Here is a 66,515-nt window from a genome sequence, read left to right on the forward strand (position 1 = left end):
ACAACAGTTACAACTTAATGTGGTCAAATACTCAGTTAGCAGTGTGAGTACTGTTTGCCCTCAGTGAAGTCAGCAATGCTGCACCCCTCCATTGTCTGCTAGTATTCTGTTATTTTGGGGAAATGCTCATTTTAAAGTCATGTCTGCAACATTGTAGATGAAGAGCCTTGCCCATGAATTTTGCCCACTTGCTCTGCAAACTGTGGCCAGTTAGGCCATTTGAGAGTGAACATTTGTGTGTGTGTATGTGTTTATAAGGTTGATTTGATTGATTTTAAAATGCAGTCTTTCTAAACAATTGTGTTAAATTTTCCAGATGTGTCACTGATTTACTTATTCCTGGTATTTCTCTAGTTTACCTGAAAATATTCCAAAATTTTACCACTGTTGAAAAATTCTGAAAAACTGTAGACTGCTTTTATAGCTGCTGCTCAACATAGGAGCGAAACTTCAGTTGGCAACTGAGGTGGATTTTTTTGTATATGTGTCTTCCATGGAGTGTCCTCAGCTTATGTGAGCAGAACTGTGATATTCTCTCAATCTGATCCTAAACATTTTTGGTGCAAAACAATGCCCAGGACACAGTCAAGATGAGAGGGAAAAGCCTCTCAATCCGATGTGATCTTCTTACTGTTCTTTGATACTCTAGTCTGTTCATCATGTTTTAATGGATTTTCTTTGCATTGCTTTAATCCTGCTCATCACAAAATTGGGTGGCGCTTTAGAATTTCCTTCCATGAGAAGGACAACAATGAAACCTGGCTGTGTCTGTTTTATAGCTGGCATCTTCTCTGATTCTGGGTTTTTAGAGTTCAGGGATAGCACTAAAGGAACTGGGGGAAAGCTTATTGATTGCTTTTGTGTTGAAATAAATGATGAAAAGTCATTACTGTCTTGCTGATGAGGTCTGGTGTGTGGATGGCAATAGTTTAAAGGAAATTACAGTTTCATTAGTGCGGATATGGTCTCAAAGGCTATGTTTAACTGTCAGCACAACTTCACTATATAAAAACAGTCACAGCTCTCTGATCTTCGACCCTTACCCTCCAAAAGCTGAAATACACTTCTACATTCTCTTATTTGTCACCACTGTCTGTAATTTTACCTTCCTTTTTTGAATCAAATTGGTTTGTTCAATTCCTTGTGTTCACTTTTCTCTGGACAGGCTGGATGTGTAAAAATCAGTTCTATGTATTACTGGCAGGGCAGGAAAAATCCTGCAAAGAAGGGCCCAATTTGCTGACTGTCCTGTAAATACTAGATTATATTGGCCCTAACAGGACAAAATAAGGAGACTACAGCTGTAGATATATTTGAGGCTGAAGGAAAAAAATTGTGAACAGGTAGTGATATTTTTTATCCTGAAACTGATCTGGTGAAAGATGTCTTTGCCCATGCAAGATGGCTGGGTTGAATGGTCTCCATCCAAATCTTTCTATGCTTCTGTGATTTTTAGGAACTGACACGTTCTGGAGAAAGCTCATCTGATACTTTCTATAGTATGACAGGGAGGATAGAGGAAGGGGAAATGTCTTGTACTTTCAAGTTTCTTCTCTTCAGAAAACATGAAGTGGAATGCTTTCTACCTTTCCTAAGGTGAAATTGGTTAAAAACGCCTATACTGTCACATATTCTGTTTAAGAAATGTAAATGGGATTCAGGGAAAGACTAAAGAAATTTGTGGTGAATATGGCTTGCAGCATCTGGTAAAATACAGTTGCAGAAATGACATGGGTGATTCCATAAACTGATGCTGTAAGCCATGGGGCTTGTGTGTTTGATGTCTCTTGCCGTGGATTACCCAAACATTTGCTACTGCTTCATGTCAGATAAAGAATATTTGACTGGTTTTTCAATAATTTTTTCCTGTGATCGTATTTTGTGTAGTCTTATCTACCCCAGAAGTGTATTAATGCATTCCACACTTTTTGTTGTGAACCCTCCATGCAGGTTTTATTAACCCCAACCAAGAATAATTTGTACTTTATTTTTAGTATCCAGCACTGCCCTGAGTTGACTTTTATATGGAAGTGAAATCACGGTCACTACAAATCTGGTCTGCTTATTTTTTGAGTTTGCTGTTTGGATTTTTAATGTGGAAGGGGTAATTTTAAAGTTACAAATTCAGGCTTTCACTGCACTGCTGAATCTAAGAACAGTTCTGTGTGGTAGTCTTCCTGGATTGGGTCCTGGCCTTTTTTTTGTGGGATGCACATGTGCTTTGTGTGTTTGTGTGTGACCAAAAGCTACATTAACTGGAAAAGGAGTCTGCTTCCCTAAGTCATAACATGTTTTGCAGGATATGTATTTATAGTTTGTACACATAGAAAGGAGGTTTTAGAAATAAGAACTGTTAAAACTATTTTTAACAGAATAATTGGCAAATCAAACCCAGTTGATGGAGACATAGCCTTTGACCATTTTTCATGTCTGAAACCAGAAATCCTTTAACAATTGCTGATCTTTCTTTACTAAAGAAGATTAATTGATGAATAAACCAAAGATTCCTGGATTTTTTTTTTTTCAAGTATGGAAGGTACTTTAAGCTAGAGAAATCCAGCTTTATATGGTTAGTGTAAAACATAGAGTTGCCATAGAAGAAATGGTTCTTTTGTAAACTCTGATAGAATAGATGGCGCTCAACAATCTTTGATATAGTTCTCTGATTTCATTGAATTGTAATAATTCCATTATTTGTTTGCAGAGATTTGTAGTTGCTTGTATTACTTACTCCTGGACTAAACTGCAGACACCAGGATGCTACAGTGACAAATCCTGTGCAAACATAGGACAAAAAGTTCTTTTCCTCTAAGAACTTCTATTGTGTGCTCTTTGAGCACAACCACAGGCTTTCCCTTTGGGACATATAATACAGCTGAGCTGGAAGGAAAGAAAAAAAGGATGGAAAAATACTGCTATTTACTTTCTAATTATGGCATGGTAATTGTTCATCACATCTACCTTAAGATTGCTTTTCTTGCAAAGTGGTGAAGACACAATCTCCTTGCACATGAACCAGGGGACCTAGGGAGGAGAGCGATAGATGTTCCTGATTTTCAGAGTTTAGAGGGGAAATGTCCTTTCAACAAATATGTTTTTGTTGGGCTGCAGGTCCAGTGTCTCTTAGTGTTTCTGGCCTTGTTGAGGATTAGCTGCCCACCTTTGTAAAGATATTGCTGCTTTTCCTTGTTGCAGGAATACCCATTCTTAAACATCCTCCTTGCCCAGCCCACTTCTGTGCGGACTTTCCCTCCTGCTTTTCCTGGTGATCAGTGATTTCTGTAGGTCACTTCCTCAATACAGAATTTCCCCCCATTCTTTTATTCATTATATGCCTGCAAATCTTGAGTTGTGATAGGGCTGTTCCTTCCTTACAGGCCACTGGGGCAAAGCTTGGAGAATGTACTTTAACAAGACAGCAGTTTAAAATAAGTTGTGTTCTTTGAGGTTTTTATAATATATTTTGTTTAAGCCATCCATTCTTCTGCGCAAAACCACTTGTCACTGATTTTAGCCTACCTCATGAGCCATGGAAAGGACAGCATGTGGAAAGTCTGACAGAAGTGAGGGTCACTCTGGGACACAGCTGTGGTGTCCTGTAGCTGATCCCATTTCCCCAAGAACAACTGGGAGCCAAGTCGAACGCCTCTGCAGACACTGCCCAGCTCATGAGAGGGGCTTTTAACAGCACTTCAATAATGCTTTGGCAATGAGGAAAAAGCATGCTTTTATTTCTTCCCATGCCCCAAATCCTGTGATTTTGAGGTGCTGGGGTGTAATGGGGAAGAGAAAGGGGACATCAGAATGAGTCAACCCCAAGTGCTTGATGGGAGCCCTGTAAAAGGGGCCTTCCTTTCTTAGGCTCACTGAGATGTCTATAGATCTTTCACATGGAAAAAGAAAGTTAGGAGATGTTTCCATATTGAAATCCAGAAGTTCTCCTTTTGAATTCTGTGACAGGGTGCAGATGGGTAACTGATCCTTTGGCTGGGACAAAAATCCCTCTCCATCACTGGCTTACCCTAGCTGTGCATCGTGTTCTGATACATGATCTGCAGCGAACCTTTTTGAACACTTTGCCCCCGCAGGGAGGAGGAGAGATGCAAAGACAGCCACACTGAGTGCTGGACTGTGATTCACTGTCACATGAGCCAATTTGGTTTTGGGGGCTGTGTGTCACAGTGACACACTGCTCATGTAGCTCTTTTATACTTAGTTCAGCTTTCCAGGTTTCCTAACCATTCTCACGTGACTTGCTTCTCAACTTCATGTTAAGAATATCCAAATGAGTTGTGGACACAGTTTGAGTCCCCTTGTCTGCAAAATGGGCAAAGTGCTGGCAGAAAGCTGGTATTTCTTAGTCGTGGAAGTGGAAAAAGGTGCCATCTATTTAGTCTGCTGTGCAAGGACTAAAAGCATACTATGTTTAGTCTGTGTAATTATTCTGGTTATACTAAATGATGGTGACTAGTTGTATGACTTTTATGACACATTAATGAGAAAGTTTATTTTATTCAACTACTAGTTCTCTGTGCCTCTTCATCTGCTTTTTAGAGAACATTAATAAAACTTACCTTATTTTCTAATTCACTTGTCGTTAAAGTTCATAGGCATGTTTTGGTGACAGGGAAGACATAGCTGCACCTCTTGTTGATGAGTTTTCAGCTAATACTTGCACTGCTTTTAGACAAAGCAAAGTTGGGTGTAGAACACTTGTGAAACCAGGGTAATAGGTTAATGAGATATTCTCCTTCTAGCAGCTTAATGTCTTCCAAATCCCCTTATCTGCTAGCTAATCAAATAGATATGGAACAATTAATATATTATTTTTTTTTAATGAAGAGTTACATATGTATTTCAAAAATGGGCAGTGGTGACTTCTTTATACCTGTTCAATATATACCTGTTGCTACTTCTGGAAATAGGATTCCCAGTTTCCTTCATGTGTGTAGAATTCCTTCTGAGAGGTAGCAGAGCTAAAATGACTCTCTTGTCTGGCGCCTACTTTTCCTTCTCTCGTCTCTTTCTTTCTCGTCTCTTTCTTTCTCGTCTCTTTCTTTCTCGTCTCTTTCTTTCTCGTCTCTTTCTTTCTCGTCTCTTTCTTTCTCGTCTCTTTCTTTCTCGTCTCTTTCTTTCTCGTCTCTTTCTTTCTCGTCTCTTTCTTTCTCGTCTCTTTCTTTCTCGTCTCTTTCTTTCTCGTCTCTTTCTTTCTCGTCTCTTTCTTTCTCGTCTCTTTCTTTCTCGTCTCTTTCTTTCTCATCTCTTTCTTTCTCGTCTCTTTCATTCTCGTCTCTTTCTTTCTCGTCTCGCTTCTTAAATTCTTTTGTCGGCATTTGTCTTACAGTTTTCTAACCTACTATATTGTTGTGTCAATATTGAAACCTACATTGCTGATCCAATCTGAATTTAAAATCAGGCATGTAGTTGTGTAACAGGCATTATCAGTGATTTTCCTGGGTTGGGAGGAGTAGACCTGGCTGAAGAAAGGCTGGCAAAGCCCTCACTCACTGGCAGATGGACAAACCAGACTCCTGGGGAAAGTGGTTTGTTCCAAATGTGGGAAACTGAGCAGAAAATTTACCTTCTCAACAAAGGCTTTCCTGGAGCAATAAGGTGTTCTGTTATAAAGGCACTTCAGGTGCAAACCCAAGCAACAGGGGCAAGCTTTGAACTCCTGGAGGTGAACTTTCAAAATACAAATACAACTTATGCATTGGAGTTCTATTGGTCTGATTATGAAACTCAGCTAATACTATTTTTTATTTTAATGGTACATCGATTACTTGGGTGAGTACAATTTGTATGTGTCTTTAAGGAGCCTGGGATTACATGCTAGGAGTATCAGGGATGAGGAAATGCAACTTCCCGGCTCAGCAGTTTAAAAATAAATGCTCAAAACCGAAAGAAAACTTGTAAATCTTGGCCAAGGTGCTAAAAATGTGTTCCATTTAGGTTTCAAATCCATATGTGTGGAGATTGCATCTACTTATCTCAAGATGAAAAAGGCGCCAAAGTGTTGAAATAACTGGAGTAAAGTTTTTTTTTTTGCTGGTTTTGGCAATATCCCTCTGCCGTACAACATCTGTAATAGAAAGGAAACAATTAGCTGCCAGTTCAGAGGGCTGTCCCCTCAGTGACAAACAGATTCTCATGGATTGTTTTGCAAGTGTGTCCCTGTAACCCTTGGTGCTCACCCCTCCAGGCAGCTCTGCAGTGCTGTGAGCGTGGGGATTGTGAGTGGCTGGAGATGGAAGGGGCTGCAGGGAGCTCTGGCTTGGACCAGCACAGAGGTTGAAAATCAGCTGGCTGCTATATCTGATTCATATAAGTGGAATTGGCTGGGCTGGATTTAAATCCCAGGTTTTTTCTCCTGCTGAGATGAATGTATGCCAGCTGGGGATCACATGGTGTGGGAGCTCTGAACAATAAAAGAAAGTTACTCGGGATAACTTCCCTTTCCAGTTAATCCTTTTGCTTTTTGAAACTGTTTATTTCCTCAGTTCATGATTCGCTCTAACATCTTTTTATTGTACCCTGGAGCATGAAATGTAGTTTATGTCATTTAAAAATTGATTTTTAAATTTTTCTAATCAATTTTAATCTGTGCCAAATAAATTAACGTTTTCATTACAATTCTTTAATGTAGATTGTTTTGGTCGGTGCTCTGGTATCTTGCGTGTCCCAAATACTTAATTTTAGGCATAAATTTAAAGAGACATTAGGAAATGCAGAAGGTGCAGTATAAAGAGAGAACAAAGGACCAAACAGAAAAATGTACTAACTTGTCCTTTAACCTTGATGCTGCTTTAATCTCAAACAGCAACGCAATTAATAGCGACAAAAACTTTCACAGTGGCCGAGTATTAGACAAAACAACTTACAGTAGTCCCTCCTCCTCCTCCTCCTTCTTTCTGCAGCAGTTTGCACGTTACATAAGCTGATTTCTTTGTTTTTCCTCTTTCCTGGTGAGCGGAGTTCACTCTTTAAGCTCCGCGCTGCTCACGCGTGTCTGTGAGCGCAGGCTTGCCCTCCGAGAGGAGGAGCATCGTGTGTGACAGAGACCCAGCCTGGGACCGACAGCACTCACCGAGCATCTGCGGAAAAGCCCTTTCTCTAGGGCTTGTCAATGGCATAAATGTGAGCCTCTGTAGGGCTGTTGCCATTGCAAAATCAGTTCCCCGTGCAGCGTACTGGATTAGGTGTGCAAACAATGTCTTCTGAACCAGGTAAGGCTGGGCGGGATGCTCCTGGTAAACTTTAATCTCTCTTGTCTAGAGACACAAGAGTTAAGCTTTCCACTCTGAGGCGTGTAAACCTGTGAACATCAGCTGCCTTGTGATGCAATACAGCTGGAATGCTGGGGTGCCTTTTTCCTCCCATTCGCAGTAAATGAGCTTGAAGTCTCCTGAACTGATTGCCCGATGCATCTGCCACACCAATAACCCCGCTGCTTTTGGCTTGTTTTGCTGCTGTTTTCACCAGCTCGGGACTTTCTTAAAAGCAAATCAGTATTTTTAATGCTTGCATGTGGTTTCAGTTCCTGGCTCATTTGCCAGATTCACTGAGCTCTGTCCATAGCTGTAAGGTTTCTATAGGACATATCTATGAGAAAGCACTGCCTCTAGGATTTATATCCTGCAGAAGATTTACATCCCTGTTTTAGGAAGTAGGTGTACACTTGTGACTTACACCCAGGTTTTTATGTATAATGTTGCAATAACCCATTTAACTGATGCTTATGCTACACCAAATGTACAGGATTGGCTTCCACAATTTTAAAAAAAGGCTTTTATTGCACCATCCAGTGAAAGGTTTGGACTTTTTCCATTGTGTGCTTGTAAATGAGTTTTAAAGAATACTATTGAGATTACTGCTTACTTACTTCTGAGTAATTTTTCAGTTCTGAGAAAAATTCAGCTTGGGATAAGTTCAATCAAAATGCATACCCAACCCTAACACTTAATATAAACCAGCAAATATTCTGAATTAGGTTTTCCACAGAGAGATGGGTGAAGCTGATCTGTGGAAGGTTTGGGTTTAGCATGCCAGTCTCCCTCTCTAGAAAGCCCTCTGAGGCTAAAGAGAGGGAAGGAAGTTACCAACAGAGTGAGTTTGAGATTTGCTAGAGAAGCTTGGGTAGATGTATGCAAATAGTTCTACTCAGTTCTGATTTCAGTACTTGTGGGCATCTGCTTTTTTAGGGGGGTACAAAGAATACTTGTTTTAGAAAAATTCTATTGGCTCCTTATCCATTTCATAAGCAAGTTTGAAACTGCCCTTTCCTCTCTAGCTTGTAATAATAAACAAAAAGTATGGGAATCACACCTTTCCTCCCATTCCTTAAATGCCATTTTGTTGTATCCTCAGAAGAATTTACATGTGAATGTAGGAAACTTTCATTGATCTGTCTCCTAAGAACTGTTTTCTAGGATATGTAATGCATATCCTTTTCCTCTAAATGCGATGTGAGTCCTTACGAATTTTCCGGGAAGGATAATGTGGTGTTATAACCACTATTTCCTCTTTCCCTTTGGTTCACTTTCAGACTGCAAAGGCTTAGGCTTACAGAATTCTTTCATGTAACAATGGCAGTCTGAACATCAAATAGAGTGGGGAAGCTGTGATATTTGACTTTTTTTTTTTGAGATTAACTATGTGGTGTACAAATAAATTTGTACGTGCTTTAAGGTGACTTAAATTATACTATCACATATAGGAGACCTATGGATATAGACAGTGCACAGAGAGAGAGTGACAGCAAATAATTCCAGTCTGTGTGGGTTTTAAATCAAGTGGACAGATATCCCTGGATACCCTTAAATAGTGTCAGAGAAGCAGAGAGTGTCTTGCTGAAGCATTGGCTGCTTCCACAAAGAAATCCTTCCAGTGCTGACTGCTGGGTTTGGGTAAGAGGGCAAAAAGAGGGACAGTACCTACAGGAAGTATAAATTAAAATAGCAGCTCACCATGGGCATTTTGGGCAGTTGAATGTCTCCAGGTACCTGAACAAAGCAGTTTTTCCAAGCACTAAAGGCCCACAACAAATACGTAGAATATCCTTTCCTGGAGTGTTTATGTTTTTGAAGACCCAAACTTTATAGATTTATGTTTCTTTTAGTAGTAGTACTCACTATAAGGGAACAAACTGATTTCAAGCAATGGCTTTTGACTCAGAAGTCAACAGTGTTTTCACACAATTATGGTTTTATATATGGTTTTATTTGTGCCTGCAGCACAGAGTCTTATGTTAGTTTTTTACGTGATAGGTGCTATATAAACAGAAAATGTCTGTTGGTTTACATCAATGCTTGTAAACCCAGTGCATTTGTTGAGTCTTCACTAAAAATTCAAAATATTTATGTAATTCTCCTCTATCTCTCCCCTTCTGCCCTTCTGGGTTTACAATTATTATAAAACAAAGAATTATATTTATTTAGTGTTAAGAGTTAGGAACTTTAGTGCCCATGTATTTCTTACAGTTTGACAGGCAATGCTTGATTTTGAGAAGGACAGGTAGTTAGGAAACAGTCTTTCCTTTACATTGCTGTAAAATATTTAATGCATTATGATTGCTCTTGCTTGCCTATGAAAAAACTCCTGCAATCATGACCCATCATTATAAAAAGGAAACAAAAAGAAGGGGAGGCAACAGCTGGTTTATGTCATGTGAGGTGGAGAGGGACTGGAGTATTGCCAAACCTTGTATTAGAAATGAAATTAATATAATTAAAATGAAATAAATGTTATTTTTACGAGTAATTTCATAGTTTATTTGCACTCTGTTTTGAAAAACTTTTTTCCCTACCATGCAAACCATCCACTTTTATTTGTGACTATTAGGACACTCTTTCTTCTGATGCCAAGAGCTGAGGCTTGAAGGAAAACACTAAATATTACATAGGAGTCAGCAGCAATCTGTTGGGCTGCAGTTTTGTGAGCAGCTCAAGTGATCCAGTGGGCAGCTGGAGGCTGCCAGGCCCCTCCCTGTGGCTGTTGGGCACATCCAGGAGCCAGCTCAGCTCAGTCCCACTGTACCAAACTCTGGTGGTAAAACCCATCCCCACTCGAGCAGGAGCTGTGCAGGGTTACACAGACCTGGAGAGAAACCCAGCGAGCTCTAGAGCCGGTAGGAAGTGAGCAGTGGGAATTACAGGGATGTGCAGGGATGGGAAGGATGCACCTTCTCATCTTGGTGGGGGCTGTCTCACTCTGGGGTGGCTGCAGTTTGGATGGGAACAGCCTTTTCTGGTCTGTCCTGGGGCCTTCAAACATTTGCATTTTGAAACGTTTGCAAAGTGAAAGGTTGCGTATCCTTGAGGTGTGTTGGACAAAACTTCAGCCATTTCAAAATTATTTCCCAAGGTCTAGTTGCATTTAATGTACTTTTACATTACATTACCTTTTTAAAAATATAATTTCCTATCCATTTGCATGCTCAAAGATAAATATTCATGGGAATATTAAGCTTTTTGGAACAGTATGATAAATTTTCAAGTTTACACAGAAACAAGATATTTGAATTTTCCAACTTCATAAGTTTTAAGAAATTACATTCAAAATTCATCATACAGTTACTGGTTGGGGTTTTTTTGTTTGTTTGTTTTTTGTTTGTTTTTTTTTTTAGCAGTAGACTTTAAATGGAGGTCTAGAAAAGAGAGGAGAGAGAACTAAACAATTGAATACTTCTGAATTTGAATCTCTCAGCCTGTTCAGAGCACGACGTACAAAGCTGTTTCAATCTGTATAATGTTCAAACATTCATGTGCCTGTCTGTAAACCTGGAGTGAATTCTGTGGATTGCACAAAGAGTGGTCATCTCTGGCAGTTATGGGCAGATTTTTTTCCCCATTTGGATTCCAGGCAACTTGTGTTTGGCTTCCTTACATAAGGAAGATTGTGAACCAATGGATTAATGCAAAATGGTGATCGGTCTCTTGTTCCTTACGGAAAAGAGGCAACGTAAAAGCTGGCATAATTGTGGTAGGATTTAAAGGGACTGGACAAGGAAGGTCCTTCTGAATGATTTCACAGGAAGGCTCTAAATGCACTTAAACGAGGCTTTTTGTGGCTATTCTTCACTCTTTCTTCCTCAACCAGGTCAAAAGCAGGAAGCACTTGAATTCTTGTGAAGAGTCCAGCTTCGGGTTCTTTATATTTCTGGTTTGGTGCAGCAAGCATTCCCAGGGAGCTGCTTGTCTCACGGTGTCTCGTAGCTGATGGTTGGTAATTACTTGGCAGGGAGGCTGCAGTGCCTGGGCAGCCTGAGAGTGCCAGACTAGGGGGAGGAAGGCAGTGGGCGTGAGGCCCACTCCGTCCCCACCTTCCTCTTTATCATAAAGTTCATGAGTTTACATTTACTTGTAACCTTTCATGTAACAGGAAGCAGTGCCTCGTAGTAATGCTATTGTGCAGTTAATACGCCACTGCCTGTTCTATAATTAGGGCATGTTTTAAGCCATCCGTTTTTAGATAATGTTTGTTTTTATTATTTTTTCCCCCCTTTCTGTCCCTACTGTTTTCTCCAACCCACTGAGATATGATTTAATTAAATCAATATTACCTTGTGGCTACTTCCTTCTGGAAAGGGAATCTTGTCTTCCTTGCCCTATCAATAAATTAGCGTCTTTGCCCAAGCTCCAGTGCATCTAAGGTGAATGAATGCATGGAACTTGCAGATTTTTTTTTTTTTTGATGGGCTTACATTTCTGATGGCTTAACTTCCCCAGACTGCATCCTGATGCTAGATGGGTGCCAACACTGGTGTACAGAAAGTGGTGAGAGCGGGAAGCCAGGGGCAGGGAGGGGAGTGGGTGGAACAACTTGTATCCGTGACAGCTGGCTGCTGGATGAGCTCTGGACTGTCAGATGCTGGCAGGACACATGGACTGCCTCAGCAGCTGGATCAGGGAAAGAGTTTCCATCTATCAGTGATAATTTATTGACTTGCATTGAGTAAATGACTTCTTTCTGGATCTTAGGCTATTCTGCATTTTGGATATACTATATTATGTATTTGTTTCTTTAAATTACTTGAATGTGCCTGTATTTTTCAACTTCTGCTCAGATCTTCTGAAATAATAAATCAGTTACAGTTTCAACCTTCTGTAATTAGATACTTTATTTTTTTCCCCTTTGGGTCTGTGGGAGCTTTTTGCTGTGGGTTGTTGAGCATCCGGTTTCTAAAAATGCTTTTTTTAGTCTTTTATCTACAGAAATAGCTGATTGCATGTCTCAAAGCATATGGATGGTTTCCAAAATATGTCCGAGTTGAGATGAAATAACTACACAGATAACTGGGCAGAAAACAAGATTGAAGTGTCAGTGACTTGTTAGAGAAGTTCAGAAGCAGTGATTAATACTGAGCAAAATGATGACATTTGTAGTTAGCTCAAATTCCTCTAAGTACACTGTTATTTTATAATGGCTTATGAATTATAGAAGAGGAGGTCTTTCTGTCATTGTCTGAGTAATCCATGCACTTGCCTGGTAAGTATATGCTAATGAATCCCCTTGAATTATTCCAGTGATTTGTATGAGATAGCTGCATTTTTTCTGCAGTTGAGCCCAGTATTGCAGGTACTCTCCTTAATATGAAGTTAAATTGGGCTGCCCAACACAGTGTCATACTGTTTATCTGATATATGATTAAAAAAAGAAGAAAATAAATAATCTTAAAACTCGACAGATAAAGTGAAAGAAACGTCAGGCTCAGTGCAACAACCCTTGCCCAGACAAGTGTTTCTTCTGTGATCAGTAAATCTGTTTTTACAAATGGGATGTCTTGTTTAGTAAATAGGAGCTTGGGGCACTAAGTAAATGATGATTGCCATCTGTGCAAAATATGCTGGTGACAATTAAAATCTTAGTGAAAATTTTCATTGCTGCATAAAATAATAGTTGAGAAGACATTGCTCACCTCACGCAGCCTTGCGGAGAAAACGAAAATGAAAAAATAATTTTGGGAAAACATGGAGGAGGCCTATCCCATCAGTCTTTTCTTGTGGTAGGGTTCATAATCAAAATGACTATTAATGCAGCAGGAACTCAAGAAAGCCACACAAAACTTGATCAAGCCCTTCCTTCATCAAACATGAAGGAAGCAGTAAAGAGAACATGGGGTAGGGAGAGGAGGAAGTGCCTCCCCAGATACAGAACTCACCAGTGCTCCATGATGGGGCAAGAGGTTGACAGATGCAGTCAGGACACTGCTGCAACTTTGTGAAATGCAGTCATGTGAGAAGCAGCTCTGCAGCTGAAAGTTGCCTTTGTGAGTTATGGCACTGGCAAAAGGCAGTGCTGACAAGGAGGGAGGAATTACCTGGAGTTACCTGGTGTAGAAATGAGACAGTAACAACAGGGCAGCTGACTTGGGCTACAGGGTCAACTTGCCCTGTCTGCTGCTGGAGTGATGGAGCTGATGCTTCTCATTGTACCCACTTTCTTTCTCAGTGTTTCTTGTTTTGTGGCTTTGGATCCTGTGGTTCTTAGCTACATGAAGTTCGTGGTACATGGCTGTAAGGTCAGGAACTGTATTCACTTGTAAGTCTGGTAGTCATAATAGAAGCAAAGAAAAAATACTGTCCAAATCTGCTGAAACATTTTGACATTTTTTAATGAAACACAAGCCATGAAAATCTGTACAAGTAAAAGAATACTATTGCATATTTTCTCTCTAGACTTTGTGCTTGATAATGTGTGTTCAAAGACTAAAATGATAACAAGGCTTTGAGGGAACATAGTGTAATACAGGAACTAACTATGTGGAAGAGGAGTACTTTATTGCTGTAAACAGAACTCACACTCAGAGTTCTCCCTTCAGACATGTCTTTTTGGAGATGTGGTTTGAACATTTCTTTTCTCTGTGTATTTAAGAAACCTTCATTATTCATTAAATAGCTGATGAACTATTCTGCCATCAGCAAAGCCATCATCACAGTGTGTACAAGTGTAGGTGAACAATAAAAACCTTAGTGAAGAAATGGTGTGGTTTGGCAGAGGACATCAATCATAAACTGCTACTTACAAACTACAATCATTTGAAGTTCTGTACAGTGCTTTTTGTCTTATTAGAATAGCATCAGCAGTGCATGTTATATTATTGTAGTAATCCAAAAATGAAACAAATGTCAAAAGATAATCCCATTAATTGTTGACTCATTTTAATAAGAGTCACAGCAGATGAGCAGGTTTGCCCACAAAGAGCCAGAAGAGCAAAGAGCCAAAAGAACAAAGATCACAGCCAGACCGGACAAGAGAGTGAAGCTCACTGAGTCTGTCTCCTGTAGCCAGCATTGGCAGGACATTTGCAGAGACTGTGGAATTCACCATTCAGTTCCTTGCTTTGTGTGATTCACTGCATGCTGAGACTGAGATCAGGGGATTACTGATAAATTTTATTTAGTTAATATTTTGCTGCTTCTGGTTAAAGCCTGGACTTTATAATCTTGAATTTGTTCCCTTAAGTACATATCCCACTTAAAAGTGGTAGCATCCATAGCAACTCCATCTTTTTAGTGGAAATTACAGAAAGCTCTATTTCAGTCTAGAAATTAAAGTTACCATCAGAAAGACGCATGATTTCTTCCAACCAAAACAACTGTAACGCTTGGCAAAACATGAGAAAAGCAGCATGGAATGCTCAAGTCTCCTAAATACCAGCAAATCAAACCAATGCAGTAATGTCTTATCTTAGACCAAGCAGATGTGGGAACAATTGATATTGGGTTCTGTCACTGATGCTCTGCATAACCTGCCTCAGTTTATTAAAAATGAAACTATTTCAAAAGTTTTTTCTTCTTTTAGAATAATTTGGGTGTTGTGCACAGTTAAACTGGAAGGTTTTTTTTCCATTTTCCTTCTGTATTGCAGCTCTGTCTGTTTGTTGCCAGTGGTTCACACACTGTTGTGCAAACCACAGTGTGGAAAACTCTGCCCTCTGTTACTGAGCAAGGTACCATATCTACCAAGAAGTTAAATATTTTCTGTTCTTGGCAAGTATCATGTAGCAAGTGTTTGGTCTGACAGTTTGAAATTTAGTGCTTCCTGTTTAATTTCACCATCACATGTTGTGAGTGCATTCACTGGGGTCATTGAAATAAACGAGCAGTATTTATTTACTTTTTTTGCAATCTACAGTTTACATCCACCATACTGACTTGAAGATTTATTTACTTCATGTAGAAAATGCTATGAAAGGCAGGTAATATTGGTTAGGTAGTTCTATTAATGTTTGTATGCGGTGAGAAAAAATAGTTTTATATGGTTTACATCTCTTTTACTCCCAGAAAATTGTCTACCTTCTTCTGTTGAACTTAGAATATTTTTGCCTGTGTCTGGGGAATAGCTCTGCAAGAAAAAACCCTACATTTTTGTGTTTTGTCAGCATACGTATCTGAACTAATCCTTTAATGGAACCTGATCTGTCCCCTATACTTTGCCAAGATTCCATTTTTCAAAGATAATTCTAACCCATCTGTTATTTGCTATTTATTTTTCTGGCCAGCACCTTCTTGCAGAAAGAAAACTAATTTATTTGGTGAGACTTCTGACTTCAGCAAAAGCTATTTCTTTCCTCTTTTTGCAGTGTTTGGTTATCAGCTATTTACAGTATTTCTGCAGCGGCTCACCACAGTAAAGGCTGGCCTGATGTTTAACCTTTATAGCTCATCTGCACAGAACAGAGTATCAGTATGGAGTTTCTACACTATTCTGCAGCTGAATTCTATCAGCACTGCAATGGGAGAGGTGAGGATGTATCAAAGCACAGCTGTGTAATTAACTTGGAATGATAGCTTTTAATAGAAATTGGAGGAAGGAAGATGATTTTTATTTTCATGAGAGAAATGTTGATTTCTAGACTTCCTACTCTCCTCCTTCCCAGTCCTGATTCTCAGACAATTTGAGCTTAGTCCAGTTGTTATTGACACTGGGCATGCTTCAGAAGTATAAGCCTCTTAGAAACATGTAAGTTCACCTCACAGAAATGATAAATCTGTGGAGGTATCGGGTTACTTAAGACTTAGGTTTAAGGACAGGTTTGGACACAACTGTGTGCAAAATCTGACCACGTGTACTGGATTTCTGGCTTGGGCCTCAACATGTGTTGCTGTAACTGAGAAGCCACTTTCTGCCTTCTTGCGTGTGATCAGGAAGCTGCTGCTCACTCTTGCTCTGCCCTTGCCACAGCTCCTGTAGTGCTTGGTGAGTAGGTGGATGGGTTGGAGTAGTCTCTGGTGTCGGTGTTACCTAGCACTCCTCCGAGCTGGCCAGGAGAATGTCTGCTTTGGTTGTGCCTTGGCAGGGTCTATTTGCTGAACCCCCACTTCTGTCCAAGGCTGGGTAGGAAGTGTGGAGCTTTGCACTGATGTTACATGGAAACATCCAGCAGTAGAACAGCAAGACCACAGCCACTGGAGTAGGTGATCTTGGGACTTAACACATGGAGCATGCATAGCTATATCATTTAAGAGAGGTAATTTTGAATCTCTAATTTTGCCTCTTGTCACAAGAGACTAACACTTTCCCCATAGATTTTTTTTTACATTCAGAATATATGAACAGGAGTGGGATCACAGTGGCAGTAAAAATTGAGCAGTGCTGCAGCAGTGGAGAAGCACTATGTGCTTGTAAGTGGGAATGAAAATAAATACAACAGAAGAGCTAGTAGTGTTGAGATTGGCTTATGGAACTGCTGATGGAGGACCTATCAAATACGAAGACATTTGTGTAATCTTCATCAATATTAAGAAGCCATTTTTTAATCTTACTGGCATTTCAAGCTGGCTAATTGTCTAAATGTTCATGGATCCAAGTTATTTCTAATTAAAATGCCCTGAAAAAATAGATAATGCATCACCTAACCTCAAACTTACTTGCAGATGCGTGTTTGCGAGCATTCTAGCTTCTCATTTCCTTGCAGATGATAAGCAGAATAATTAAACGCTTATCAAATTTGCACTGTTTATTTCTGTTTTCTGCTAGTTATTATTACCTCTTTCTCCCTTACATTTCTTAAATCCTTCCCCACCTTTTTCTCCTCTTCAATGTATTTAATTATTCCTGATTATAAGAGGAGGGTATTAATCATATACCAGTCAACACAGTAAGTGGCTGGTAGTATTTTGTTGTGCATGGTATTTCTGACTTCAGGTAAAATTTCTCAGTTTTTATAATTCGTAGGAATAGCAGAAGTGTACAAGTGTTTCTTTGATCAGGTCAGAAATAATCATGATGAGGTTTTACTTCAGCCCAGTAAAAGGTGCAGGTTTTTGTAGCGCATCTACAATTTTGCATATCTAATGGGATTTTACGTTGTATTCACAGGGCAACAACTGTATTTTGAGAAGGCATACTGTGTGTTCCTGCTTACTTAAACCTAGAGAATTGAGCAGCCCTACTGAAATGCATGCTGCTCATTGTGGAGCAAGTATTTGAGCTGAATATTGCCTGTTTTGGGAGTCTGTTATAACAAAATCTATTGCTGTATTACAATACACTTGAATACAATACATTAGATACAGGAATTTTCACCACGAGTTTGTGTTTCTGCCACAATTTTATTGTCAGCATCATCTGGAAGGTGGTATTGTTCATTGCCTAGAAACTAGGGCTCCACAGGTGTTAAAGGATGCTTTTTGCCCAGAGAATCTGACTACTCAGTTTTATATAGAAATGTGCTGTATGAAATATATTTGTTACCTTTTACCATTCCAGCTTTACCTGGCTTGAGGATGTGACATGATTGCCAAAATCGCTGGTTTGAAATATAGTTTAAATGTCTGCAGCATGTCCATCTCGAGCAAATACGGCTCCCAGAGAGGAAGGGGAATTTGTTTAATGGCTTGTACAACAATAGCAAATTTGAAGTTGCTCTGTTTCCCCACACCCCCGTGTGCTGAGCTGTTGGTGTGAAGCCAGAACACATCCTGAATCAGAACACCTCTTGGGCTTTTGTTTCTTGTAAGCAGTTGCAAAAATCCCATTCTAGAGAAGCGCTCTTTTCTGTCGCTTGTGTTACCATTCTGTATTACAGTGGACAAGCTTTGCAAAATGGCTTTTGCCCACTGAATGCAGTATTTGTCAGTCTAGTGGGGACTATGTGATGCAGACAACATCACTGATTCTAAAGGCCACCTAATGTCTTTGCACTAAAGATTTGTTTTCAGCTGTGGCTGGTTGTGCTGGACTTTGTGTTGAGGCTGTGTGTGCGCATGTGTAAACCATGAAGCAGAATGAAAGTCTGAGCAGCTGCTTGTGGAACTGGGGTTGTGTTGATACGATCTCATCAGGCAGGTCTAAGGAAGGGCTGCTGCTGCTCAGAGGAGCTGTCCTGTCCCCTTCCAGCCGTATTCCCAGCTGTTCCCTTGTGCAAGCAGCAGTGCTGGGGAAGAAGTGCGAGGTCAAACCGATCCAAAATGCACTCCAGCCTCCACTTGCCGCATTTCTACTGCTCATCTCACGGTGCAGTGCTGCAAGGGCTGGTGCTGGCCCAGGGGAAGGAGTAGCCAGAAGCAGAAGCTGGAGCAGAAGGTGACAAGGAGGGGGGACCGTGGCTGACCACAGAGCAGCCCTATTCTCAGCAGCAGCTCTGCACTTGGCTCGGCTTTTGGTGATCGTGGGCGATAAGGCCGGTTGAACAGGCGTGAATGCCTTGACAAAGCTCTGTGTGCAAAATAAGCTCCTATTCTGGCCACAGCAGAACCTCATTTTCTTCAGAAATCCTTTTAATAAATAAGGTACCATTTCGATAGAGATTTTTTTGGCCTTGCCTCTTACTGAACTGCACTTTGGGAGCTGTGGATTTTGCAGCACGTTGGCTGACAAATCTGCAAGCTAATTAGCTTGAAGAAAGGTCTAAGGCTTCATGCTTTGACCCTTATTGCAAACTTATAAGTGATCTGAATGTAGATTTATAAATTGTATGTGATTACCTACCCAATTTGCGCAACCTACTGATCCCACAGGAGTTACTCTTCTTAAATTTGTTTCCAAATTTAGTATTGCCCAATTAGAGTGCAAACTGCTACGTCTGTAGCAGGATTTGTATGGCATTCTGTAGGAATGGGAAATCCAGCCTGTCAACTCCTTGGTGGAGACAAGGAAAACTTGCTGGTCCAAGTCCCTGTACCATCAGCTTGGTCTTCCTAGGAGCTTACACTGCTCCCACCACACAGGAGAGACAGATATGGCACTTAAAATACCTGTTAGGCTTTGAGGAATGATGAGGGACAGAGCTCTCACTGCTGTAGTAAAGCACAGCTTGGGGATGGGAGTGACACTATGGAAAACAGAGTCAAGGCATCTCTGCCTGAGATTGTAGGCATCCAAGAAGCTTCTGCAGGTTGGGGGCCTTGCTGGATTATCCTCATCACTCTGGAGCAACCACTTTTATGTTCTTGGGAGATCCCTTTCTACTTGGATGAATTGGAGGAGGGGAGGATGCTGTGCTGCTGCTGTGGGTTTTGTTAATGCATTGCCACCCAAGCACTGGAGCTTGGGTAGCATGGATTGTTGATCTCACCGTGGACCTCTGCAGGAATCTGGGCTGGTAGAGGAAGCCTCTGGGTGTAAGGCTACCTCACTGTTTAACAGGGAAAATAGGCTTCCAGGGAATAAAGAGTAAACACTTGAAAGTATTGCTGGAATCCAGAAAATGCTGAAGACTCATCTAGCAGGATAGAACAATGGTTGCAGCATCCCTTTCTACTGGTGTTCTAAGAGCAGTCTTGGCTGTGGATGGCTAGGAGTGGGTGGATTTTGCAGTGGGAGAGGGAACTGGATCAGATCAGAGGGTCCAAACTCTGCAGTCCTGCTGTTGTTCAGAAGATACAGAAAGACCACCTTATGAAAGAGCTGAGTGGGTTTTGGAGTTGCTTTTTATGGAAGCATGCAAAGAAAAAGCCAGCAAAGGTAAACAAAGGGAAAAGGTGGCAAACAACAACAGTAAATAGAGGTGCAGAAACTCTACCCTAATTTTTTTTTTAATGAAAATAATTATGACAACACTGCTGTAAATTATAAATGGGCTTTCCTCCTTTTCCTTGCTTCTCCCACAAAAATGTTGTGTATTTTTTTTGATTCAGAGGTGAATTAATATTTACCTAAGGGACATCTCAAAGCCCTTCATATTATTGTTTCAGGTTTTTGATTGTGTCTAGAGAACCAATTGCTTTTAAGCCCCAAAACTAGAGTGCATGGTTTTGGCTTCTCTAGTCACATTCTAATAAGTGCTTTTATTAGTTTCCATTGTTTGAATATGCTTTACCTTATATTTTCTTCCACATTTCTTATCAATAACAGCCTATTGATCCTGTGAATGAGAATAAATTCCATTCTGCTAAGAAAAGTCAGCTGGCTTTGTACTGTGCTCTTTATTTATTTATTTATTTATTTAATACTCTATAATAGGATCCTTTCCCACCAAAAAAGATGAAATTAATTTAGACTTTTGGATCCTTCCATCAGTAATGAAATAAATGTTCTGAATACATAGCATTTTGTACACACTTTTAATACAGAAATAGAATAGCTGAACAAAAATGTTGGTTTCCTACAGTTCTATTGAACAAGCAACAATTCAAATAGGAAAAAAGTCTGTTGGATATTGTCATGTTCCTATGGAAGAGCTTAGGCTAGTCATGGTGGAAATATATTCTTCATATCCAACTCTTCAAGGTTTCAACAACATAACAAATTTTAGTGAAAAGCAAAGGGTGTTTTGAGGATGAGACACTCTTAAATATTTTAATATTCCCTATAGAGAATTGTTAGCACTCTAATAAGTGTTCTTGTACTTATTCTACCCTATATTCAATCCCATTTCTTACTGTTGTATGTATTTATTTTTCAGGCAGCAGCATCTGTCCAAAGCCCTTAATACTGTCTAGAGCTTGTGCAGTGAGTGCCACAGCCAGGCTTGTGGAGCAGAATGTACACAACGAAGCGGCTCAGGGAATAAATGGAAGTGTGCCACTCAAAAAGTCCCCACATTCAGCTTCAAGTCCAAAGCCACAAGGTAAGTACTCTCAAGTATTTTTGTTAAGGAAGTTGTTCTCTCAGACTTCTGAGAGCAACAGAGTACCTTGAGAGAACTGTATTTGGAAAAGAGAAAACCATGGGGCATAAGCTTTCTACTGAAATAAAAATGTTCTGTAAATACCCTATGATTCTGTAATTTCTGGCTTATTTTTCGAAAGTATTAGTGTATTTGAGCTGGGAGGTTTGGATGCTATTTTTAAGCTGGAATGTTTGATAGTCTGGCTTCAAGGCAGTGGGGATATGCTCAGGGTCTCTGGAGTTCTAGCAGAGATTGAGAGGAGCCTTCCTGCAGGAGTGTGTAGAAAGGTGAGAACTTCATGTTTGTGCACCGAAAGCTGACAGTAATGTACACAGACTAGAATTAGATTTCCTTTCTTTCTGTCTCTGTCCATAAGTAATATCTTCACTTTTAAAAGCTAAATAAATCAACTTATATATATACATGCATGCATACATGCATACTTTATATATACACACTTTATATGTGTATATATATAAAATCACTATATATATTGAATCAAACCATCTTTTTATTTGGTCTTCTCAGTAATAGTTTTGATTCAGCTGTAGCTGATCACAGCAAAGAGTCAGTACATTCCATAAATCTTGAATTCAAATCAAATCTGGACTGATGTCTTTTAGAGGTGACATGCAATAGGAACTTTGATAATTTTAAAAGTTAAAAATAAGGAGTGAGTGAAGAAGACATAAATCACAATGCTGCTCAGTGCATTGGATTCTGAGATGGTGCTGATAAGACAGAAATGAGAATTACTCACAGAAAACTAGATGTGGAGGGCTGACCCTGGCTAAATGCCAGGTACCCACAAAGCTACTCTATCACTCCCCTCTTCAAATGGACAGGGGAGAAAAAATATAACAAAGGAGCTGTGTCCTTTCCCCAGTTGTGAAGGGAGATGGGGATGGGGGCTATGGTCAGTTCAGTGTAGGTTGTTTCTGCTGCTGCTCAGGCAGAGGAGTCCTTCCCCTGCTCCAGCTTAGGGTGCCTCCCACAGGACACAATTCCCCCTGAGCTGCTCCAGCGTGTCCTTCTGTGTGCTATAGTTCTTCATGAGCTGCTCCAGCCTGAGTGGAGGGTGCAGTTCTTCAGGCACAGCCTGCTCCAGCATGGGTTCCCCACAGGGTCACAAGCCCAGCAGCAAACCTGCTCCACAGTGGGCTCCTCTCTCTCCAGGTCTGCAGGTCCCTGCCTGGAGCCTGCTCCAGTGTGGGTTTCCCAGGGGGTCAGTGCCTTCTCTCAGGCACGCACATGCTCCATCATGGGTCTCCTCCATGGGCTGCAGGTGGATCTCTGCAACACCATGGCCATCCATGGGCTGCAGGGGCACGGCTGCCTCACCATGGGCTGCACCATGGGATGCATGGGAATCCCTGCTGCAGCACCTGGAGCGCCTCCTGCCCCTCCTTCTGCTCTGACCGTGGTGTCTGCAGAATTGTTCCTCTCACATGTTGTCACTCCTCTCTTCTCTGAGCACAATCATGCCTGCACAGTAACTTTTTCTCCCCTCTCAGATGTATTGTCACAGAGGTGTTCCTCCCTTCTCTATCGGCTCAGCCTTGGCCAGTGGTGGGTCCATCCTGGAGCCAGCTGCTGTTGGCTCTGTTGGACATGGAGGAAGCTTCTGGCAACTTCTCACAGAAGCCACTCCTGTAGTCCCCCCAGCTACCCAAACCTAGTCACACAAACCCAGTACTAGAGCACATCTAAATCAAGTACAGAAACTAGAATCACACAGTCATCATGTAGTGGAGTCAAAATTATCTGTATCACTCAAAGGGAAAATGCACCTTAAAGAATTTTGCTTCAGTCCTGAATTTGTCTTAGAGTTAAGGGCAGAAAAAAAGTTTTATGAGATGTCAAGAAAATTTTGTTTACTTCAGGAGAATGAGAGCAAAATAAAGCTGTATTTTTTTTGTGTGTACTTTGTTTTTACAGAATATTTGCCAGTATTGTTAACTAAACTGTTTTTACCAGTCATATGTAAACATTACTTATCTGAGGAGCCTTTCTGCACCATTTCCTAGGACTCTGGAATGAATTCTCTACAGCAAAGAGAACATGTGTTCTTCCTAAGAAAAATATTTTAGAAGTCATTAATGGATAAATAGAAGTGTGCCATCAATAAAAAGATTTTAGGCCTTTCAGAAGCAAAGCCAACACTCTTACAATAAAATTTCAGCTATTAGATAAATTAGGAGTTGTATATTATTGGACCCCATTCATTCAAGTTACACAGCTGTTGTTGCTCTTTCCTAACCATGTTTCCTTTTGTTTGTCAATATTGTGTACTCCAAAATGTGCCACAGCCAGGAATAGTGCTGTAGTCTAAGAGATGCAGCTGTGTAGATGAAATTAAATAATACTGTTGTAAATAGTACTTTGTGTCTCCTTTGTTCATGGGTCGCTCTCCATTTATTAATATTAAATATGTGCATCCAATGGAAGTTTTACAGTGTGTATTTTGTTTGGCTTTTTATTGAATTGAAGCAAAAGGAACCAGAATGAATGAGTCATTTGGGAGTGTAAATGTTCTAAGCAAACTAGGTTGTTCTGGTTTATTGGTTTAAAAGTGGCCACCGTTTTTTTAAAGAGTTTTCATGCAGAAGTACAGTAAAGTTTTTGGTTTATAGCAACAGGAAATATTTTTCCATATGATTGTTCTGCTCATGCAAGTACTAAGTGGCCTTTCGTAGTGAAAGGAAACAAGAGGACAGACCTGAATTCTAATGCCAATGTATTTGGTTGTGGAGGAACTAACTGCAAAATTACCTTCATCTAACATACCAAAATAATTAAAATGAGAGATATAAACATGACTTTGAGGTGGTGTTGCATGTTTGGTACAGCCATTTTCAGTAAATTTTGCTTTGTTAAGGGAAATGGAGTTTTAATATTGAGGAAAAAGTGTTCAAAGTCTTGCACTTCAAGTGAACCCTCTACTTTTGTCTGTACTTGGTCCCTGAGAAGTAGTTTAAGTATTCGGAAACAGTTCCCTCAGGGTAGCTAGGTCAAGTGAATAAATTTCTGCACGCAATCCAATATGAAATTCTTTCTTTTAATTTTCATTTTTTCCCCTGGCATTTCAAGGAGAAAAAAAACTCTTCTGATACGCTGTCAGTAAAAGCAGAATTTTTGTGCTCCAATAATTCCTTCCATCAATTTTTGTTCCCCAATAATTCCTTCCATCAACAGTTTAGTAATTCATGTGTCAGATTTCTGTCTGGAGCAGAGTTTGATTCAGAAAAATTTTTGGAACAAACTGGGAACAAAGCCTGAAACTGGCTGAAAGCCGATGAGGGAGTTGAGCAAAGGAATCGGGACTGCGGAGCAAAGCAGTCACACTCTGTGTGTCTTTACCAGCCGTGAGGTGTGGTGCTTTGCCTTTGCATCAATGCAATGCATTCCTGATAAAGTGGACTAATCCAGACGGGAGGCAGGTGGAAATAGCGAAATATTCTTCCAAGTTCCAATACTAATACTGTCCACAAGAGAGGAAGAAAATAGTTTAATAATTTGAAAATTACCATTACCAACAAATATTTGGGTAGCTGTCTGAACCCTGTGATAGCAGAGTCCATGTGGAGTGACATGTAAAAATTGACTTTTTTCCCGCTAGTTTCTTCTGTTCCTTGCCCTTTGATCCTCTTGTATCAGTTTTTTTATGATGCCAAATTGCTGAATACTGGGCACTGAAACTATTGTCTGTACCAGGCAGTTTTATTGTGGGATGCAAAATATGTGGAAATGCCAACACTTCTTCAAAGCAGTGAAGTGTCTTGTTGGTTCAAGAGTGTGCATCAGTTGCTCATTTAAATTTTTCTAATGAGAGCTTAGGAGTACTTATGAATCTCCTGCTGAGGCTGAAGGGGCAAATTTGTTTGGGTTGGAGGTGAATTTCCGCTCCAAAAGATGGCCTGGTTTGTGCTACTGTGAAATGATAAGGATGCAACAGATGAAAGATTTGGACTTTGGCAGACAGTTTTAGCTGCCTATCTGTGTAGCATGAATCCTGTCTTCCTTTCTCTGTTATTATATAGTCTGTGGTTAACAGTTTTCAGTGGCCTGGGCTTAAAAAAGCTGAGACCTCTTACAGGTCTGAGATGTAGAGTGTACTTCCCTGGCAAAAGAAACTTGTTGAATTGAACTTAAAGGTGAATTGAACTAAAACTAACAGCTGTTCCAACGTAGGCTTCTCCTGCCTTGGTGGTCCTTTAATAAACCTGCTACAATGTCTCTTTTATCAACAAAACTGACAAATCCCCAAAAATAAATGAGAGAACAAAACACATCTGAATATTATCGGTCTTCTCTCTTGATATACTATTGAAAGATTCTTCTTGAGGTGTGAACTAAAATTGTGGAAATGCGCATCTCAAAGAGAAAATTATTTTTTCTCTTTGCTGAATTTAGGTTACTGGTTATTTTGTACTGTTCTTAAGAGTATAAATCTTTGGCATCTATTCAGCAGTGCTCATTTGCTATTGCTGAAGGTGATGGAGCATGCAGGGAAGGTGATGATGGATGATTCAGCCAGGAGAGCTGTAGTTGCTTACCATGGGAACTTTTAACTTCATTTTTATTGAGTCAAACCATAGCAGCATTTTTTAACCAGTGAACACATTATACTTTCTAAGACAAGAGATAAATGACCTTTGCTGATATGCTTTGGAGTCTGCAAAGGTGGTTGTACCTTTTGAACCATTTATATAGCATTACCTGACATTTCCTTATGTATATATGCAAAGTTGAATGTACAACTTGGCACTGCAGCATAAATCTTGATTTTGGCTAGTGGCGTACAGTTTCAGCTACCTATGTATATGGAAGGGTTTTCTTTGGGCAAAATAAGAAGTTCATATCTCCTAACAAGCTCAAAATTCTACAGTACAGGGACAGGAGTATTTATAGACTCAAACAGAACTCTGTATTATGCAGCTTACTACAATAGACCAGTCTTCTCTCTCTTTTTTTTCCTTAAGATCCTTGCTTTGCGCACACTGAAAAATAATCTGATTAAAACAAAATGTTACAGAAGAACATTGAGGAGAGAATTAATGAAATTTGCTTTCCATAATCCCTGTTAACAAGGCTGACCTTACAAGAAGGTTCGAGGGTTGTGGGTTGGTTTTTTTTTGGTTGTTTTTTTTTTTTTTCTTTATGCTACCGATTCTTTTCTTTCCATTGATCTTGTGACTGTTCTTTCTCCAGTGCACTATTTCTGAACCATGCAGTAGCTACAGCAGCAGCTGGTGGGGGAAATGCTGTCTGCTAGGTGCTGACAGGGAGTAAGGAATAAAATATTTTGCATGAGTGAATTGGCTGTTTGGTTTGTGGGTCTCTTCTGAAGACATTACAGGGATTTTCAGTACACAGGGATTGTCCAGTCTGACGGAGGTTCCTCATTGCTTGCCATATGTAAATGCTGCTTAGCTGTGGGTTTTTCAGTAACAGCTATAAAAGTGTGTGACACTTTCACAAAATGCCCTAGAATTTGATTTTTGTCCCAGTGGATCCAGTGTGAAAATAGCTACAAAACTAATTCCTTCTGCCTTATCAGTAGACATTAATTCCCTGAAGTTTAGTAGTTTTAATATATCCTTGTGAGGATATTAACATTTCCTGAGATGTACAGAAGAATTGCAGAGATGTATGGGTCCATTACATGAGAGAATTCACAGGACTGGGGGTTATGCAGGGTCCATTGCAAGAGCAAGAGACGTTCCTACAAACTGCTGTGGTGCTGGTCAGCAAATCCCCCCGTGTCCCCTTTGCTGCCCACCTCGTCCCCGAGGGGATGGCAGTGCTTATGATCAATGATGCGTCCTGCTTTTCCCCAGCCTGCTTGTTTCTCCTTTTTTCAGCTGTCAGCCCAGCGAGCTATTCAGAGCTTGGACAATTATCTGATGCTCGCTGGCCTAATTCTGCCAGGCCTTGCCCGAGCTCCCTGGAAGAGGGGATGTGGGGAAAGCCCTTCCACTGTGCTGCAGCTGCATCCCAGCAGCTGCACAGAGGGACTGCAGGTGCTGCAGACACCAATGCAGTTGCACCATTTAATAACCTGCTTGTTTCAGGGTTGCAAAGTAACTATTTCAAAAAAGCAGTGTTCTTGAGTCATCTTTCTGTACTTCATCCTTCCCCAGACCTGCTTTTTTTGCATGTGTTAATAAAGCTTCCAAGGACTGAGAGCGCACGTGTGCACAGTAAAAACATACAGTAATTGTCTTCCTTCTCCCTCTGATTATTTCATCTATCAGCCTTTGCAGTTGGTATGATTGAAGTCTAAAGCTTTTTGTGGCAAATTCATTTCTGCACAGAGTCTCTCATGGTACTTTTCAGACTGCAGTGATCCCTGCAATCCCACTTAACTGCAATTAGGTAGTTGGAAACACAGACAAATATTACCTCTTGTATTACCTAAAAATTTAATGGAGGGAAGAAATGAAAATTTGGCCTTAATTGAGTGTTTCTTCAAGTTTATCACCATCTATGATTACTATATTTGCAATAATTTTTTTGACATCTCTTTCAAATGCCGCTTGATGGGATATAAGATGATTCCTGTGGGGTATGGGTTTTCCAGGGTAAGTCAGGAAGATATTCCAGCATCAGCAATGCAAGGAACATGGCATTTCCACATCTGTCTGTTGTGTATCCTGTACTAGAGCTTTTTTCCCTACCATAAGAGTGGCATGTGATTCCTAAAGCCGATTCAAGTCCTCCTTCCCCTCAGGGTTGCTCACTGGTGGGTCTTTATAGTTGCTGGAGGGCCAGTGCCTGTCCTCACGGGAATGTGGTGCCTGTGGAGCAGTGCTCGAGTCCCTGGACCACTGCTTCCACTAGCAGGGTACTGCCTACTCCTGCCAGTTTATGCCTGCCTTTCAATATTTTTTTTTTCCAATTTCATATCAAATGCTTTCACTGCTCCCATAGCATGTTTTGGGGATGTGTGTGGGAATGAAGAGAGTTGTGTTCTTGGGAATTAAGGTTCTTTTCCACTATCTCTCCTTTCGATGGAGCTGGACATTTATTACTCCAATGTAGAATGCATTTGGGCCCTATCCGTGATGTGCTTTTGTTGCCCACAAATGCTGTTTGGTTTCTTAAAGCTGATTTAAAGATTTTAGTGCTGTGACTTTAGTTGCTTTATGTGTCACCTTGTCTTTGGTGTTCTAGTCACTGCTGTTTTAAACAGTGGTTAATCGTTAACAATCAAATTAGAAGGACATACGGTAAGGATGGGGAAAAAGCAAGAATAAAAAAATATATATTTTCGGGGGGAAGGTTTTTTAGCAGCATAATTAGACAAAGGTTCAGTGAGTAAGGGAATTTTAAAGCTGAAGGCAAATAAGTTTTCTGCTGAGGTTACAATGGATAAGTTAAAAAATGAGAGCACCAGAGTTTTGGGGCAGCAATTTAAATCTGTCTCTTGAGCTATGCAGTATGGCTCTTTCCTTTGTGCTTAATTCTTTTTTATCACAAAACCTGCAATCATAAACCTCTCATATGTATTTCATACAGTACACTATAAAAACAAACACACAGACAAGAAAACTCCCTGATTTTCTAGCTTGTTAAAGTAGCATATGGTTCAGCTTTCAGTCAAGAAATGTAATAAGATCCCTAATACCAAATAGTGCATGAAGAATTATATGAAGTCCCTGTGTTTGTAAAGCAACTTTAAGGTTAACTAAAGCCAAGAATATCTCATTTCCATTGCTGCAATAAGTTCTTTATGCAAAAATCTAATTTGTGAGCTTTTAAACCTGGTCTTGCAGGAGGTGTACCTGACCATGGCAGGGGGTTTGGAACTACCAACCTAAACCATTGTATGGTTCTGTATTCTAGCAGCTGAAAGAAATATGAGTGATTGATTTTTGTTGCTGTTGTTGTTTGCAGTGCCCCCAAAGCCAATTCATCTGCAGAAGGCAACATACCAAACCCCTAGGCATAAAGCTTTAATAAATCAGAAACCAAGAATGGAGGAAGAGAGACCTGCTGCTGTTTCGAGTGTCACAAAGGAGAAGTCCAGTAAAGTGTCAGATCTCATCAACCGTTTTGAGGGAGGCAGGTATGTAACAGAATTTGGATTGGTTTGTGACTCTGTTGCGTGGGGGTTGTTGGAACTTGAAGCTGGGAAGAACAACTTGGTTGGTACTGTGGTAGGGCTCACCCCTATCCCTGTTAAATGACTAGATGACAAAACTGCATGTGTTTTGAAATTGTGGGAGCCAGTTGGATATTTGGCTTTAGAAGGGCTTTTTTGGTGCTTTTTCATAAGATGTTAGTCCTAATTTTCCTTTTTTTTTTAAAAAAAGAAGAAACTAAGAAACTTGTAGCATTTTAAAAACAACCTGAAAAATGTCAGCAGTTTGAAATAAGTTTAATATTTAAGATAATACCACAGTAATTTCACAATTATAAGCCGCACCATTTTGACTAAAATTTTGGTCTGAACCCAAAGTGCGGCTTATAATCAGGTGTGGCTTATATATGGACAAAGAACAAAAAGTTGCTGTTTTAGTTTGGAGGACAGGTGTCTGCTGAGAAAGGCAGGAGCTTCTCTTTGAAATGGAGAATGTAAACCCCCTCCCTCCAAATTATTATAATTTTAAAATCAAGGGGCTTTCAGGCAAAGATATGGGAATTAGGAATAACAGTTCTTTTCTAGGGAAATTAAAATAGAAATACAGTACTACAAAGAAACAAACTCCAAACCCTGACAAAGTCAGAGTACATCCTGACACCCCGTCAGGCAGGGTGTTGGTAGCAGTCCCATTAAATGGTGGCTGCATCCTCCTGCAGTGACAGATGTGGCTCAGTTGGAGCAGTGCTCCTGTAGAAGGTGCAGTTTCCCTCCGGAGGTCCAGTGGTGATGTGGAGAAATCCTGTTTTCCTCTGGAGTCCAGTGGAGAAAGGGGCTCCCTTAGTGTCCCAAAACCTTTGTTTTTATCTTGGTAAGAAATGTTGGGCTCTTCCCCCTGTCTGGAGCAACTTTCAATGGGATGCAGTAATTTTATCAGTCACACAGTGGGACTCAATGGGCCATTAGCAGAAAACGACTCGCTGGAGGAAGGATGGGTTGTGAAAAGATAAAGAACAATGCCCTGCCTGGTTTCAATGGATGGCCCATTAGCAGAATATCTGCTGTTGAGATAAGGATCACTGCCTCCACCCTCAACAGATGGTGATAGAATTGATACCTTTTATCACACTCTGTATTGTAACCCAAGACAGTTGCCAGCACCTGCGCATGAGGCTTATAATCAGGTGCAGTTTATAATCGTGAAATTACTGTAAATACTTTTGTTCTTGAAGAAGAAGAAAATACTTTTATGAGCAAAAAGAAAAACCTGAAATACTGGTTTTAATTTTATACCGTCTTACCTTCTTAAATAATTCTTGTAAATAGGGTGAAATCTACAAATTATTTGTAGTAGTAGGGCCATGCATTCCCTAAATGGCTTGCTTTGTAGTACTTGGTGATTTTGGTGGAAAAGGTCAGTGTTCTTGAGTTTAGATTCTGTGGTTTATGGGAACTTTGGGAAAAAAGAACCACAGTGTACACTGCTTTCACAAAATGGTGTTTCTGGGTCTCTTTAATTAGATGCATGTGATGCATCTCTAAGGAGATGCATTATAAACTCTGAGACAGAAGTTTCAAATCTATCTGCTCTGTATAAAGAGAGTGACTTTCCAGGAAGCCCATGACAGAGGAACAGCTCAAGAAACAATCCAGTGACAGTTGAGCATTGCTAGTTTTGGATGTGTTTTTGTCATGTTTCCTTGGGACACTGGAGTTCTGAAGGGATGCCCGTTGTGGGAGTGAATGCATGGTGTACAACAGAGTACACGAATGCATGACCTTCTGTGAAGCCAGACTAATAGCGCTTTCATTTAAAGAGTTTCCCCTCAAGATGGGTGAAATTTGATCCTTTACATGGAAGCAGCTGAACATTGCAAAAGTAGGTTTGTCCATTGGAATAGAAATAATTTCAGAACTTCATCTGCAGGAAGCTTCTGTCATTAGGCAGAGACTTAATTGCACTTGGTCATGACAGGTGCTCAGAGATGGGAAAAAGAGATCAGTGCAGCACTGAAGGTCCTGTGAATTATTTTAGTGCCAGTCTCTAATCCTGCTATCACTTTGTTTTCCAGTCTTCCTCCAAAGCTTTGACCATCTTTTAAACAGCGCAGTATCCTAAGAGATAAAAGTTTATCCTTTTTGAAAGAAAACTCTTCAGGTTCATTGTGCCCTACACTGCTGAGCCCTACATTTCTTACTCCTAGACTTGCCTGCTGCATTGTGCAGAAACTTCTTATATTTTGTGCAATCAAAGGAAACTATAAAGAAAGGAAGAAAAGTTTCTTGTTGATAGACCTTTTCAAGTAGGGACTTGTGGACTATGGGAAGCTGAGATGCTTTTGGGCAACATTATTAATTAGGTACACCAGTAATATCTGTCCAGTGACTAAATTCTACTCAAGTCTATGATCTCTGCTCATGAGAAACTTTCATGATTAGCGTGCTGAGTTCTGGATTATCCTGCTTTGGCAGTGGAGGTAACTCCTGTTTTTTGAACGAGCTCAACTCACAAACCGTGTCTTCTGTGAAGCTGAACTTCACTTTCAATTAATGATCTTGAAATGGCTAGGTAGCATGTTCATGAGCTGCAAACTGTGATTGTGAACTATAATAACTTATTTTCATTAGTCTATACAGCCTACAAGCATGTAGGCATGGCAGAAAGTTAATTAAACCTCTTTACTCAGTGCAGGCAATTGAAAAATGTATATTAATTTTATCCTGGAGTTAAGCTTATTTAATTAAAAAAAGAAGCATAATCTTTACATGACTAAAGAAAAAGTGATTTAATTTTTTTTTATGATATGATGGAAGAAGATTAAGCTAGTATAAGTTATTTTTGATCTGTGTGCACAAAAGTGCAGAATATGTTTGCAACATTTGTGTAAAGTATCCTATAAATAAGGAGTGAAAGTACAGTTTTTAAGCAGTTTTCATCCTTTCAGAAGATAGAGGTCCGTACTAGGAATAGTTAGAGGACAGTGAAGAACAGGAGATAATGTGTTTAAAACAGAGACAAATTTTGGAGGAAAAATTTTCAGAAAAGATGCAGCATGAAAAAAAGACATTGCTAACCAAGGAAACTGAAGAAGAAATGTGATAAAAATGTAAATTCTGAATAATATTTTGAACTAAGGAAAGGGATGTTAAATGTTCTGGAATGTGTTTCAATAATTTTTATTAATTAAAAAGCTGTTAGGGAATGGGCTACTTGATGGTTTAAGCAGTAGTCTAGGACTTGGGAAACCACAAGTCTTGCTCCATTTCTGCCCATAGCCTTCTGGGACACTTTGGACAAGTTGCTTCATCTATCAGTTTCCTGGTTTCCTGCTTTGTTTCATAGAACTAAGAATAGAAAAATTTAGGTTGCAAAATATAATTGAATTCAGCTGCCAACCCAGCACTGCCAAATCCACCACTAAACCACTAAACGTCAAGTGTCACATCTTCACATCTTTTAAATACCTCCAGGAATGGTGGCTCAAAGTCTTCCCTGGGCATCCTGTTCCAATGCTCGATGACCTTTCAGTGGAGAAATTTTTCCTAATATCCAATTTAAATCTCCCATATACATGAGATGCAAGACACATAGAGATGCAATGATTCAAAATGGACAAAACTCTGTGTTTCTGGTAAAAGAAGCTTACAAGAAAGCTTGAAGTTTTAAAGCATTTCAAGTCTCAGAACTTCCTAATATTAACATAGGAAAAAAAGATTATATATGGTGCAACTCTCCTATTTCACATACCAGAATTTTCTATAAGTCCATGTTTAACTCTGCTCTCATCAATGTTTTGTTTGCTTGGTGTTTTTAGCTCACTGAATCCTAGTGATTTGAAGAAAGATTCCTCTGTTCTCCACATTACTAAATCTCAAGGAAGATATGGGTCCACACCATCACCTCAGCCAAAACTCCCCTCCCAGCACTCACTACAGAAACAGGGAAACAGTAACACTGACAAAACTCAGGTTGCACAGCTGCCCACGGCCAACGGCGTCGCAGCCCAAGACCAGCCTGAGGATGAGGAGTGGCGATTGCCGGACCGCGGCTCGGCCGTGCCCAGCCCAGTCCCGGAGGATGCCATGGACAGCAGCTTGATAAACGGGGAAGGAGAAAGCTCTCGCAGGGAGTCCTTGCAGAGCGTGACTGCCTGCGAGGAGCAGATGCTCAACAGCTGCCACAGGACTCCCAACAGTGACACGCTGCTCCCATCCGAGAGTGAGCCTCCAGAAATTAATGCTAGTGTCGAGGAAGAGCCAGCTGAGGAAAGCAGCAAACAAGATCAACCTATAGAAACAAAGGTAAAGAGAGAAAATGGTTTCATTCTTGGTATATCACTACTCTTTGTATTTTCTCTAGGTTTTTATTTACAAAAATAGGCTTTGAGGAACAGGTCAGAAATTGAAAATCTTTTGGATATCTTTCCTCTGAAAAAAGATGAGAAAAAAATTTTGCTTGCCTTTTACCACACACTCCCCTCCTTTGTTCTTTTCTTCATCCCCTTGGCTCTTTCCCCATTAGTTATCTGAGGTTTTAAAAAAAAAAGTGAAATTCAAATATGTGTGCCTGTTTAGCACCATGCTTCAGCTGTGCCAACCTACAAGCGACACGTGTTAGTGGTGTATGTGAAATAAAATGCCATGTGTAGTAAACTGTAATGACAGAGCTTCGGGCAGAAGAGTTGTGTGAATCCCTAACTTGGATGGAGTTGTCAAGTCGAAGCTGGAAAGGCATTGGGAGTCTGCTAGTGATCATGTAGATGCAATGTTCAGGGTATATTAAATATATTACTTTTTAACAAGGAGAACCTATGATGAATTTGAGCTCCCTTGTAAGGAAGGTTTTAAATGCTCAGGCAAAGTAAGCGGGTGGAAGGAAATCTGTCATGGGAAATTAATGTCTGAAAAATGGAGCATATTTTTCACTTGTAAAAGTTTACTTTTACAGTTCTCCTCCTCATATCAAAGCAGTAAATATGATTAACAGTTCTGTCCCAGCCATCCCCTATGTGGCAGGGGGAGCTTGGCAGACCCTCCCAACCTTCCTCTTCACCACAGAGCCAAAGAGCTGATGCTGAAAAAGCTCCTCACTGCTGGTCAAGTGTGTGCTAGCCAGCCCTTGAGTCTGGTTAGCTGAGGGTCGCATACAGACGTGCCTGGAGGTAAATTCTGTGAGTGGAAAGGTGGCTCTCAAATTCTCATGTATTACAGGAGTAAATATCCTAGGTAAAGATAAGAAAGCAATGGGTTGTGTGGATTTTCTTCTTTTTTTTAGGGGTTGGTTTTTTTTCCAGTAATGAATACATGGCATGATCCCACCTAAGCATAAGTCTGGGTACAGTCCAAGGCACTTTTGGCCTGCCACACCTCTCATAATGTTTCTGTCTCTTGTGGGGTAATGCCTGTTTCCCGTCTCTATGCCTATAAAGTGCTGAATTCTCAGTGGGCACTGATGCTAACGTGAATCCAAGTCACGCAGTAAGGTGCTGGCAGCATTTTCAGGAAAAAGCTGAGAAGGGAAGCAGTTCTGTCTGTTTTAAAGTTCAGGAAGGAACTGACCAAATGCTAATGGCTGCAATCTCATTAAAATCTGTCTTTGAGCTGCTGGGACCAGCACGTGTGATCTGTTTTGTACTGACAATGAGTCAACTTGTGAGGTGGAATGTGATTGTAACTGGATGTATATTGTTCACTGGTGCTTGAAGGGTACAAAACCAAGAAAAACCTGTGACCAGGGTGACTTTTAAGCTTGGATTGGTGCAGAATCTGTAAAACTGAACTGGGTCACAGCAGCCTTTCCTGAGATACCTTGTGCAACCAGGACTTCCCCTTTAGTCTAGTGAGGTTAAGAAGTGTGTCTGCCACCCTTTACAGAATCAAACACTGATTTAGTTTGGATTAATGCAACCTGGAGATGGAAATCAGCCCTGTGGTGGTCTATCTAAGTAGCTGCTGCCATGCTGTCTGGATTAGGAGAAGGATGATGAGCAACAGGAGAGTTCTGGTGGAGCTTTAAGCTGTTTCTATGTTCAAGCACACACTGGTAAGAAGTAAGAGCGTTAGACAATCTGTGATTTTGCTAAATGCTTACTTAGTCATTATAGAATATTAAAACTGGGATGCAGTCCAGTTGAGTTGCACTGCACCGGATAACAGCACTCTCCTACTCTTTGATTAAAATGTAAGTACAATTGAATAAAAGCAAAAGGAGCAGATGCATGTGAGTCATAGTCAAACTTTGAGTCTGATATATGTATTTTGATGCTGATGCAAATTATCTTGTCTCTTGCATGCCATGTTTCTTAGTTCAGGAAAGAGCAGAAAGCAGTGCTCTCTCTCTTTGTAAATGTGTACATGTACAGTAGAAGTAATCCTAAATCCACAGCTGGAAGGGGTGAATTAAATTGGGGACTGGTCCAAACCAGTGCAGAAATTACTTTTTGGACTTGGAAAAAAAGGCTTGTTTTGAAATAGTGTTGCTCTCACAATTATTGCCCCCATCCTGTGCCCCTGCTTCCCCCTGCTCCCTCACTTATTACTGTAGATCAGACTAAAGACAGATAATTGCAGGTTCTGGAAAAAGTTGGGCAAAATTTATTAAATTTGGCAGTGACCTGAAACAATTTCCCCAAACAATCAGAGTAGAGTATCCTTTATTTCTCTTATTTACTGAATTAGTTTGAAAGTAATGAAACACAATCATAACAAGCAAAAAGGCAGTTAAAAGTGAAAAGTTTCCTGCCTTGCAGTAGAAACACCTTCTGTCATAAAGTTTAGTTTGTCTAAACTGCTGAGGCTGAATAGTACAAGATCATCTCAATCAATTAACTTCCTGGATAGCATCTTGTGGGGAATCTGCTGCTACAGTTAACTGAAGACAAGAGGACAAATGTGCCAGTGTTTGTTGTGAGACTGGTAGGAAATAGGGATACAGACTGCTGCATGCCACAGATGGGGAAGAATCCACTGAACATCCTATATAAAGTCCTTATATGATGTCTTCTTTCAATGATAGTGCCGGGAGCTCTGATGTTTCAGATGCAAAACCTGGTGGAGATACTGGATTTCTAAATGTTGGGAGAAGTTTCAGTTTAACCAGGGTAAAATTTTTGGTTTTGCAAAGTTAATTCTCTGCCAAGAAATGTTTTACTGTTGAAAAATTTGAGAGGTTCTACCAACTTCTTGATTCTACATTTTTTTGGTCTTCTTTAGGGACAGTAGTGGGAACAAAGCTGTGTATCTTCAGCAACCAATATAAATACATAAATCTTCTTGTGAATACTCACTTCTTTAGGGATACCAGGATCTTTCCGCTTTCTTGGTTGCTGTGCAAGAAACAAGCACAGTGTAATTCAAATTATATTTGTTCATACTCTACTTCTCTCACTCTGGGTTGTTTAATATATTCTTTCAAAGCCCTTGGGGCCAGGGCTATGCCTGAATAAAAGTGAATCATATACATCACTGTCATGTTGTCAGGTACAGTTTTCTTGACAGGAGATGGCTCCTGTTTGGTTTGAATAAGAAGAAAGTTCATATTTCACCACCATTTTTCACACCTCTTCCTAATTTCAGAGTTCAAAATTACTTATTTTCATTTCTTAAGCATTCATAGTAATATAATTTTTTCTAAGGATGAGCAGCTTTGTACTAAAGAACTAGATCCAGGTGAAACATTTACTGTAAGCATTGGAATAAAGATTCAGTTTTGCAGTCCCTGCTGATGCAACTCTTGGTCTCATACTCTGATATTTTGGTCCTCAGATGAAATCGTGTACCTGTGTAATGTAAATACAGATGTTCTCTATATAGCACACAAGCCATTTCTGCTTGGTTTTATATGTTGAGTTGCCAAGTGTTATGGATTGTCACAGAAGTTTGAAATGTTCCTTGAAATAATTGTTCCCTGAAGTCATCTTCCCTGCCCTCAACAACACCTCCTGCTTCCCCCTTGAGGAGGGGCTGAAAGAAAAGCAGTAGTAGAGTTTTCTGCTAATTTTGAACTGATCTAACCTTGTAGGTGGGTGTTCTTATGCTGGAACAAGAACATGCCACAGTGATTAAAGCATAACTCATCCACTATGTGCATTTTCCCCCCACATATAAGATCCCTCTGTCAGGTAGTGCAATTGATGTAGAAAGGAGATGCAGGCTCAAGAATTAAGATGTGTAAGGTTGATTCTGAGAGGTTAGGAAACCTGAGCTCAGCTCATTTTATGTGATTTTTTTTGTGTTTGTTATGCATGATTTTCCCTCTCTTAATTAGTTCAAGTAATTTAAAAACTACAGATTGGTTCTATAGCACTGCTTCAGGGAGAAAGTGGGGTTCTGGGTTAAGAAAAAAAAAAATTACTGAGAAACCAGTAATCTCCATGGTTTTGTGCCTCAAGTCCACATGTGAGATCTTTTGTAAATGGCTGCACTAAGCTGCAAGCTGTACTATAATAGCTAATCCTCCAGCTCCCTGCAATGTCTCTTGACAGCACTTAAAACACTGTAGGTTACTGTGGTTGCTATGCTGATTTAAACAGATTTAATGAACAGCTTTGAAGTCACTACTGAAAGCCTGTTTTTAGGGAAGAGGTTTGCCATGTAGCAGTGCAACTGTGAACACAGCAGATTAGAACTGAAATATGCTGAAATTTGGAATACTTATTGAATATCAAAATGGGGAAAAATGCACTGAACTCCCTTCAATATAAGACCGTACTTTAATGTTCAGTATTCTTCACACAATTTTTGTAAAGGTACTAGCAAATATATATCATACTCTTGTGGGAAGCAGTGTGCAGTTTGAAATCAGAAACCACTCTCTCAAGCTCTACTCTTTATTTTTTTTTAATGATGAATTTTTATGGTTTGTCTAGCAATTACCAGTTTCCCATAAGCACTGTGATAATACTGGCATTTATTTCAGGAAGACTCTGATGTTGTTAGATGTGAATGCACTATCGCTAGATCTGGAGAAAGAATCTTGTAACGGAAGTGTCAGTTTATTGAGCCTGACACTTGCAAGCCTGAGGCATTTCCCTAATGTTTTCATATTGCAGAAGGCTCTCCTTTCATTGTTTATTTTGGACTAATTTAGCCCAGCAACTTATAATTATATATTCTAACATACTTAGTTTAATATTAAAAATTGAATGAATGTTTTGAGTTCGTGATCTGCAGAAGAATCAGAAATATATTTTGTGGAATAAAAGATTTTAAAATTAAAACTTCCCTAAATATGCAAAAATTATTTCCTTAAAGACATAATGAAGGAGTCCTCTAATTGCAGTCAACAATTATTCAGCAGTGAATGTATTGGTGAACATAAAACATTTTGTACCACATTTTTCAGTAATTTTGTTGTGCAAAGAACACACAGTTCAAATAACACTAAGTACTCCCATCTGTTCCCTCTTACTCTGCAAATCAGTTCTTCCAGCTCTGAAAGGTCAGTGGTACTCCATTACCAGGATGTGAGTAGGGAGTTGGTGCTTTGGCAAAGATCTCTATACAAACTGGAAAATACTAAATCTTTTAGGCTTTGAATTTTGCTCTGCAATTTGACTGATTTTTAACATTCTCTGACTTATGTATGTGTTGATTAAACTGTGGGAAATTATGTATTTTTAAAAGTTGGTGTTTATTACTAAATGTTAAATTTGTATTTCAGTTTTTTGACTATATGGTAGTCATAAGTGTTTTCAAAATTCTTAAATTATTAATTAATTATGTTTTCTTCAGTATCCTAAGAACTGCTTTTATTTTCCTCCAGGAGACAGATGAGCAGAAACGTCACAAAATTGCCAATGAACTTCTGCAAACAGAAAAAGCCTATGTTAGCCGGCTTGATCTCCTAGATGGGGTACATTTTTCTCTAATTTGCTTTTATTGTGTTGCCTTGAATTCACTCAAATGGTTATGCATGAGTGTGGGTACAAATTACATGAGATGTGGCACGTTTTTGACATTTTGCTGATTTTCTGGTCAGTCATTTTCTCTTGCCACAGGGCTTTGAGTTTGCTTCTGTTTTAAGAATGCTACATTTTTAATAAGTATTAGAATTTTGTGACTATTAATGCAATATGTTTTGTGTGTGGAGACGTCACTATAAGCAACAGCATTACGTGCTGGTAGCCAACAAGGAGGATGGATAACCATGTCTTGGCTTCCAGTGAATTGGAGTGAATGTTACAATCCCCCACTCATTAGAAAATTACTAAATCCTTCTGATTTGAACCACCCAATCAGAATTATTCTTTCATCCCAAAGAATCTAGAAGTTGTCCATGCCAAAAAATATATCCTCTATTTTCCCATTAAATATTTAGAAACACAGATTACTATTCCTGCAAGGAAAGAGTTGGACTCTCATGATTTGTAGAATCTAGCTGGTATTTCTTAAATGTAAAAGTCTGTACTTGAGTATTTTTCTTTCCTAAGTTTTGTTTACTTTCCACATAACACATATACATTTTACCTGGATGCCTCTAGCCTTGCATTGCCTTAGTAGAGGATATTTTTCTCTGACTTCACTGTTTAAATTCCTCAGATCCAATGCAGAGGTTTTGTACAAACAGTTGATTAAAAGTAAAAGTCTCAACTGATACAAAAATTGTTCAGGCTGCTTGGGGATCTAAGTAATTGTCCTCATGAAAGTGGGTTTACACAGCAGACCCACATAATGATGGATATATGGTGACTTTTAGAGAAGTTTAAAAATAAAAAATTATGTTTACTTCCTTCATAGATTTTTCTGATGGGTAATGTACAATTGTTTTCCTTGATGGCTCCATAAATGTACTACTATGTCTGTTTTCCAAATATTAACTGGAGAGAATTCTGAAAAGAGTTTCAAACTCTTTTCAGCTCACCTGCTGCTAATGAGAGGAAAGCAGAAGACTGGGAAGGGACTGTTATGTTTCTAAACTTGGTTAAAATTTGTGTCATCTTTATGGTCTTCAAAGTAACGAACTGTCCTGTTGGTAATGCAGCGAACTGGGCATGTTTTAGACATGACATTTTTCCTTCTAAGACACTCCTGCTGTTTCAGTTGGGGGTGATCAAAGTTCCTGTCTTCAGACTCTTTTCTTCTTTTCCAAGTCCTTACCCAGACTTCCCTTTCTAGGGACATACAATCCATTCAAGTGTGGGAGAGGGTGGCAGAGGGACTACGGCTCTCCAAAAGCACTTTTTGGGGATGTGCATATTAAAAGATGCACATTTTGTAGCTGTACCCAGTCAGGTTGAGCCCTGAGAAAGAGAAGGAATACATTTATTTTTTAGAAGAGACTATAGCCCACTCAGAACTGGGTCCCTTCTGTACTTTAGATGATTTGTGGGGACCACTCACAGTCTGCCAACTGCTTTGATTTCAAAAGGATAAGAGGATACAGCATTGAAGGAAAGTGGTGGGACTAATGGTGATCAGACATCATGCTAACTGCAAAGAACAGAAGAGTAGAAAATACAACTGGAAGACTGGGAAAGCTGAGATGATCTAGCTGTTGAAACAGACAGGATGTCTGGAGCTGATCCCAAATGGCACTGCTTCAGTTTGGCTCTCCTTACATCTGCTCTGCCTGCAGTACTCTCCTGGCTTATAAGAATAAAAGTGGGGTGTAAGGAGAGTAGAAACTTTTCACTTCCAGTGAGGGAAAGGCAGTGAATGATTTCACTACTGATCTATATTATTGAAATATTAATCTTGCTTCAGCTGTAGCAGGAGGGATGCTCTTCCATTGGTTAGATATAATAGACTGACAGGTTTGGGGCTCTTTTTCTGTATTGCAGGTATTCTATTCCAGACTCCTTGAGGAAGCCAACAGAGGTTCATTTCCACCTGAAGTGATTAATAAAATATTTTCAAACATTTCATCAATAAATGCCTTCCACAGTAAATTCTTACTTCCGGAACTTGAAAAACGAATGCAAGAATGGTAAGAGGCACTTCACTGCTAATACACTCCTAAAACTGTATCTGTAGAAACTCTCTTGCAGGATTGAGGTAGGGAAAGTATCTTCAAATTGAGCTCTCCAGGCCCAGGAAGCACTGTGAGTAAGAGAACATCTACTTTTCCTCAGGATGTGACTCAGCAGAGGACTTGCATCATTTGCTCAAAATAAAGGACATGGATCTCATTGAAGCCAGTAAGATTACTCATGATCAAATGTCTTCCTAAATTAGGGGTTCAGACTCAAATTATGTGCTACCTGGTGAATTAATTGCACAGAATACAAAATTGAGGTAAATTACATATATGTGGTTTACAATAATGCTGAAGTACAGTAACCTTTGTTGTTACTGATTTTTATAATAAGGTGGGACAGCTTCTTCTTCTATGCTTTAGTTTTCTTTTTGAAATTAAAATTCGTGTCAGATATATTTTAGGACCATTTTCTCCTCAGCTTTTCTTGACCTCTCTTTGGAGGCAGCAAGGATAGAAGAGGTGTAAATATACTGTGTAATAATTATGTACAGTATCTTTATCCTGCCTTGGGGGTAGGAGGTGTGTGTTTGATTGTGGACATATTAAAACATAGCCATGCATTTTTAGTCTCTTCTATGTAATTGAGAAAAGGAAAAGGTTTCAGACCATTGCCTTCCCCACCTTTCTTGGGAAAAAGGACAATCTGACTTAATGAGAAATTGCAAGTAAAATTTCATCCAGTTATCTCACCTCAGCACTTGTTTGGCTCCTATATTCTATGTTATCTAGAACTGATTATGAGGAATTCAAGTGTTTTCCTGTTACAGTATCATATAATTCCTTTATTGTCAAAAAGCACACCAAAATGAGAAGAAAAAAAAGAGGTTTTGTGATATATATGAAAATCTTAGACCACAGAGTGGTGCTTTAGACAACAGCTGTATATCTTCTGATTCTGTAAGATGATTTCCCTTTAAGTGATGATTCTTTAAAATAGAATACTTACTGTGCACAAACACATGGTACCTTTGTGTAGTCTATAATACAAGGAAGTAAAAAAATTGTAAACATTGTGAAATATAAGAAAGCTTATACTTCAAGTTCCCCACAGAATGACTTGAGTAAGTGAAACCTACCCATTTTTTTAAAGAAAAGTTGAAAAAATCTGATAGGAAATATGAATGCCTGGATTGCACTAGAGTGCATGTTCTTGAGAAGTGGAGTTTAGATCTTTAAAAAACAGCTCACACCACATTATGTCAGTCAGTGCTGTGTAATTTGAAATTAAATACACAATGTAATCTTAAAATTCTTCTCTAGACACTTTATGGAGCAGAGAATAATGGGTTGCCTTACTTAACATATTTGCAAAATGCCAAACTGCTCACTATCTTGTGTGTATAATTATATGGCTTCAAAGGTTGAAAAGTGTTTTTGGAGATAAGCTTTGACTCTTGGTGCAGAGCTGATAAAATGCATCACAAGGATATTATCTTTTCCACACTGTGTGAAAACAACTTTATGCTGTACCTGAGACAGCCTGTTTAAATGTCCTTGAAACATTGTTCTTTTGGGAGGAGTTAGAAAAAGGGGTGCACTTGAAGACTGCTTTTTCTGATCATTGGTGTAAGAAAAATCTGGGGTAATTTTCTCTCCCCATCACTGGTCTCTGAAATTGTCTGGCACAATAGCTTCTGCCATATACAGTCTTCTCAGCAGTTCCTCTCATTACACACAAGAAATTCAGTATGTTCTATGGGTAGTTTAAGTGTTTCTATTATTCTTTATCTTCCAAAAAAAGCTAGGTAAAAATTTCTGACTCTTTCCTTGGGTTGTGGTTTGAATTGAAAACTTAGAGTAAAAATGCATGATTTTGTAACTGGGAAAGCAGACCAAAAGCAAATTCTTCTTTTTTTGGAAGAAAAGGCAGTGTTAATCTAAACTTATCAAGTGAAAGTGAAATTGTCTGGTAGCTGCATTTTGAATGAGTCAAGCAACAGCTGGAGCTGAATACCTCTTGCAGCATATGGCTTGAAAACACTGGAAACAGCATCATTACAATATAATTCCCATGAAAAGTGTGTAACAGAGCATAACAGACCATAACAGTGATCCCATGCCATAGAATCAAGTGTGTAACAGAGCATAACAGTGATTGCAACTCCCCTTCCATGGGCAGGGACACTTTTCACTAGACTATCAAATAAAATGATTAAATACCCTGAGTCTTCCGTAGCCAAGGATGACCAGTAGAACGCTTGGGAATTACATAAGAATTCTGCACGATTTCAGAGCCCAACTCCCCACCTGCATTGTCCGCTCATTGCCAGCCCCAGCAGCAGCCCAGTCCTCTGCCAGGTGTTACCCAGGAATTCTCTGTCCTGCAGAGGCAGCTGCAGCTGGAGCACTTTTTTGACAGTCCTGCAATATTCACTATTCAAATATAACTCTTCTGTTCTGCACAGCTTTTCTCTCAGAGAAGTGGTGTGTCGGAGTGGGCTGTAGAAGTAATTGCAGTAGAATTTTTTACTTTAGACCGCTAAGGGAACAATTCTTTCAGACTTTCAGAAATCCATACTGAGATAGCGAGTTTCTGAGTCTGTCCCTGAAAGTAAGACATGAAATGTGCTTCCTGTTGAATTACTTGGAGATGCCTGTGTGATACTCCACATTTTTTGCGTGCCTTAAGACTGCAGCTTCTCTCAGCCTCTCCATCCATTACTTTACTATTCTGTTTTATCTGCCATCAGGAACTGGGAAAAATGTAGGAAAGTTCTTGCAAAAAACTAGAATCCAAGAGATTTTCTTTCCTTCATATGTTTCCTTAGATAAATATAGATTTTTAAAAAGTTAATACATATGTTTGTACAAGGCACAGAGTGGAAGGTGTGCAGAATGAGTTTAGACCTCAAACCGAACCACAGGTTAGGTATTTTAAGGGTTAAATTATGGTTTAAAGAAGATAATGTAGTTTTAAGGAACTGCAGATAAAATAAATTAGGCCATGTTTTGTAAAAGAAATCTTTCATGCCTTCAATTTCTAGCTTTTCTTATTTTAGTCCTCTACATGACCTGTGGGGTTTATACATCATCAAAAGGGATACAAACACTCTTTCAATGTGAACTCGGATTTAATGCTCACGTTGGAACTCCATATGAGGCAATCCCAAACAGAAGGATTTTCTGTTAAACACTTGAAACCTTTTATAACCTTGTGTGACTTTTTTTCTTTCCTGTTTGCTCTGAGATTCCACCCTCTTACTTTGCAGGACTACCACCCCTAGGATTGGAGATATTCTGCAAAAGTTGGCTCCTTTCCTCAAGATGTACGGCGAGTACGTGAAGAATTTCGATAATGCAATGGAATTGGTGAAAACGTGGACTGAACGGTCACCTCAGTTCAAATTCATTATTCAAGACATTCAGGTAATGGGGAGAATAATGTCGATTCTCAAATAGTATATAAAAATGCATAGATTTGTGGATGAAAAGAAGGATTAAAGAGAAAATTAAATACCAAATAGAATCAAAGTAGCTGTTTTTATCCACTTCACACTGCATTTTTCCCTTCTCCTTCCTGCATAGGTGCACAACCCACCCACAAAAATCCAGTTTTTTCTCCTGCAAAATAGAGGAGCAAATTGTAAAGGCTGGAACATCTGAAGACTAAAAAACTCGTGCATTTTGTTGTAAATACCCTTTTAAGATAAAGTGAAAAGGCAGTGCAACTCTAGATCCCTGCACTGCATCCAGTGATATTGTGTTTGCTCACAGCAATGCTGAGCACAGAGAGCTGGAGAGCCCAGGCATGCCAGTCTTTTCCAAAGGCTCGATTCACACCCTCTGGTGCTCCCTGTGGGTATCTCTGGGAATGGGCAGGTGTGTGTCCTGCTGCAGTCTGAGCACTTAGAAATAGGATGAAATATTCCTACTTAAATTTTACTGCTCTGTGGGGTCTTGCGGTTGTAAGCCAGAGAAGAAAACAATGTATGTTTTAATGTAATTTTTGTTTTTATAATCTAATTGCATCTAAGATTATGGAAATGAGTATTCATCTTAAGATATGAGGGAGGGACACTGCTGAGGGAGTTGACATTGTGAATGAAACTCCAGGAAAGCATTCCCTCCTCAGATAGGTAAAACATACCTCTGTAGCCCATTAAAATGATTGTTTACAATATGTGGTCATGAACTGTTCTTATCAATTCAGAAGTATTTCTCTTGTCTGTTACTACAAACCTATTTTAAAATACACTGGAGTTTAAAAGATTATTTTTGTTAAGACTTTTTAGTAAGACTGTCAAATTCTTAGAAAAGTTTTTACACTTTTTTTTTCTTTGTGAAGATTTTCTGATATCTGATTCGGTAAAACAGTTCTTTATTCCTTCAGAAGACCTATCATGCATGTTTCAAAATACATTATTTATGTTTCATCAACCATAACTTTTATTTTATGGTATCGTAATGACATTTTTGCCTGCTTCATTGAAATATGTTTACAATTTTTTAGAAGGAAAAAGTGTGTGGAAATTTGACATTGCAACATCACATGCTAGAACCAGTCCAACGCATTCCACGCTACGAGATGCTTCTAAAGGACTACCTAAGGAAATTGCCTCAGGATTCCCTAGACTGGAAAGATGCTGAAAGTAAATATCTTCAGGCCATTAAAGGAGCTATAATAAGATATTAGTAAGAAGATACTGTAAATTAAAGATATTTTCAGGAAAGACAAAGTAAAGAATTACCCATGAAAGTAATGATAGAATTTCTTTAGTGGAATCATAGCATTCCTTAAAAAAATATGTTTGAATTGAAGTTAATGTAAAAACCATAAAGCCTCTAGCACTCTCCTGGAGCACATAAGTTTTATCTTGGTTTTGGAATAGCACACAGGTTTGATTTGTTTGCTTTGCAGATGATCAGGGCTTGTGGTGGCTTTTTAATTTAGTTTTTTTTTTTGTGTTGGCATTTTGGTTTGCTTTATGCACATTTGGAATGTGTGACTGTTATTTGTAAAAAAAAAAAGAGAAGTTAGACTCATTGTAATTTTAAACTTCTGCAGGGAAAAAGCACAACTCACTTCTAAATATTTCCTATTTAGTACCATTACAGTAAACACTTGTAAGATGAAAAAATATAGTTTGACTTTTTTGCACTAGAGGGAAAGCAACATGGAGAAAAGAAGGGAGAGAACCATGACTGTTCTTGTCACAAAAAAATGTGACTCAAAGTGCTGAAGTGCTACAGTAATAATTCTCTTCTGGTCTTTCCATGTTATAATTTCTATTTAGAGGCTGACTTTTTTATGCCTTCCATTTTATCTTGTTTTCTTTTTATTGCTAACTGAAGAAATTTGTTGTGCTTTGTAATTTACATAAAAACAACAAACATTTTTGTAGAATTACCCCTGTGTCCCCCCTCTTTTTCCCCCTATGTAGCACATAAATAAGTAAAAGTGCAGCTTTTTGGTTTTACTTCTTTTCTTTTTCTTCTGTCTAGAATCCCTGGAAATTATATCCACTGCAGCAAGTCACTCGAATAGTGCAATAAGAAAAATGGTAAATGATCCTTGTTTCCCTGTTCGCTTTTCAATATATTATATTTCAATATTTGGTGAAGCTAGGAGAGTGAATTGCAAATCTTCCCTAAAATGACAAGAATTGGTTTCTTGGGTCAAAGTGATTGTTCCTACTTAATGTATTTATACAGCTTCTGGAAATGAGAGAAAAAATCTGTCATTGCATGAATTCTCTCAAGTGGAAAATGGGACAGACTTAGTTCTTCTCCTGACTCAAATCACTCATACTGCACTGAACTCTTAACCTTGTTTAATCTGTTTCTCTGAGTGCAGGATAATGTTTGTTTCTCTGCCTGATTGGGCTGGGATGATAGGATCTTAATTGAAATGTGAGATGTTTTGGGCAAGAAGTAATGCAGACTGTATAAACAAATGCATTTTAGAAATTACCAAGGATATCACATTTCTAAAAATACTGCTTGCTTTATCAACTAAATTAATCAGTCAGACCACACACACTGAGTATAAATATGTTTTCCAAAACTAACAGTCTCCAGATTTATACTAGCTCCCATCATTTAATTTAAACTGCATAAAGATCTGTGCTCTCAATTATTAAGTTTTATAACTGCATTTTCACTGTAAAGGAGAATCTAAAGAAGTTGTTAGAGATATATGAGATGCTGGGAGAAGAGGAAGACATTGTGAATCCTTCAAATGAGCTGATAAAAGAAGGACAGATCCTTAAACTGGCTGCTCGCAACACATCTGCTCAAGAGCGGTATCTCTTCCTGGTGAGTATGGTGGCTGCTGGTCATGAGAACTTTGAAATTCTCATTAAACTGAAATGTAAAAGCTTAGGATCTTTGCCCTGGTAGATTGTGTTGAGGTCCCAGTAAGTCTCATGGTTCTGTGGGAGCTTTTTATTGCGTCAGGTCATCCTCTCAGCTGGAATTCAAAAAGTACAGCCATGCTCCCTTACAAGTCCCTTGGAAAAGGTTTGGTGGAGTTTGTTGCATCCCATGCCTTGAAAATTGCTGATACATTTTTGCTCAGGGTCTCTGGCATGGCCACTCATCTGATTAATAAAGAGTGGTGACAAGATGTTGAGGCACAACTCCTCCTTATCTGTACATCAAACAAAAGCAGAAGTCATAGTAAGACCTCAGTTTGGGCAGACAGCTGACCTAAATGATGGTCCCTTCATAGGGGAGGTGACAAGGTCAAATGTGCTGTGCCTGTGATGCAGACTAGGAAATAGTCTAGTCAGGATTTCTATGCAATAGGATTCAGCTGAAGTGAGTTTTTCTTTTTAATAATTAATTTTGAGAAAAATGAGAGGGGGAAAAAAGTGAGAAAATTAAACATTTTATATCTGGTTTAATAACTGTGCTTCTAGGCTGGGGCTTTAGATATTTAAACATTATTTAAAGTTCCAGTTTAATAAAGGAATATATCTTTGGCCTGTTCATGTACTATTTTTTTCCGCCTGTGATACGGAGGGTTTCAGCAAATGGAAACTTTAAGAAATATTCTTTTTGTATTGAAGAAAAGACAAATAATGGCTTCAAATAACATTAGTTACAACTTGTACAAAACAAAATTATTTTGATACAGGATAAATATAAATGCATATGGTGAAGGAAGAGTCCTTATTCTACAATTTACAGTAGGTTTTGCAGAATTGGAGTGCAAGAAAGGGTACTTGGTTAGAAAAGCTTTATGTTGGCATAGAGTATGTGGCCTGAGTATAGTTTGATAATAAATACTATGAAGAATGCTGCATATGCAGAACAATTATTCTTACATTCACTGAAGCTGTCCTTAAAAACTATTCCTAAAGAAATAAGAAAGAGAAGTTGTCTTGCATTAGAGCTTCTCGTGTACCAGCTGATCAGGACACAACCTGCTTCCTCACCCATCAAGTCTAGTTTTGTGACATTGTCCAGCTCTCAGTGGACATACTATGGCTTTATATGTGTTTTTATTAGTGCAAAACCATGTATTTATTTTTCCCCCCAGTTTAACAATATGTTGCTCTACTGCGTCCCCAAATTCAGCCTGGTAGGATCCAAGTTCTCAGTTCGAACCAGAGTGGGCATTGATGGCATGAAGATTATAGAAACTCACAATGAAGAATATCCACACACTTTCCAGGTGTCTGGAAAAGAGCGGACACTGGAGCTGCAGGCCAGGTAAGCAGTCTTTTTAGCCTGTTTCTTGAGATCAAATATACAGAAGACTAGATTAACAGATTTGAACAGCAATGCAGTGGATTTCATCTTAATATTGGTGTTTTGAAAATAGCTTGGGCTGCCAAAAAAAAATGAATTGTAGGTCCAAGAACCGTTCTGAGCAGATGATGTATCTAGGATGCATAGCACATTGGCTGACTTTGCAGAAAAGCCCAAGGTAGCTGTGAATGGGCTGGCTGGGAATTTGAGAGCAGTGCCAAGGCAGCCTTTATGACTGAAGTGTTTCAGGACACTGGGTGTGTTAATCACTGATGCCCCTGGGATGTGAGCTGCCCTGGTCCAACAAACAAAGCTCTCCCTCCCAGTGGTTTATCTCCACAGAACAGAGTTTTCTGCAGCATTAGGTGGGCATCTGCTTTCCTCTGTTCCTCAGACCCATTTCTCATCTACTTGTTTTCTTCCAACCCACGTATCAACCTTCTCCTGGGAGGCAAGCTCTCCTTTTAGTTCTTGGGTCCTTTTCCTCCAGGCACACTTTTCTGACTGGCATTTTCTCTCCTTTCCAATTTACTAGTTCTTGTATCCTCCTTTTACTGAGTTACCTTCCCCTTACCTTTTTGCATTGCCTAGACTAAATTGTCCCAGTCTAGACTCAAATAAAATGAGATGCTCCTTCTCCCCTCTTGAGCCTGCTTAAAAATCCATTCTTATCACTCAGGGTTTCATTGCAGAGAGGTGAGGATTAAATAAGCAGGAAAATGTCCATGGTGAGTGCAGTTCTGTGTTGGCACCATGTATTTGGGGACAAACCATAGCTTGCTAGCCAATGAGCTTGCAAGCTACTTTCCATTATGGAAAACCTGTAATATTTAATGAGAATTACAGCAGAGAAGGTGCAAAGATAACAGTACATATATATTTACCTACATTTTATTTCATTTCAAATTAAATATATACTTTGAAAAATGACACAAAAAACCCCTTTCTACTAAGATCTGCAGGATTTCTGGGGCATGTTTTTGACTATCAGTCATATCTACTGTAAATTACTGTGTGATATCTAAATATTTTTTATATTGCTATGCCATATACCTATTTCAATGGTGAAAGGTGGCATCTTGCTATACAATTTCAGAAGCATGTTTTTATTGGAAGAAAACAGATAGAACAAAGTAAATTTATTTTGTTAGCTTTCCTACATTACCAGTAGGAGAAAGTTTATTGCATTTGTTTAATTTAGATGAGGGAAGCACAGATTTTTCTTTTGCTTTGTGATCACTGCTAGAAAACATTAAGTCTTTACAAAACTGTGATGGAATCATTGCCACAAAGCTCATATTCAATTATATTAGAAAAATCTTTATTAATATATGAGTAGTGTATGTACCCTATGCCTTAATATCCTTAATTAATGAGCTCGTATTAACACTGTAAAAATTTTTAATTTACTCTTGGCATATTTTTAACAGTAGGCTTATATTTATTTTTCAAACTACATTTTCAATTACTGTTTTTAAACAGCTGGTAGATTATTTCTTTGGAAGGTTGTTGGTCAGGTACTATGCTTAATAGCTCAGCTTTTGGTTTTTACTACAAGCAGGTAGGAAGAATGATTTTGGCTGCTTGGACATGTTTCTTCTTCCTCATGTGCAGATGGTAGGTGGGAAGGGCAGACAGTAGTTTAGGATTCTGCTTGCTTAAATGTTCTGTTAATACTGCAAAACAACAAATGGGGAGCTGTTTTAATTGAGGTTTTGTAAAAGTTCTCTTTTGCATCCTTCAGAGCAATCTATATTAAAATTCAATTTTGCATGACTGGTATTACATAGTGCAGCAGGGTTGATTTCCCAACACATTATCCAAGGAGGAGGCCACTTTTGGAGAGCCAGATACACTAAAGTGTTAATTCTCATGTTTCTAAATTTTGTCTTCTGGTTTTGTTTGTTTGTTTGTTGTTGGGTTTTTTGGTTGTTTTTGTTTATTGTAAGTTGGACAGTTAACAATTAGTATTGTTTAAATTCTTGAGAATCACTGCAGTGTTACTTGGCTTTTGCAAGAAGTTGTTGATAGTGGGATAATGTTTCCTGAACTAGTCTCAAACTAATGTGTCAAATATTTCTTTTAGTTCTGAACAGGATAAAGAAGAATGGATAAAGGTAAATTCATCTACATTCTTTAATTTCTAAACACTTTGTCACTGAAGCAATCAGAAAAGTAATATTCATGCTTTCTGTCTCTACCTTCTCTCTGCTGATCAATGAGTGGTCAGAATGCAGAATATGTTTTAAATTTTACCATGTCTGAAGAATCTCTCCACTGTTCCCTTAGGCACTTCAGAGTACTATTGAAGCTTTTCAGCAGAGGAATGAAACTTTCAGAAATGCTATTGCTAAAGAATATGAAGACATGCCTGTTGAAGTCTCTGTAAGCTGCTGTTATTCCTTCTTAATATCATTGTGTTCTTCAATAAGTGGGAAAAGTTTGGCAGAAACTTTGTTTTCAAGCTCATCATTCTTATAGCAGAATAATCACAAAGCAGTCATCTTGCTGGTAATAGTTTTTCTTCCTAATGCCAAACCTTGTAAACAAGCCTCTTTCTTTCTTGAAACACGTAACAGAGCACCCTTTCAGTGATGAATCATGATTTTTGACTGGGTTCTTTGTTACTTCTTTTATAGATTTTAAAATGCATCTTGAGCTATATTTTGTAATTTCCTTTCCAGAGGAAGAGAATAATTATTTTCCCTATTTCAAGTACTGTGCAGCCTTTCACTAGCTTTTAAAATTCTTTTTTCCTCCTGCCCCCCTTTAGAACGCTGAGCTTGGGAAGAGAGCGCCGAGGTGGATCCGGGATAACGAAGTCACCATGTGCATGAAATGCAAGGAACCCTTCAATGCACTGACCAGGAGGAGGCACCACTGCCGAGCATGTGGGCATGTAAGTGCAAACCCCAGCGCCTGTAGCTGCTCAGCAGGCCTGGCAGTGTCTCCAAGCTTGACTTCTCATGGCTCCTTGTCATCATGGAATCACAGAATGGCTTGGGTTGAAAGGGACTTTGAACATCACCTAGTCCCCACCCCACTGCTGAGGGCAGGGATGCCTTCCACTAGACCAGGCTGCTCAGAGCCACATCCAGCCTGGCCTTGAGCACCTCCAGGATGGGGCATCCACAGCTTCCTTGAGCAGCTGTGCTGCCACCTGCCACCACTCTCCACCTGCTTTAGCTGGCATGGTGAATTTGGAAGTCATTAGGAGCAGCATACATTTGTGTATAATGCCCCAAGGCCCTGCAAACAGTATATTCTCAGTTTTGAGAGACCTCTACTAATATAAAGAGTTCCAAGGCCATATTAAGATGGCATAATCCAGCATTATTTCAGGCAGCACTGGCTGACTCCACTAAAAGGCAAAAAAACCATGCAGTTTTTCATTAGGTAAACTTGGAGCTGCTCTCAGCTGGGTTCAGCGTGTAACTGTGAGCATGGGCAAAGCATCAGGGAAGGAGGGAATGTGAGGGTGGGGAGAGAGTATTGCAGCTGCTGTAATATATCCAGCTTGAAAGAACCATCAAACAGTGGTAGCATGACTTGTGAGTTTTCAGAAGTTAAGAAAAGCAAACATACTGTACTTTCTTCTCTCGCACCCAGCAGCTCTGCCTGTCTCCACCAGATGGTAGCACAAGCTCAGGTTTAATATTTGTCGTAGAGGGTGTCTTGTCTGATTTCTTTCTAATGTTTTAATGCTACTTTTGTGCTTTGCAGGACATTACAGACTTTTTCAGAAGCTCCAAATTACTGATTTTACAGTTGTCATAAAGGGTTTTTCCCAAAGGTCTTCCTGTCTTAAAATTCTGTTGATGTTAAAACCACACTCTCCCTTTTTATTTCCCTTTTTGTTTAGACTCCTAACTACTTCCCTCTATTATAGTTCTGTCACATCTTCATATGATCCACATCTCCTCTTAATTTCAGAAGATTTTTTTTTCTTGGGAGTTAATTTGGGCTAGCAATAGTGGCTTTCCAGAAGTGACTACGTAATTTGGAATACTTAATTAATATTGTCTAGAGCTACAAGCTGAAGGTGGTGATCTAGATTAGTACTGCAAAACCTTGGTCCACAGTAAAGTTTTGTTCAGATGTGTTGATGGTACAAGTCCATTTATCTACCTTTCTTTCTTGAAATAACTACACTCATATTTTTTATTTAGGACATCTTTTTTTCATGTGAAAGAAGAAGTCTATGGAAAAACATTTCTAATGAAACAACTCTGATATCTCACTTGCATTTCAGTTACATATATACTGAAAAGAAAAATTGGAAAACCAGTGGATATTGGCTTATTTATTCTGTGTATTTATTATTTAATTTTAAAATTGTAAATTTTATACGTATAGGTATATATATACGTTTAAGCATGCTAATGTTTCTTAGCAAGTTAAAAAAGTAGCCATTTCTGATTTTATTAGATTTTACCATTAAAAGGTCATCTCAGTTGTAGGTTTTATTCATTCTCATAGCCTCATTCTGGTTATATAGAAATCAGTTGGTAAGCTACCTCTTCAGATTGGCATATAAAGAAACTGCCAGCATGGCTTGTGCTATGTTCTACTTCTATTCCTAACTTTAAACTACATAATTAAACTACTATAATTAAAAGGCTGATGTAATTTTATGCAAAGTACAAAATTTCCACCAGGTAAATAGGAAGAAGCACTTCTAGTTAAGAAGTAGTGGCATAATTTTGGAAAATCATTATTTTCCAGTAAGTTATTGTTGACATATTATAAAGACATCTTTCTTGTTCTGTATAATTAAAAATATACTAAAAATAGCATAATACTAATTTTTATTTATATTTTAATAAACTTCTAGAAATACTTAAATTTTATATGTATTTTTTTTCCTTAGGTGGTTTGCTGGAAATGTTCTGATTACAAAGCACATCTTGAATATGATGGCAATAAATTAAACAAAGTCTGTAAGGATTGCTATCATGTAATAATTGGTTGTACAGACAGTGAAGAAAAGAAGAGGAAGGGCATCTTGGAGGTATGTCATTCAAAAATACTATGTATGTATAGCTGCAATAATTTTAGTTCATCAGTAGGTGAAAAATGGTAGCATTCTTGCAGAGTTTATTTTCTCTTTGAGAAATAAAAAGTATATAGATCAATTTCATCCCATTCCATAGATTTTGGTTTCCAGCAGTCACTTTTGCAAAACTGTTTCTGTTTTTAAAAAAGTTTCTCGCAACTTTGCACTTTTTAAGGGAATTATAAACCTTAGAATTTGTTTGCTTCTTTCAGTTACATCATCTCCTGTGACAAAATTTAACCATCCCTTATAAATTTTCAGTTTTCTTCTTCATAGCTTTCATAGCAACAAACCCCACTGCTACCACTTGATTTTTGAAAATAAATATCCAGACTGAAAGAGCCGGGGGTGGAAATGAGGAGAATGGGGAAGAATTTTGCTCTTCCTTCAGAGTCTAAATAGTATGACACTGTTTTGATAAGGGTATAAAATGGACCTTTGAGAGTTCAGGTTGCCCCCAGCTTTTGGCATCTGAAACATCAAGGAAATTTTAATACATAATCATTTTGTGTTCTTTCTTCAGGTTCACTATTTAACTTGAGTAGCATTTTAGTCTATCTACAGATTTTAAGCAATTAATCTAATCTTTTCTCTAGGATTAGTGCTTGAATGCTTATGTTATTCTTAGAAATGTGTTTGACTTTGATTCTGTTGTAATATTTTGACTGCCAAAATAGATAAGTTGTCATGTTGGATAGTTAGTGGAACTTCAGTGCCTAATGTGGTGTAATTTTGGAAATTGGCAATGTTGTAGATTGGCAATGTTGTAGATGCTCAGATACAGAGAAAGGTTGACTGTGGTGGCAAAAATTGGATTGATACAGAAGTCTATAATCCAAAATTACTGATGAAAAAAGAATCAGATTACACATGCTAAGGGAATATGTGTTGTGATTGTATGTCTTTAATATAGATATAGATATAGATATATAGATATAGATATTCTCCATAAATCCAGTCCTTCATGATCTTTCTTGGCTATTTCCTGAAGCTCTGTTGCACATACTATCCAGGAGTTGATCTGAATGCTAGTAATTTTCCTGCTTTTCCATTCTGTTTTTAGTCTTTTTTGAAGGGAAGTTTATTTTCCTTTTTATGCTTTCTACTATTTTCTAGATTGAATCTGCAGAAGTCTCTGGAAATAGTGTCATATGTAGCTTTCTTCAGTACATGGAAAAGTCCAAGCCCTGGCAGAAAGCATGGTGTGTCATACCCAAACAGGAGGCTCTGGTGCTCTACATGTACGGTGCTCCACAGGTATGTACAGGGGAAATGGAAAAGATTTTAGTCATTACTGTCACTGGTATTTGAGGAAGAGACAGCAAATGGCTTGGGAATGGAGGAAAGATCCAAGTGTTTTCACCAAACTGTACAGCAAATGAGAAGCAATGGGTAGATTAGTGTCTCCTTAATAAAGAACTTGTCTTTCTTAGGATGTTAAAGCTCTGGCTACAATTCCTCTTCTGGGCTACACAGTGGATGACACTCCGAAAAGTGCTGACCTCCCCCACAGCTTCAAACTGACCCAGTCCAAGTCTGTGCACAGCTTTGCTGCGGACAACGAGGAACTGAAACAGAAGTGGCTAAAAGTTATTCATTTAGCTGTCAAAGGTGAGACACCAGAATGTCAAAATGAACTGCAAGTGAATTTAGAAGAGCACCATGAATCTTCTAAAAGATCTGAATGCTGAAGCTCAAGAACACATGACATTTTTAAAAGATTTCAGTTGAAATTGTGGTTAACCGTTGTGTTAACCTTTCCTTGTTCAATCAAGAAAAAAAAAAAAAGAAACTTCTTACTACCATACACATCTTGGCACTTTATGTTTGGGAAAGAATTCTGATCTTTTTAGGGATCTTTTTCTTATATTTATGTTCTGTCAATAAAAGTAATGTACAGGTCCATTTCAGAGACTTTTTTAAAAAATGTGAAAATGCTATTAAAAATGCTTACTAACTTTACTGTACTACTTGTTTGTGGTAATGCAATTTTTTTTAAATCCCGTTGCTCTTCAGTTAACATTTGCTACTTTGATTAAGAATGCAAATATTTGAAGCTTCCTACTTACATGTTAGGACTTGCAACAGGATGAAAGATATACCTCCACATTGCCAAAATAGATCTGTACTTAAATATGCAGGGACAGTTAGGTTTCATGTATGTAGTCCATAGATTGATTTCCACAGTTCTGTACATATGTTGTATTCACTTGTATCTTTTTAATTAAAGTAATGCAAATTGCTTTCACAGGTATATTGGCTTTTACGGTTTCAATTTATCAAGGAAACAATCTAATGATTTTCAATCTAGAAATAAATACCTGAAATATGAGAAAACTATATATAATATATGTACAGTATTAAAAATGTACAATACTTGATTATTTGATTTCACGATACTGGGGTTCTTATTAGTGAATAATTTATTTTTTAAAAAAGCATGTTTTCTATTTGAAATTAAACACAGTCCTAAATTGAAAAATACTTTCAGTGATTTGTTTTAATAGCTGACACTTAATGATCTTGGTACTTTTATGCATCAAAAAATTAGCAGTAATGTAAGTGGCATGCAATGGACAAATGAGTTCCAGTTGTGTTTAAACAAGTAGTCGCTTTTCTTCAGTATCCTATCACTGTTAGCTTTTAAGAGTGCAGTAGTTTGTTGCTCAAATGCAGTATGTGGTTTGAGAAAAGCAACAGATTCTAGTAACCTTCTGGGAATGTGTATTTTTGTTATTATGGCTATGGGAGCAAAAGAACATTTTGAACTTAAGTTTTTTAATTTTTGTAGAAGGTTAGGTATTGTAATGCTTATTTATGACAACAGTCTTCAAGGATTATTGTTTTAAAGTGGAGTCTGGTTTAAAAAAATTTAGTCTGAGCTTGCAAATCAGAAATGTTATGAACTAATGTTAATGGTTTTCTGCTTCTGGGTATAAGGACCCACTGGCTTTATGATATTAAGTTCCTTAGGAACTTCCATTCCTATTAGGGTTTTTATACATAGAGGCAAATTACCTCCCTAAAAATTTTACTGTAATATGCTTGAATGAAATATGGCAAACTCGGAGGTATGGAATGACTATCAATTAAAATCATTGCTGTCTTTCCTTTTTGAAACCCTTAAAGAAAGGAATATATGTAACTTCTACAATCAACTTGTCATAAGAACATTCAGGAGTCTTACTTCTCAATAAATCTGCAGTCTGTATTTTAAATCATGTCCAGCTGAAGAGCTCAGGTTCAGTTTTGTCAGTAACATGACAGATTTAAATTGTTGAGTTTTTATAATGAGTTTGCCAAATAATCCCCTATTCCTGCTTTACTCTTTCTGCAACACTATAGGGAAATAAAACCCAACTCATTTTACATTTAGGAAGGGATTAATATCTGTTTGTAGTGTCAAGCATACGTGAGCGTGCAGTGTCCATCATTCCTTCATAAGAATGTATGTAATTTAATGTTAGTGGGATGGATTTTGCTCTCACCTGCACAGATCCATAACCACAGCCTTTAGACTCCACAGCTTTACACCAGTGTTAACAATGATCAGGACACGGTATGGTAGAGTACTAACTCTCCAGCTGACTCGGTGCATGTCAGTTCTGAATTCTCTTCCTTGGGTGCTCCCTGTGTCCAGATTACTCTGGATATAACCCTAGTATTACTTTTATCTGATGTGCAAGCTCTTCTGTAATTGTCTTAGAGATTTTAAGTTACTTCTACTGGCAGCTGTGTTTAGCAATGGGCAGCTCAAGCCTGTTTTGATTAATGTTGGTGAATACCATCAGATTTTTGCTGAGATAATATAAGATCTCTCTAGCTAATATATGTAATCTTACATGTACCTTGGCAAGGGGTGGGAGAACATTCAGGTAAGCAAGCAGAACTCTTGGTGACTCTCTCTCCTTCACAGCCATCTCCCAAGAGTGGATATCTTCTACAGGAGCCTCAAGTGCAATTGTGGGATATGGAGTTGTCTTACCACATCCCAATATATAAAAACAGTTTCCCATGGTCAAGGTGTTGAGCATAAAGGAAGAAGCTGCTTTAAAAGAGTCCTCAGATAGGAAGGACTGAGCTATACTGAAAATACAGTGATATGACTGTAGAATCAATTAGGTTGGAAAGGCCTCTAAGATCACTGAGCCCAACCATTGCCCAGCACTGCCAAGTTCCCCACTAAAGTATGTCCCTAAGTGCCACATCTACACACCTTTTAAATACCTTGTAAATACTTAAATACCTTAAATACATCTACACACCTAATACCTGAAGGATGGTGACTCAACCCTTTCCCTAGGCAGTCTGTTCCAGTGCTTGACCTCCCTTTTAGTGGCGAAGTATTTTCCAAAATTCAATCTAACACTCCCCTGGTGTAACTTGAGCCCATTTCCTCATCTCCTATTGCCTGTTTCTTGGGAGAAGATGCTAACCCCCACCTTGCTGTCACCTTTCAGGGAGTTATAGAGGGTGATAAAGGTCCCTCCTCAGCCTTCTTTTCTCCAGGCTGAACACTCACAGCTCTGTCATCGACCTCTCACAGGGCCTGTGCTCCAGACCCCTCACCAGCTCTGCTGCCCTTCTCTGGGCCCACTCCAACACTTCCATGTCCTTCTTATCCTGCCTTTCGTGTCCCAGAAGTGGACATGGCATTTGAGATGCAGCCTCGCCCATGCCAAATACAGGGGGACAATCACTGCCCTGCTCCTGCTGGCCACACTACTGCTGATTCAGGCCAGGGTGCCATTGGCCTTCTTGGCCACCTGGACCAGCAGGCTCTTGTTCAGCTGCTGCCAAACCAGCACCCCCAGGTCCTTTTCCACCAGGCAGCTTTCCAGCCTTTCTTCCCCAAGCCTGTAGCACTGCAGGGGTGGCTGTGACCCAGGTGCAGGACCCAGCACTTGGCCTTGTTGAACCTCTTAGAGCAGGCTTGACCCTTTGATTCAGCCTGTCTGGATCTCACTGCAGAGCCTTCCTGCCCTCCAGCAGGTCAGCATCCTACCCAACTTGGTGCTGTGTAGTACGTTCTGTTTTCTAAGCTCCTGCAAACCTAATTCTAAGCCAGGCAGGAAGCCCCATTCCAGTTAAGCCATTTGAAGCAGCAGTTTCTGTTCTGCCTTATTGTAATAGTGGTGTTGAGTAGTTGAAGCTACTTGAATGGCAGCATCTCCCAGACAAAGCCCTGCATTTGGGCATAAGCAATCTGAAATGAAGTTGGCACTGGGAGTTGCTTGTTTGGATGTTTGCTCTCAGCCATTAAATTTTATATAGCAGAGGATATTTTATTTATCCCAGTGAAACCCACTGCATGTTCTCATAATCAATTGCTTGGTCAGAATTGTTCTCTTCTGAGTCAGAATGCCTTAGCACTCAAATATATGGTTCTGTGTGTATTTTGTGGGAAAAGTATGTATTAGCAGTATTAAAGAATATGAAAAGATGGAGAAATTGCTTCTAAATTTAACCAGCCTGTTGTCTTCATTCTCCAGTACAAGACAAGCCCTTCTAACAGTATCCCAAAATTTAACTTTAAATTGTAAATTATGATTGCAGAGGAACAAATACAAAGTTGTAGCTGCTGTGGCTTGAGAATTATGATGAAAGCAGTGAAATTAAAACCATCATTCTAACAAGGTAGCTGTTCCCATTTGAAATAAATTCTTAAATACTTCAAGGAAAAGAAAACGGCATTAAATTTGTGAACATTGAGCTCTTTGTGTAAGGAATAAATTGTAACTAAGCATTCATTCATAATGCATTGATGAATGTGAATGGCTCTGCTGAATTATTTAAGTTTTGCAACTCTTGTGTCCAAGTAATGCTTGTTTCTCACGTTAAAAGTGATCACTCTTCTGTGAAATTTAAAGCAGATCAAAAGTTATTTTAGTGGTTTTATCTGTGTTCAACCAGAATAAGACTTAATTTTATCATTCATATTTTTGGATCATAGCAATATATTTTTTGAAATTACTTATTTTTTCCCCCTATAATGGGAAAATAGTGTATCATGATATCTGCATGTCTGCATCATTCCTCCAGACCCTCTAAAAATTCTCTTTTGATATCAGGTACTCCTGCTTGGTTGAAGAGCTGCTATAAAACCTGTATTATATAGTATTTTCAATCCCTTTATGCCGTGTAGTTTTGTTTATTCCAAAGCGTATTTAATTTATATGTGCAAAATACATATTGGGAGTACAAAACATTCTCTTCTATTTGGAGTAGAATATTAAACCCCTTTAATTGTATGTATGTATAGTAGCACCTTTTTATGCAAAACCATCTCAAAGTGCTTTATAAATGTCCTCAAGAATTCTAACTCCCTTTCATAGAAAAGAGGATTTATATTGTTCATGTTTTTAAGTTATGGATGAAGGCGAGGCACTGATTAAATATAGAGTAAATACACTACCATCTAAGTAAAATTTAGGTGAGATTATAGAAGTATGCTCCACAGACTTCCAAGTGGAGTCAGAAGGAAAAAAAATACATATATTAAAATAAGTGGGAAAGATGTGGAAACACTTGACAGGTTGTTTGGGTTCCTTACCACATAGCTAGTATAAAAAATCATCAGCGTTTCATTTCAAGGAAAGATTAAATAAAATTAAGAGAGTTATTTCTTATACTGAAGGAAAGACTTTCAGGAAAGAAATAAACATTCCATGTACAAATAATCCTAAGCAATAACAGAAGGTCTTTCTCCATATAGCTGGTGCAAACTAGCACAGGCCTGCTGGAGCTATTGTACCTTCAGTGATTTAAATTCACATAGAATCTGCCTTACATTATATAAGGACACTTATGGAAGATGAAACTTCCACCAGTTTGGGAACTGCTGAGATACCAGGTCTCACCTGGAGTCACAGAGCTCAGGTGAACTTCAGATGGAGGTAATTGATGTAGGGGTGAATATAAACAACTGGAAATACATATCCAAAAGTAAATGATTGGAGAGAAATAATTGTGTGGCAAAACTGACTATCCTTAATGTAAATCCATTGGTGAAATGGGCATAATTTTTAGTCTCGTGGTGTACTGTTATTTGAAATCTGAAATAAAATACATGGGGTTACTGCTTTTTGCTCTAGTCTGTGGCCCTGTTGGTGTGAGGAATTTATCTAGCTGGTTCTGACCCATGGTAAGCATGTTCCTCAGACAGGAGTTTTAATCTGCTCATCAGATTGTTTCTGAAATCCCTTTCCTTTAACAGATCATAAGATTAATTTAATGATTGCATATGTGTGTGTATATACACATATGCATATGTATGTGTGTATATGTATATATGTGTATTTATATATTTGAGATTATTATTCAGATGACTTGTTTTCAAGCAGTATTTTACAATCAAAAAATACACTGTGCTGCATTCAAAACAGAATGTATAATGAGTGTGTTGATTATGCTTTCCAGAAAATGATGGCAGTAGATCTGCTATTGTGGCATATTTACTATTTCAGCCTATAAAAACAAACACAAAAGCCCCCACAAACATGCTAATTCCAGTGAGGTATTTCAATCAACTTGCTTTGAAACCTTGTGATTAAATTTCTTCCCAGAATAAACTATGGCATTGTGTTTCACCCCTTACTCTTCCTAGCACAAGTGAATGTAGAATGTGTTTTTTCTCAAAATCCTCAAGCAGATTTCTTTGAATAAAACATGTTTTCAGCCACTGCACAACACCAACCTACTTCTGTTTATAGTTCATCCTCGTAAATTCATTAAGTATTTATGATGGAAACATTCAGAAAAGAGGGAACTATATCAAAGCATTTTTGCATTTATGTGCCCTGGTATTTCTAAGCCAAATTTGTTGCATGTAGAGAACAGTTTGCAATTGAAATATTATTTTTTTCTACCAGTGTATTTTCTATTCTGCAGCCCTTAAGGCAGATTAATACATTAATTTTAGTGGGAGCTGTATCAGCTGTAATGTTTGACATCAGAATTATAGGCTATACATATTAATTTCCCTTCATTAAGGAAGTATTTCTGATTTTCATTGAAAAAACATTTCTTAAATAATCATTGGAAGAAGTGTAAATTTGTTTTGGTTTTGCAATAAAGTGAATAATATTAAAAAGGTGAAATACAAATGACATTGTAAGTTGTGCAAATGTAAGTCGTCATTTTTATGGTTAAGAATGTAAAAAAGTTGAAGATATTGTACATATTTTCTGTAATATATGTATATTTGATCTTAAGGTCGGTGAAGAATTGTAAAAATTAAGCACTTTAATTCATGTTGAGTACTTAAAAAGAACAGAAATTTGTATCCTGTAAAACAAAAGCATCATTAAATAAGTACTGCTAGTTGACTCGTTTTTTTGGGGGGTTTTTTTGGTTGTTATTTTTTTTTGGTCCCCCTACTGTTCATTTTGCTGATTAAATCTTTAAGCTGTGTTTCTTGTTACGTGTGATGGTGAAGACTTTGGAACATTGGTATCTAATGTGCTGAAGTGGTGGTGACTCAGAAGTACTGCTAAGTTGGTGAAAGATGTATTCCGAGTTTACAAAGGGTGTATTTAATGCTATGACATCCTAGGTGGGAAAAATAAAAGACATGGTCTCTGCTATCCTGCACAGTTTGGTCCAGATTTCTGAAATGGGAATGTGACCAGGACATTAGATGAGTGTTTCATGAATTTCTGTACAGCCATCCCTACAGAAAAGTGCAGAAATAAAGTAAAATGTTCAGCATAGCCCCAAATCTTTCTTAGTACTGAGTAATACTAAGTGATCAGCATGACCTCATGTGCTGAACTGAAGTGGTGCTGCAAAGCAAAAAATGATCAGGTAATTAGCTGGATGTGTCCTTTAACAGACCAAAACTTGTTGCAGTTCCCGTGATCTCCATCATCTGCACACATTAAACCTGTTTTGATTATATCTGATTTATTCTTGGTACTCTTCTGCAGGTGGGCATAATGTTGCAGAAAATACTTCTCCCAAAACAGAGAGAGGAAAAGTTACAGGAGTACTTGGTAGTTTCTGACTGGAAGGAGTTGCATACAAGAATTTTTGTTTCATTTCTACATCTTCTCTTTGCACACGTGGTAAACAAATCAGTAGTTGAAATAAGCAGTGATAAAACTCAGCAACTAATGCTTCCCTTTCTGTTTATATAACTTTCTGATTTTTCTGATTTTCTTTGCACTGTGGTTGACTCTGTTCCAAATCTCATTTTCCCCATCAAGCACAATGCAATGCCTTCTGCATGGAGACAAAAACTAATAGCATTTACCTTAAAAATGTACTTTAATAAGAGATAATTATAAATATAATGATTATAAAACTCAAACTACAGGAAATGCATCACCACAGGTCCTACTTAATTCCTTTCAATCAGCAGGGTTAATAAGCAGTGATATTTCTTTGTGGCAGCAAATTGTCCATAGCCCATAAAGAAGGCGTTGCCTCCTCCGGCTTTCCCAAAGAGCCTGACTAACACTGCCTCATTACCATGGAATTGTTCCTGGCATGTCATGAACTTCTTGACATGAGAGAAGTGGCAGAACAGCATTTGGCAAACGCAGCATTTGGAGCCGCTTTGCTCCAAATAAATGGCTCTGGAGGGTCCTGTGGTGTCTCTAACGGAGAAGCAGAGGGATCCCTATGATTGTGACTATTTTACTTGGGAGCTGCTCACCCCCTGCCTTCTTGGCCCTGTGCACTAGGAAGCCACGGCAATATTTAGGCTCACCAGACCCAGTTCTTGGGGTAAGTCAGGATGCACACTGTGGAGTTTGGTTCCTTGAGGAACACCACCTCTGTGTTGCATGGCACTGCTTCTCTCTCAAAAGCACAATGCTCTGTGTCATGAGCAAGTCGTGCTGCCTGCCCTAGAGTTGACATGGACTCCAACCATCAGGATCTTACCAAGAAAATTCATTAATAATTTCAACTGCCAAATTTGAATAGGTTTTTGTTTGCTAAATGAAGGAAATTTCTGCAGTCAGAAGCATCTCCTTATAGAATAGATCCTTAACTGGGAATTTAGAGTAAGATGAGTTCCTAGATCCCAAAACGTCTTTGTATTAATTATACTCAATACTACCTTATTTAACTTAGAGATTTCAGAGGTTTCTGGATTTGATTTATGCATTTGTAATATTAAAATAACACATGGCTGAAGAAATGGAGATTATTTTGGGAGCAGAATCTGGGATTACTCTCTTTTTGGTCTCTAGTAACTTCATGTTCTCTTCTGCCCTTTCCTATCCTGTCTGGGAGCCAGGCAGTCATGGCACTCTTGCGTGGAGAACGTGGAAATTAACGCTCTCTTGGGTTCAGTGGATACTGAACTTCTACCTCTGATTCTGTGAGCGTGTGTTTGGAAACAAGTCTGGAGGTTTGTTCTCTCTGTTGAGCACTTTTTAATGTCATATGCCTGACCTCACTTTTCCAAACTCTAGGTAAAGGGAAATTCCTGCTTTGGGGAAATGGGTTTTAGACTCTGACTGCTACTGAATAGAGGAGCCTTTTCTCAGCGTGAAATTAAATTAATGACCCTGTGATGGAAGAAGACAGGATTTCATTGTAGTTCTGTTTAGATGTACTGCCTATCATGTAGAACTGCCTGTCTTACATGTTTTGTCTTGCTTGAATATTTCTTGCAAAGTAAATCCAAATCTTACAGCCTGAGGCTCTGGGACAAGGCCTGCCTTATCTATGTTGTATTCTGGAATTTGATCTCAGACTAGCACTAAATTGGTTCTCTCTTAACTGAATGCCCTTGAGTAGCTGAAGTTCATCCTACAGTTGTGTTTCACATGGAAAGACCTGCATCCCCATGCTCCAAGACGAATCTGCAGTGCAAAGCAAAGCATGGCAGGTGAGACACGAAGTGTCTGCTGTCATACTCTTATAAGCAGGATGTGAGGTTGTAAATCATATGTGGTCAATTGTTACATTGCCAACTTAAAATTGTGCCAATCATACACAGCATGCACAAGAAAATGTGCATCATAAAAATAAAAAATGTTCCTCTTGGCATACTATTTTACCTTAAAAAGACTACAGGAGATGGAATTATTTAACTTACTAGATCCAGAAGTACAAGATACAAGCTCAATTCCTCCTGAATACCAGCAAGTTTTGGTTGAGGTAAGGTTTGGTTGGGGTAAGATTTTTTTATTTTCTATTTGTGTTGCCTCAGTTGAATGTTAAGTGGGCATTTTGCTTAGCAATAAAAGTTACTTACTTGATAGCAGACAAGAGGTCATTGCCTTTATTCCCAATACCTTGGACCTTTAACATAAAAAGTCTCCATATGAAAATTGAACTGCAAACCATTGCGGTTGTGAAAATCTTTTACTGAAGCAACAGCTTAAGTATTGTGTTTGCTATTTCAAGTGACCGCTCCAGCTGCATCAAGGAGGAAGCACTGCTGTACAGGAATCCACTAGGATACAGAGATTACTTCCATCTCCAACTGAAGTTTTTATCTCTATTGGCCCCGTGAGAAAAGCTGGTGTCTTCCAAATACCGAAGTGCTTGGACTTTGTTACTGATTTATGAGGTTTGACTGCTGTGCTTGCCTTGTGGCTCTTGACCTCTGCTCTCCCCTCCCTTAACTTGAAACCTGCTTACAGTTTCACAAGGAAGTTTTAACAGAAGTCGTGTGACACCCCAAATAACCAGATTTTCATAACATCCCAGTGTTCAGATTAAGAAAATATAAGGTACTCTCAGTTGTTTAGTTCGTATTGTCCAGCAAAGTTGCATCCCTGCCCCAGAATAACTTTGTTTTGTCAGAGACTGGGTGTCAGCACAGGTAACATGTTTTTCACACTCAGGAATTCCTATCAGCACTATGATTTCTTACAGCCAGCTGAAGCACATAGGAGAGCTAGCTTTGCAAAGTCAGCAGAATTCCTGGGCTATGGATTTCAAAGCTCTGACTTCTCTTGCTTCTGGGAAAAAAAATTAAAAGAGCAAGATTTTGAATCTCTCAGCTTGAGAAATCTGTGTAGAACAGCCAAACAAAAGGGTCATTCTGTCAAGGGAATTCAGGAATTTATTTATATCATTTTCTAATGGTGTCTGGTGTAGAAAGCTGTTACAGTTACATCTGTGACAAGGTTGCTCTGGAGAACACAGAAACACCATTCAGTTTGCCTTCACATAAAATCTGATTTCTGCCAGACCCATATAATTGCTGCATGGTACTGCATGGTTCCAAAAGGTGACATTAGTAAGGAATAACTTATAGAAGTATTTTGCTAATGGTGTTTTTGCAGTAAAAAGTACTATGACCATATGAGGCATAAATGCTATGTTACATACTTGATATATTTCAGTAATTGTCTAGACAAAAGAAGATGCCAGGAAATATGCTTTGCTGGGGTGCTAGTTTGTGGTTGCCATGTCTGGCATAAATGAACTAAATGGCAAATGACGTGTCCATTACTGTCAGTATGCCAATAAAAAAGACTCAGCTGTCTAAGAAAAATGGAAGCAAATGATGATGCAAAACTAAAAAAAAATTCATGTCATGGAGAAGAAAGTCTGGAAATGTTCTCCTGATGTCAAACATAAAACCAAGGAGGCTTATATAGAAATTTGAAGATGACAAATACAAAACTCATACCAAATTGATTTTTTGCATTATATATAATTAGATAATTAAATTTAC

At 38.7% G+C, this 66,515-nt stretch overlaps 1 protein-coding gene across 2 annotated transcripts; it reads left to right on the forward strand.

Moving 5' to 3' along the window:
* The first annotated feature begins 6,904 nt into the window (after positions 1 to 6,904).
* Positions 6,905 to 57,748, forward strand: FGD4 (FYVE, RhoGEF and PH domain containing 4). Of its 2 annotated transcripts, none has more exons than XM_033058536.2 (17): positions 6,905 to 7,226; positions 20,849 to 21,013; positions 28,955 to 29,126; positions 32,957 to 33,443; positions 38,905 to 38,994; positions 40,922 to 41,067; positions 44,328 to 44,484; positions 45,569 to 45,707; positions 46,561 to 46,619; positions 47,227 to 47,373; positions 48,602 to 48,774; positions 50,900 to 50,930; positions 51,103 to 51,198; positions 51,587 to 51,712; positions 53,684 to 53,824; positions 54,986 to 55,126; positions 55,303 to 57,748. In XM_033058536.2, exons 1-17 carry the CDS (start codon positions 7,211 to 7,213, stop codon positions 55,558 to 55,560), a joined length of 2,544 nt encoding a protein of 847 aa, XP_032914427.1. In that variant the 5' UTR covers positions 6,905 to 7,210; the 3' UTR covers positions 55,561 to 57,748. The 2 variants fall into 2 exon arrangements, with proteins under 2 accessions (XP_032914427.1, XP_032914429.1); XM_033058538.1 differs by lacking the exon at positions 6,905 to 7,226 and adding an exon at positions 10,051 to 10,126.
* Positions 57,749 to 66,515: the final 8,767 nt, after the last annotated feature.

Source organism: Catharus ustulatus, chromosome 4, assembly GCF_009819885.2.
Source record: "Catharus ustulatus isolate bCatUst1 chromosome 4, bCatUst1.pri.v2, whole genome shotgun sequence".
NCBI classification, from domain to species: domain Eukaryota; kingdom Metazoa; phylum Chordata; class Aves; order Passeriformes; family Turdidae; genus Catharus; species Catharus ustulatus.

Bases quoted from the DNA above. Each gene is read 5' to 3' on its own strand.
- FGD4 (XM_033058536.2), top strand. The intron at 41,068-44,327 runs GTAAGAGGCACT...CTTACTTTGCAG, and splicing joins GAAAAACGAATGCAAGAATG to GACTACCACCCCTAGGATTG. The intron at 50,931-51,102 runs GTAAATTCATCT...CTGTTCCCTTAG, and splicing joins ATAAAGAAGAATGGATAAAG to GCACTTCAGAGTACTATTGA.